Source organism: Neolamprologus brichardi, chromosome 23 (assembly GCF_056152115.1).
Source record: "Neolamprologus brichardi isolate AB-2024 chromosome 23, ASM5615211v1, whole genome shotgun sequence".
NCBI lineage: Eukaryota > Metazoa > Chordata > Actinopteri > Cichliformes > Cichlidae > Neolamprologus > Neolamprologus brichardi.
Window position 1 is genome coordinate 20,357,358 of NC_142125.1, and position 55,656 is coordinate 20,413,013.

The 55,656-nt window shown below is 39.4% G+C and overlaps 3 protein-coding genes, 2 non-coding genes and 1 pseudogene across 8 annotated transcripts; 2 read left to right on the forward strand and 4 right to left on the reverse strand.

The window, feature by feature from the left end:
* Positions 1 to 885: 885 nt before the first annotated feature.
* Positions 886 to 3,384, reverse strand: LOC102792015 (dynein light chain Tctex-type 1-like). 2 transcript variants are annotated; one of them, XM_006800278.2, is made up of 5 exons: positions 3,216 to 3,384; positions 2,834 to 2,875; positions 2,155 to 2,278; positions 1,467 to 1,544; positions 886 to 1,385 (listed from the first exon to the last, which is right to left on the reverse strand). In XM_006800278.2, exons 1-5 carry the CDS (start codon positions 3,252 to 3,254, stop codon positions 1,312 to 1,314), a joined length of 357 nt encoding a protein of 118 aa, XP_006800341.1. In that variant the 5' UTR covers positions 3,255 to 3,384; the 3' UTR covers positions 886 to 1,311. The 2 variants fall into 2 exon arrangements, with proteins under 2 accessions (XP_006800341.1, XP_035767708.1); XM_035911815.2 differs by lacking the exon at positions 2,834 to 2,875.
* Positions 3,385 to 14,504: 11,120 nt separating this feature from the next.
* LOC102788546 (desmoglein-2.1-like) lies at positions 14,505 to 29,230 on the reverse strand (annotated as a pseudogene).
* On the reverse strand, positions 28,337 to 32,848 carry LOC148096095 (uncharacterized). Its single transcript, XM_087835983.1, has 4 exons — positions 31,721 to 32,848; positions 31,575 to 31,620; positions 31,358 to 31,473; positions 28,337 to 30,500 (listed from the first exon to the last, which is right to left on the reverse strand). Exons 1-4 carry the CDS (start codon positions 31,928 to 31,930, stop codon positions 30,288 to 30,290), a joined length of 585 nt encoding a protein of 194 aa, XP_087692109.1. The 5' UTR covers positions 31,931 to 32,848; the 3' UTR covers positions 28,337 to 30,287.
* Positions 31,834 to 47,860, reverse strand: rpgrb (retinitis pigmentosa GTPase regulator b). Of its 3 annotated transcripts, none has more exons than XM_006800276.3 (15): positions 47,738 to 47,860; positions 45,810 to 45,935; positions 45,083 to 45,175; positions 44,281 to 44,343; positions 44,042 to 44,200; positions 43,068 to 43,217; positions 42,454 to 42,612; positions 42,107 to 42,262; positions 41,864 to 41,988; positions 41,074 to 41,265; positions 40,773 to 40,959; positions 40,176 to 40,270; positions 40,022 to 40,081; positions 37,968 to 39,906; positions 31,834 to 31,903 (listed from the first exon to the last, which is right to left on the reverse strand). In XM_006800276.3, exons 1-15 carry the CDS (start codon positions 47,766 to 47,768, stop codon positions 31,881 to 31,883), a joined length of 3,558 nt encoding a protein of 1,185 aa, XP_006800339.2. In that variant the 5' UTR covers positions 47,769 to 47,860; the 3' UTR covers positions 31,834 to 31,880. The 3 variants fall into 3 exon arrangements, with proteins under 3 accessions (XP_006800339.2, XP_006800338.2, XP_006800337.2); XM_006800275.3 differs by lacking the exon at positions 31,834 to 31,903 and adding an exon at positions 34,779 to 36,993; XM_006800274.3 differs by lacking the exon at positions 31,834 to 31,903 and having other exon boundaries at positions 37,894 to 39,906.
* Positions 47,861 to 50,693: 2,833 nt separating this feature from the next.
* On the forward strand, positions 50,694 to 50,766 carry trnar-ucg (transfer RNA arginine (anticodon UCG)). Its single transcript has one exon. It is a non-coding gene; the product is annotated as a tRNA-Arg (tRNA).
* A 669-nt stretch (positions 50,767 to 51,435) lies between these two features.
* On the forward strand, positions 51,436 to 51,509 carry trnai-aau (transfer RNA isoleucine (anticodon AAU)). Its single transcript has one exon. It is a non-coding gene; the product is annotated as a tRNA-Ile (tRNA).
* The last annotated feature ends 4,147 nt before the right edge of the window (positions 51,510 to 55,656 follow it).

A 55,656-nucleotide genomic window follows, 5' to 3' on the forward strand; every position in this document is an offset into this window, starting at 1 on the left:
TGTGCGAAAACAACAACACATGTAGAATTTATAATTATAAAGCTCCTGGTGGAAATTTACCAGCAGTAAACAGGAGCTTTAAGCCACAGCTTTAGACCCCCTCTCTGATTTATGTAGAACAAAGTGCTGATGGATGCTTAAAGTAGGTCTTTATTGGTATTTTAACTACTTTGCTCCACAGGTAGATCGATCAGTGGAAATGGCGTCACAGCAGCACGCTGATCCCTGCTTTAGCAAAGCTGTCCTAGTTTAACGGTGACATCTGACGTTTGTCTGCGACACTGGTGCAAGGCAGACATGAATAATCTTTTATTCCAGTGAAAAACAGGTCAAACCCAGTTCTCCAGTCGGTGCTGAGAGCTGCTGTGTTTCGGCACAAATTCGAGGCGCTTGTAAACTCCCTGTCATTGCACTACAGAGGGAAATATTTTACTTTTCTAAGTTTGTTAAACTAAAAAAAAAAACAGTCCGGCAATCAACTCATAAAAGAAACAACTATAAAATGTTATTCCTTTAGGTTTAAAATTAAATATTAAATAGGGTAAATACTTCTTTATTTTACTTCAGAAAAAAAATGTATAAGACATATATTTGTCAGTTAGGTTTACTTTATTTAAATGAAAGAAGATTCTTAAAACACTGTTTCTAAACCATCTCATAACTGTTCTGTTTAACTAAAAGAAGCCTAAAATGATAAATGCTACAAATAAACACATTATATAAACAAATCTTTATTCAAAGAAAAGAAAAAAACAAAAAGTAGCTAAAATCATATAAAAATGTAAAATAAAGCAGGATAAAATCAATGGGATCATAAATAAGCAGAAAAAATAAAACAGAATTACACTTTTATTAGTGTAAAGAAAGACGAGGGGAAGCTGCTGCTCGTTCTTAAATGTCTTCGTGTTTATTATCCTGCAGCTCGAGTACAAAAAGTGTCTTTTCTCTCTCACCTACATGATTCACAAACAGACAAAACACTGAAGGACCTGACTGAATGTGTCGTTGTACAGCAAGCTGTCAGGCGTCTGGGATAAATGCAACTGAACATGAAGCTATGAAAGCATGGCGGTGGCGCGAGGGGAGTAAATACATTACGATGAAGGCGTTTCATGCACCTGAAGGCTGGAAACTGAAGCCATACAGCTGTTTGAGCCACTGCAGCTGCTGCTCAGAGCTCACCGGTCTAAGGGCGCTGACAGAAGGCACAGACAGCTGTACGGGTGAAGGCTCTGTGGCACTTGGTGTCCCCCTGCTGGTCACAAGAGCACACTGCACTCCTCGTGGATTCATTAATGTGTGTGCGTTTGTTTATGCGGTGGCCACGGCAAACACGCTGACCACACAGTACATGGTGCGGTTTTCCCACCTCACCGTGCAGCTCCCTACAGACACGAAAAACCAATGAAAAAACGTCTACAGCCGCACATCGAGGAGGGGAACAACACCCCAAAATCAACACATACCGTCCATGGCAGTGTCCCAGTAGCAGGAGTTGGCTGTGTGGAGGCCGGCACCCGTTTTCTGCATCACAGCACACGTCACTGTGCACAAACAAAGTCACAAGAATTAGTTTTAAAGCGTCTCTTTATGTTTCTCTCAGCATTTAGTGTCTGGTTTCATTATTTTACCCCACGAGGACAAAAGATTTTTAAAAACATCTCTGGATCAGCTGATTTTTTTCCTCTACAGTAACTGTTTTATGTAAAAAAAAAAAACAAAAAAAACCCAAAACTGTTTCCATGTGGTACAGGGCCCCCTGGTGGGCTGGTATTGCAGAAATTTGTGAAATTACTCACAGTACAGTACAGTTAGATATTTATATAAACATATTAGTTTATATATATATATATATATATATATATATATATATATGTATTGCAATGTAGTTTTTATCTGAGTGGCAGCTGGATCACACATTGGCCTCAACACTTTAACAGTTTAAAGCCAACAGTCTGAGATTTTTATGTTTTTTGAGTTAAATCTTCAAGTGAATCGATCCCCCTCCTCTATTTTTAGAAGAGATTAGAGGTTGATGAGAGTGAAGATTTAAGATTGGCTGGGCCCCCTGGGACTTTGTTTTTAAGTGACAATTCATAGGAGGGCAAACATAAGAGCGTGAAAAGGTTAACTCTAAATGTAACAAATACACACCGATGTACTTGTACGGCTTCCCCTGTTTGACGAGCTGCGTGAGGCAGCGCTCCACGATGTTCGCCGTCCACTTGTTCACCTGACTCTGGCTGTAGTCTCCGCCGCCCACGACGTTCTCAATGCACTGACACAAACACAGAGAAACGGCATCACAGCGCTCAGAGTCATGTGTTAGTCAGCCGGTGTTGCTGGCGCCCGAGGAGACTGAGACAAAGAGGCACTGAGTGCAGCTTGCTTCTGAAGGTTTTTCAGAGGTTTTAAGGATATTTTTTTATTATCTTGAATTTTCCCAGGAGCACAGCAAACTACGCAAGCTTAGCAATGAAACACAAATCAAAAAGCTTTAAATTATGTGCAAAAATGAATGACGCGTAAAAGTTACATTTAAAAATAAGAGTGTATTTGAGCTATTTACATGGCTAGATTTAATTATTATTTATATCAAACGAAATCGTTTACTTCACAATCGAAGCATCTCTCTATAAAAACCTGCTGTTGAAACTTATATTTTTATGACTTAATACTTGGGAAAAATGTTAAATGTGCTTTTGTTTTACTCCCCAAAGAACAAAATCAGTGTTTGTTTAATAAAGACCTAAAAAACATGACGACACTGTGGCGCAAAATGTGTTAAGACATTAAAGGGATTTATAACGCTGCATATAAAAGTAAACCTTACTTCTTTGACTATGGTGTCAGCTTCTTCTGCATTGAATGAGCCCTAAAATAGAGAAAGCAGATCCTCATGTCATAATAAAGATAACATGACAGGACTTTAGTTAAATAAACATACGTTTATGGAAAAATGCTAAAGTGACCCATAGGATCACTTTAGCAACACTTTTTAGCAACAGATATAACGTTATTGGAGCACGTAAACGTTTATTTTTAACAGCACATTAAGCAGTTAAAGCAACAGCAGCTTATTTTGAATATTATAAATTATATTTATTGATTTTAGGACGTTTGCATTAAAAAAAATCGCCGCTATCACTGGGAGTGGCTAGCTAGCTCATTTCTGCTGTCACTGGTGAAAACGGTGAATTCGGATCAGGACTAACCTCGCTTCCGTTATGAAATTCCTCCATTCCTCCTGTCATCTGACACCGGCTAGGGCTGCTTTTTTTTTCTTACTGACAGAAGAAAAAACAAAGCCAGAAAAACCTTTTGTTCACAGATAAAGCGACAGGAGCTCTTAGGGACTTCCGGAGGAGCTGTCAGCGGAGTCAACGACGCACGAAAAGAGCGATCCGAACCCGGAGGGAGTAGCGGCGCTTAGCTGACCGCTGACCCCTAATGGAGGCTCAGTGAAATACAGCCTTGAGACAGAAATACAGACTGCCTAAATTAAAAATGTACATGCTTGACAAGGTACAGCAGATTGAATTTGGAAGAATGTGAATGCTGTCAGGATGCTTCAAAGACAAGAACCTAAAGAAATCTACTTCCCTATGATGCAGAGACGAAGAATGGACATGGCTAATTAGAAGAAGCAGAAACATAAGTATGAGGGTAATAAGCCTACTTTCACTACCACATGATGAATTTTGGTTCCAGATTTAGTGTTATCCACAAGGTTTACATATATGGAGAGAATATACGTGGACATGTGGAGATATGTGGACAGGATTGTATTGCTAGGATTAAAATGAATGAAATATCGTTTTTTGTTTCTTGTTGTAGTTGTAGTTGAGAAAGTTTGCTTCATGTGTTAAGTTATTGATTGAATTTGGGTACCAAAATAATCAGCTTCCTGTCTCTGCAGTGCTAATATCAAATTTTCTCACTGGGCCCCATTGCAGCTTTGAATCAGCGACACCGACCCCCTCATTCAAAACAAGTAGATGGCAGGCAGATAAAACTATAAGAGTTCCTCTTTCTGATTTACCAGCTATTATTATATGTATTGTATTAATATAAATGAAGTTTTGTTGGCACACTCATAACACATAATCCACAATTTATCAACCGCTGCAATAATCTAATAACAGATGCAAATTAAACATAATAAAATTCATATCCATCTATCATTTCAGTTCTGGTCTTTGTGTTTGTCATTTCACAGGCTGTTGATTGCGAGTCTGTGAGGAACTTTGAACTAGGGTTACCCGCACTTCGCGGACTACGTGGGGCGGGTACTCTGAAGTGCGAGTGCATTCTGCTGCTGATACATACTTTAGGTTTCTGAACATTAAACTTGTTGCTGCCTTTCATAGTGTGTAACTTGAAGGCCCTGAGTACTTTCTCCCACACTGAAAACACTGGGATGATAAAATTATTTGAGCATTACCTAATAAGACTGATTCAGGACAGACAATTAGGTATTTTAAACATTTCTAGCAGTCCTTCACAAACAGGGAACAGTCTGTCTATTCTCTCCATCTGTCAGCTGCTGGCTCTTCCTCTTCTTCTTCCTCACACACTGCTGAGTTTGTCCTGGTGGATCATCAGGGGTGCAAAGCCTCACAGATGATGTGCAGCAGAGCATCAGAGAAAAAGAAAAAGAGAGAGAGTGCAGGACAGACAGACAGGTGACAGTCTCAGGTGTACACACTGCTACAAACAGAAGGATTTAGTGTTTGTGTTATTACGAGTGCTAAACAAGAAGAGTTCACAGAGGGTACAGTGGAAACATGTGTGACTCCATCTTTCTTTCAGCTTAACGAGTGAACCGTCAGCTCGTTCAAACACACGTTAAAGTCCGTTTGGCTCGACACCACCGAACAGAGGCAGCAATATAACATAGCTAACATTAACAGTGCAGTGAATCCTGCTTGTGCCGTGATATTCAGGACTGCAAACCGAGCAGCATCATTGACTTTCAGCTTGTTGTGTTTGTGGATATATGACTGACTTTAATTATCCATAAAATCATCACATTCTCTGTAAGAGTAAGGTCGACTCTTGCACGACGTATATTTAAAGTAAAGGCTTTAAAACCAAGTTAACGCTGAAAGTACAAACATCACAAATGTCACATAACTTTGCCGACATGTGGCCAACAGTAATGTTTTAATGTTCTTCATTAATAAGCATTCGCACATAAGTGACATAATATTCAGTACTTACTTTTAAGAGTTTAGTCTTCGGCTGCTCCGCTTCAGCCATCCGCATTTTTTTTACGGAAAAAATATCCACACCCACCGCCGCACTATGAATTGTGGGATATGTGGGGCCACAAAGTCTACAGCCTTCAAATTTGGGGAAATGAAGGGCGCATTTGTCGATGCATTTGGAGTACACTTTGAATAGGGACACCCTTTGTCGTGTCACTGTGACGTAATCGGTCTACAAATGTGCACTACGAAGCGTGCGGTCGCTGAATTGGGACACAGCTAACATGTCTTGAAGTTCTCCAGAAGCCTGGTAATGAACTAATCATTTGATTCAGGTGTGTTGACCAAGGGTGAGAACCTGCAGGACACCAGCCCTTGAGGCCTGGAGTTCGACACCCCTGCATAGAGTAAGCAGTGCTAAAATATAAAATCTCCATCCATCCTTTTCAATGTTGCGAGCCTATCCCAGCTGTCTTAGGGTGAGAGGCAGGGTACACCCTGGACAGGTTACCTATCCGTCACAGGGCTAGGATATAGACACAGACAACCATTTGCACTCACATTCACACCAAAGGGCAATTTTAGAGTTTCCAATTAACCTATCATGACTAAATGCAAGTCTTTGGAATGTGGGAGGACCTATACCAGAAATAGACCGCAAGCCAGTTATTCTTGTACATAGGAAGAGAAGATAACATGTAATTCTTATTTCATATGTAAGCATTGACCACACATTTTCAGCCAGTTCTCCAATGTGGAGAACTAGCATCTCCAACGTTGCTTGCCAGACTGTTTGTCCATGGAGAAAGGCAAGGTAAACCCTGGAGGGGTCTCCAGTCTATCACGGGGTAATACAGAGACAGGCGACCATTCACACACAACATTCTACAATAGCCTAGCCCCACTAACTGCATGTCATTGAACTCTGGGAGGAAGCTGAAGAGAGCCTGGAGAGAACCCATGCAAACACTACAGAGAAGGTACCAGCTGGTAGAATCAAACTCAAATCCTTCCTGTGAGGCAACAGTGCTTACGATGCACCGCTGTGCTGCCCCCATGTCAAAGTTAGTGTATCAATTTAAAATAAATAAGGAAACAGCGACTTACCCTGGCAATTCATTTCTCTTTAGTGTAATCCCGATTATGTACAAGAGCAAGCCATTTTTGTTTTCCCAAATTTACCAGACTATCTTCAGATTTACGAGTCAGCATAGCAACAATCAGCAGCTGTACCAAAACAAAAGTGTTATGTTGTTGTTTTTGTTAATGAAGCGTTACTTAACACAATCTCACCTATATATTGGTTTAATGCTGATTTGTTAATTATCCCACCATGGAGACATCATGGGAGAGATTAGAAAGGAGCATGCTCACCACTCCCTTTCTTTAATGATCATGAAATGTAGTAGACCAAATTCTGGATTTTGAAAGTCAGATGTTTTCCCATTTAGACAGAATTTTAATCCATGCAGTTCATGTCCTCTTTTTTTTTGCACTTATATAATGAGCCAGATGTTTTCTGTGGGTGATGCTGGACTGTTGGCAGTTCATATTGGCACTTGTGGGGATTGGTACCAACCTTAGCTCTTTCATGAAATAGCAGGCGTTAAAGTTATAATATAGATCCTTTAGATCAGGGGTGTCCCGCAAAAAATTTAGCAGCTGTGCAGTGTCTGTGCCATCAGTGTTCGGATCGCATGCGATGGAGTAAAAATCAAAAGCACAGCTTTATCAGACAGTTGCAGTTTAATGTTGGCTGACAAGTCTTCAATGCGTCGCACAACTGTATTTCTGGACATGCTGACGTTGTTGAAGTCCTGCACTTTTTCCGGGCACATTATTTCAGTGAATTTAACGAGGCCATGTTTTATGAGGTTTGCCATGTCTTGCGATGAGTTGGGCGACCTTATAGCTGGCTATTGTAGCCTCTTCCTGGACCTTTTGAGCATGAAAAAAATACTGTTGCTGACCCCGCAGGAGAGCTACCCTTTGCTTTAATTTCTGCTTTCGCTCAGCACCAGTGTAGGATGCATAGGCCTGATGTTTGGTTTCATAATGACGTCATACATTATAGTCTTTCATAACTGCCATAGTTTCAGTGCAGATCAAACAGACACATGTCCCCTTGAATTCTTTGAAGAAATATTCACTCTCCCACCGTGTCTGAAATTTTCTGCATTCACTTTCTACCTTTCGCTTCTTTGGTTCTCCTATGTTTAGTAACTTGGGGTAAATTTCTTCTGTGATTGTCCTTTTTGGTGGAGCTAGTGCCTTGATCAACAGTAGCTCCCCCTGGTGTTAAAACTAAGAAGTGCAATACACCCAATACCCTCATCATGAAATTAATTAATTAATATCCAACTGTGAACTCCATAAATGAAAAACAAAGAAACAACCACAGTCAAGTTATCATCATGAGTACTGTAGGAGCACCTTGTTGATGGATTAATTTAGAATTTCACATATTCTTGTGCCATTGTGCACCTGTTTACAGGTTGAGTGACTCTACATTGTCTTGGGTTAACATAGGTCATCCTGCACACAGAGACAGACAGAGAGGCAGACAGGTGTGTCTCTCAGACGGTGCAGAGGCATTCAACTATCAACTGAACTATGTATAATAAAACAATATAAAACAGTCAATTGACAAACAGTGGCAATTTGGATTATCCAATTAACCTATCCCCACAAGCTGCATGTCTTTGGACGGTGGGAGGAAGCCGGAGTACCCGGAGAGAACCCACGCAAACACGGGGAGAACATGCAAACTCCACACAGAAAGATCCCGGAAACACAAGACCTTCACAATAAAACAGGAACTGGAATATTACACAGGAGTGGGGGAAAGGCAGCCAAGAAGGAGCAAGGGAACACAAGGGCAGACATGACAAATGGGGAAACATTATGGAACAAAACAAGGAAGGGAAAATCAGGCACAAGAACTCAAAACTATATGAACACAGATACACAGAGGGAAACACAGGAGCAAAGACACAGGGAAAACTAACAACCAAAAAACCTAGGGACTAGGACTAACAAGGTGGCCTCAAATTATAATACAAAATGACAAAACATTAAAAACTGAAACCGCTGGGTCATAAGACCCAGGATCGTGACAAGAAGTAAAGTTAGCCTAATGGAAAATTAGAAACAGTGTTGAAGAAACATTTTCATTCATTTTCAGGATCCATGTGGAGGTTAAAATCACCCACAATTGTTTTATCTGTACTGAACAAAGAAAATGCACAAACTTAATAACACTGCCCAACTGGGATGATTTAGAAACCCAGTGACATTACAGTTTTTTCTGAATGCTTAAACCCCAACTGTGATTCTTATAGCACAATTTCTAAAACTATTAATACTTATAGCAAAACCACTCACTGAGTTTGCGAAACTAAAAGCACAAACACTGCTTGCCATTTTGTAACACACACTCTGCAAACCTGTAGCTACAATCCACTGCACAGCACTCTTTTTGCAGAACTGTAAACACAACTCACTGCTTTACACTCAATTTCCAAATGATCAACACACTCCTAACAAAACTATACACATTTATGGCCATTATTTACACTATTTTGCCAACTGTCTGGCACACTGTCACATGTGAAAACTGTTTTAGATAATTAGTTCACTTTCCAATCAGCCTAAGCACTGTAATACAGGTAAGCTCTGTGTGTGGAGTACAATGGAGGGAGCAAGAAGAGTGAGAATTAGAGGAGACCGAGGAAGAGGACGTGGAGGTGAAGCAGTAGGACAAAGAGGACGACAAGGAGGTGAAGTTAGAGGAAGAGGACAAGGAGGTGAAGTTAGAGGAAGAGGACAAGGAGGAGTAAGAGGAGGACGAGGAGGGGGAGGAGGAAGGGTAAGAAGAGTAAGAAATAGAATTACTGATGACATCAGCTCTACATTAGTGGACCATGTAATCAACCATGGAATGACCCTGAGGGAAGCTGGCCAACGGGTTCAGCCTAACTTGAGCTGCTACACTGTAGCAGGCATCATAAGGACATTTCGAAATGAGAATCGGTTAGTACAGTCACTTTGCACTAAGATTTGTAGCACTGCCATATGCTGATGGCAAACACAACAATACCATAGATGTAAAAATACTGAAATTGTTACTTTACAGAATTGCTAGACGACCAAATGCTGGGGGCAGAGGAAGAATGTTCACTGCAGACCAAGAAACCCATATAGTCAATATGATGATTGCAAATAATTCCATTAGACTACGCGAAATTCAGCAGCACATAATTGAGGATGATACCACCTTCCAAAACATAAAAAATGTGAGCATTTCTGTATTAGGTCGTGTACTTGCCCGCAACAGAATCCGAATGAAACAAATCTACAGAGTACCTTTTGAAAGAAACAGTGAACGTGTAAAACAGCTGCGATATGACTATGTGCAGGTAAGCTATAGTATCATTGGTACTGAATTTGGAAGTGCATACTGTAGTGCTGTGCATGTGCCTGCTGTGCTGAATTTGTTTTGTCTTGTCTAGAGAGTGATGGAGCTAGAGGCAGATGCCATGGGTCATGAGCAGATTTTTGTGGATGAGGCTGGTTTCCACCTCACAAAGACAAGGAGACGTGGCAGGAACATTATTGGACACTGTGCCATAATCAATGTCCCAGGACAATGTGGTGGTAACATAACTATGTGTGTTGTTCACCACCATGCAACCCTGGGCCCATATAACACTGCACACATTATTACATTCCTGGACACCTTTGACATGCTCACCAATGTTCAGAGACCAGAGCAGACCAAATACGTCATCATATGGGACAATGTTAGTTTCCATAGATCTGCTTCGGTCCGCAACTGGTTTACAGATCACCCACTCTTCACTGTACTCAACCTCCCCCCATACTCTCCATTCTTGAACCCAATTGAAGAGTTCTTCTCTGCCTGGCGCTGGAAGGTCTATGACCGTCATCCCCATCAACGTATAGCCCTTTTACAGGCAATGGAGGAGGCATGTGGGGATATTGACCAGGCATCATGTCGGGCCTGGATTCGCCATTCCAGGAGATATTTTTCCCGGTGCCTTGGACTCGAGGACATTGCATTTGATGTTGACGAAATTTTGTGGCCGGACCCAGAGAGACGACACGATGTAGACTGATTTCTTTTTTTTCCTCAGTGAAATTACTGTTTTGTTTGGACTTGGGAATAAACACTTGTGTTTGTTTTGATGTGTGTAAATAAACACCAGTACTTGAAGTTTGGATCCCTCCATGTTTACAGACCTATGACAAAAGTATGAGCTCAGACTGACATAGCCTACTTTGTGCACAGAGAAAGCAAAAGCCAGATGTGTTTTTTATTCATACCATCAGTGTTTAGTTGGTGCATTGTGTGCTTATTAATATGATGGCTTGTGTTAACTGTTGGATACGAAAATACCATTTTTACAAGGGTGTGGAGAGTTAAGCAAGGGTTATTCGCTTTTGCAAGAAAACTACAATATTTTGCTGATTGGGTGAAGAGTTTTCTTATTTGTGTGTAGAGTTTTGCAAAAATAGCCAATAGTTACAAAAAATGTGCTTAAGCCATCAGAAAAAACTGTAAATGAAAAATCACACCAACCCCTGTGGTGTGGGTTCTGTTACCGTGGAGGGACTAGTTTCATTGGTTTTGTTCCACTGGTTTCGCTCCTTAGAGTGAAGGATGCAAACCAGTAAGTTGATCTGAATGATTGCTTTAATCCTGTAATGAATGATTTCTATCCTGAAGAAAGTGGCCATCCATACGAAATTGGGAGCGACTGAATAGTTTCTGAGTACTCAAACAAAAGGTTCTCAGCTCACTTGAACACTTGAGATCTCTTGTTTTCAAGCTGTTGTGGCAGCATGTGTCCAAACCCCTACAGACTTACTATATTTAATGTCAAATTTATTAGTCATTATAATTTTAGACTTGTAGAGGGTAATCAGGCCTCGATCCCAAAAGCCCTATGGATTGTACCTCTCTGAACAAGGCATACTGACTATCCTTCAGTATTTTTAATGAAACTGCAGGGATACCGATGGCTGGTGCTTTAACCAGCTGTTGAGTGTTCTATACCTCCAGCTGGACAAAGCAGTGCATTTGCTGCATGGCAGTGCTGTAGATGACAGGCTTCTACTCCTTTACCAGGAGCATGTGGCCTAATTTGCCTATCTTGAATTCACAGTGGTCATCCCTTCCCTCATGGTTATCATACTTTGCTTTACTGCAGCTAAGGTCTGATCATTGATAGAGGCATTACTATACTGTTTTGTGCACAGGAAAATGGAAGGCAGAGGATTAAATGGAAAAGCAAGCTTTAACTGTGTGGTCGCGAATTTTGAAGCCATCCTGATAACCTTCTCCCACCAACGATGTGGAGATCCAACCTCTTTAAATCCAATTAAAATCAAGACACTGAAAAAGATGCTCTGGACAAGAGTATAATTCTTGGAACAGAGTTTAATACACTGAATCATATGAACAGCAGGAAAAATACATACAGACATTTAGCAAGAGAATTACATAGCAGAAAGCAAGCAAAGCAAAACCCTGGGGTATACAGCCTTAAGCACAGACAGCAGAGCAACACAGAGACGGACAGAGAATAACAGCAGAGGGGAAAAAAGTGCTGGGGGTGTCCTCTGGTCCTCTAATATATCCTCTAATATAACCAGTATCCCCGCCCCCTGCTGCTGAGTAACTTTTCCACCCGTTCAAACACAGCTACAGGGGTCAGGTAGCTGCCAAGGTTTTGGCCAAAGGCCAGTCAGGACTCTGACTACCCCTTGCTCTGGCTTATCACAATAGGTCATGACATGGTCAAACATCACACATTAATCCTAATTATTAAATCTTACACAGCAAGTGGCACAATCTTATAATATATAATCTTATAACTACTTTGCTTAAGACACTTCAGTGTAGTTCAAAGTATGTGTGTGTGTGTGTGTGTAGGTGTGTGTGTGTGTGTGTGTGTGTGTGTGTGTGTGTGTGTGTGTGTGTGATTATATCGTATGATGTTTTATCGTGATGTGTTCAGGATCTCTGTTACAATGTTACTGTTTTGGTTGTGATGCATGAACAACGTTGAGCGTGTATTAGGGAAGGTTAGTTACCGGAGAGTAAATTATTCAGGAGAACTCTCCCCTTACATTAACTGCCCTGTAACTGTACCACCTTAATAAACCTCGGTGAAGCAAAATGTCTTGTGCTTAAGACTCTACATGAAAGTTAAAATATATATGTTCAGTGCACATAGATATATAGTGTATATAGTTACGTAGTTATACATATCATACAAAAATCCACTAAAACTGTAAATAATAAGTTCCAAAAAGTAAATAAGGTAACAGAAGTGCAAAATTATGAAAGGTTTACAGCACTGAAAAAGGAAACACAAGGAGCCAGACAGGTGCAAAGAATCAGGACAATCGGGGTGACACTAAATTAAAAGTTATCATTCGAAATCACCAAGTAAAATAATAAACAACTCAATATTACCAAAACTAAGACTCATAATCTATAAGAATAATGAAACCATAAAATCAAGGATCCCAAAACACAATGGATAAAAACCAAAACTTTAACAGCATTAAACTTTAAAAATAACCGTTTAAATTGTAAAACAGCAAACCAGAAAAGTTTGTGAACAGGAATCTAGGCTAAAAATATTAAGGAAGAATTCATAACAGGAATCAAACACCAAAACAAGGGGTCATGACAGAATGCACCATTAATTTGCTTTTAGAAGGGTTATTTATTTATTTATTTAATGTATTTGTAATTTTATTTATTTATTTATTTGCTTCTGTACAACCCTGAAAGAACCTTGAACTTTGGTCTGAGGTCTTTGAGAAACTAAATGTAACGGTCTGACTCCAAAAGGCAAAGAGTCAGCAGAGTAACCTGAGTCCTCAATACAATAACTAACAAATTGTCCTTCGCGTAGTTCCTTCCATTGGACATCAGTTGAGCCTTTGCCACTCACCTGAGTGAGTGGCAAAGTCTTAATACTGTCCCAGAATTAAGACTTTCTGTAGCCACAGCAAGGGTTGTGTATTCTGGGGCTGTTGCTGAAGGATCTTTAAACCTGACCATATTTGCAGGGGACAAATCTCTCAGTGCCTTTTTATAGTGGCAGAAGATCAGAAACAGAAAAAAGCCTGGAAAACAAACAAGTTTTAGACAGAGTTTAAGCTTCAAAATGTGGTTTATTGGAGAGGCATTATTTCACAGTTTTTAAGACACACAAATTGAATCTATTACTAGAGACTTCTTTATGTTTTGGAGGCATTTCAATTCTTACAAGAAGTTAATGGGATTATGTTTAATTAATTTAATTAATTACTAAACTGTAGTGGGTGTAGTGAACAATGACTCCAGACTGCATAAGATTAATACCTGGTTTGGTCTTGTGGTAAAACAGTAATGTCATTAGTTTATGCAAACTATTTCATATTTGTGTGTCAAAAGCAAATTTACAACACAATATAGTTGATTATATTTTATTAGATTGGCTGATTGATTGGCCTGTGCTTGGCTGTGCCTCTGCCTTTGTCCATGCCTTGGTTTATATTGCATGTTGTTCATCTCCCTCAGACATGTGATCGCCATTTTTTGCTGGGTGTTGGATGAACAACTTGTTATGTTTCTTCTTATTAAAGAAATTAAGGACATAAATTTACAAAGGATTTTTTAACAGAATGTTGGAATGGCAAACTTTATTGCTAAGGTTTCTCAGGACTTGCAGAGGTTTCTCAGGACCCCCTCTGCGAATTGCTACCTTATTGTGGTGGAAGGGTTTGTGTGTCCCGTGGATCCCAGGGGCTATGTTGGGCTTCTGCCCCCTGGTAGGATCTCCCATGGGAAAATGGTCCTGGGTGAGGGACCAGACAAAAAGTGATTCAGAAGAGCCCTATGAGAAAAACACCTAGGAAACAGTTCATCCTGCCCGGGATAGGGTTACCGGGACCCCGGCAATGGCACCTCTATGGCGGGGAAGGAGCCTGAGTTAGTGAGTGAGTTTGAGAGGTACCAGCTAGATATAGTCGGGCCCACCTCAACGCACGGCGTGGGCTCTGGAACCAGTCTCCTGGAGAGGGGCTGGATTCTGTCTCAGTCTAGAGTTGTCCCTGGTAAGAGGCGGCAGGCTGGGGTGGGTATTCTAGCATCTACTCAGCTTGCTGCCTGCCTGTTAGGGTTTCTCCCAGTGGACAAAAGGGTTTGTTCGCTGAGCCTTTGGATCGAGGAACAGGTCCTGTGCTTATGCGCCGAGTGGCAGTTCAGAGTACTCAGCCTTCTTGGATTCCCTGGGTGGGGTGCTGGAGGGTGCTCCGTCTGGGGACTATGTTGTCATACTGGGAGACTTCAATGCTCATGTGGGCAACGGCAGTGAGACCTGGAGGGGCGTGACTGGGAGGAACAGGCTCCGGATCTGAACCCAAGCAGTGTTTTGTTCTTGGATTTCTGTGCAAACTACTGTTTGGCTATAACGAACACCATGTTCGAAAATAAGAGTGTCCATAGGTGCAAATGGCACCAGGATGCTCTAGGCTGCAGGTCGATTTTGTAATCACATCACCAGACCTGCAGGGCTGAGCCGTCAAATGATCACCACCCGGCGGTGAGTTGGATCAGGTGGCGGGGGAGAACACTGGACAGATCTGGCGCACCTAAAAGTATAGTGAGGGTGTGCTGGGAACACCTAGCAGAGGCCCCAGTCCGTGAGATCTTCAACACACACCTCTGGCAGAGCTTCAACAGCATTCGGAGGGAGACTTGGGACATTGAATGCAAATGGACCATGTTTAGCACCTCCGTTGCCGAAGCTGCTGCGCTGAGTTACGGCCACAGTGTGGTTGGTGCCTGTCGTGGTAGTAACCCCCAAAACTGATGGTGGACACCAGAGGTGAAGGGATCTACCAAGCTGAAGAAGGACTCCTGTAGGGCTTGGTTAGCCTGTGGGACTTCTGAGACAGCCGATAAGTACCGACAGGCCAAGCAGAATGCGGCTCAAGCAGTGGCTGAAAAACTTGGAAAGAGTTTGGAGAGGCCAAAGAATTTCAGACTGCCTCATGGAAATTCTGGCAAACCGTCAGGCGACTCAGGAAGGGAAAGCGGTGCTCTACCTGCACTGTGTATAGGGCGGGTGGAGCGCTGCTGACTTCGACTGAGAAAATTGTGGGGCAGGAAGGAATACTTTGAGGATGTCCTCGACCATCCCACTGGCACTTCTTCCGTGAAGGAAGCAGAGTCTGGGGACAAAGGGGATGACCCGCCTATCTCTGGGGGCGAGGTCACTGAGGCAGTTAAACAACTCCTTGGTGGCAGAGCCCCTGGGGTAGATGAGGTCTGCACTGAGTTGATGAAGGCTCTGGATGTTGTAGGGGTGTCCTGTTTGACACGCCTCTACAATGTTGCATGGAAATCAGGGGTGGTACCTCGGGATTGGCAGACCGGGGTGGTGGTTCCCATCTTTAAGAAAGGGAACCGGAGGGTGTGTTCCAATTATAGGGAGATCACACTCCTCAGCCTCCCTGGGAAAGTCTATGCCAGGGTACTGGAAAGGAGAGTCCGTCCATTAGTCGAACCTCGGATACAGGAGGAACAATGCGGTTTTCGTCCTGGTCGTGGAACACTGGACCAGCTCTTTATCCTCTCAAGGATACTTGAGGGTGCATGGGAGTTTTGCCTTGAAGGTGCATGGGAGTCTACATGTGTTTTGTGGACTTGGAGAAGTCATTCGACCGTGTCCCTCGGAGTGTCCTGTGGGGGGTGCTCCAGGAGTATGGGGTGTGTGGCCCATTGCTACGGGCCATTTAATCCTTATACAACCGTTGCAAGAGCTTGGTCCGCATAGCAGGCAATAAGTCGGACTAGTTCCTGGTGGGTGACGGGCTCTGCCAGGGCTGCTGTTTGTCACCAATTCTGTTCATAATTTTTATGGACAGAATTTCTAGGCACAGCCAAGTGGCGGAAGGCTTTTGACTTCAGTGGTCTCAGAGTCGCATCTCTGCGTTTTTGCGAATGATGTGGTTCTTTTGGCTTCATCTGGTGATGGCCTCCAACTCGCACTGGAACGGTTCGCAGCCGAGTGTGAAGCAGTGGGAATGAGAATTAGCACCTCTAAATCTGAGGCCCTGGTCCTCAGCAGGAAAAGTGCCCACTCTGAGTCGGGGACGAGTTCCTGCCCCAAGTGGAGGAGTTTAAGTATCTTGGGCTACGTTCACACTGCAGGCGAAAGTGCAGCAAATCCAACTTTTTTGACCCTGTGCGACCCATATCCGATCATGGTATGACAGTGTGAACAGCACAAATCCGATATTTTCAAATCATCCGACCTGGGTCACTTTCGTATGTGGTACTGAATCCGATACATACCTGATGTTTTAGAAAGCCACTGCTGTTTGAATGGTCATGTCGCATTAAATCTGTCTTTTATGTCACTGACACAAGACAGACGCCAATTATCAGTGCCGGAGAAGCGCCCGAGAAGACATCGCAAATGCTTCCTGGCCATCCCGTGTAGATGTTAGTGAAACAGTTGGGAAGACAGTGTTGGAGAAACGTGAACATTTTATTTGTACTGTATAATCTGCAGATTCTGACAGAAATCAGCAACTATCATTTGAAGCACCGCTCCTCTCTAAAACAGCAATAAGGATAATTATTGGGCCATATGTAAATAACAAAATAACTTTATAACTTAAAGCAAAACTGGGAAACGTAAAGTCCGAAACAAGTCTTTATATTAAGGGCCAACAGTCAAACAATATTTTTTGGTCTGGATCTAAACAGAGCGCGTTGTGTGTGACGTTGTCTTTTGCGCATGCGGGCCGCTTTGAGGGTTCACACTAGAGCGCGTTTGCTGTCACATTTTATTTGTAGTGTGAACAAGCAGACAAAAAAATCGGATTTGATCAAAAAAATCGGAATTGAGCATTAAGACCTGCAGTGTGAATGTAGCCTTGGAGTCTTATTCACGAGTGACGGGAGAAGAGACAAATTGGTGCTCCAACTCCAGTGATGCGGACCTGTTTGTTGTGGTGAAGAGAGAGCTGCGTGTAAAAGCGAAGCTCTCAATTTACCGGTCAATCTATGTCTCTACCCTCACCTATGGTCACAAGCTGTGGGTATTGACCAATAGAACGAGATTGTGGATACAGCAGAAATGGGCTTCCTCCAAAGGGTTGCTGGCCTCTCCCTTAGAATTAGGGTGAGAAGTTCAGTCATCCGGGAGGGGCTCAGAATTAGGGATGGGTATCGAAAACCGGTTCTTGTTGAGAACTGGTTCCCACTGTTTCAATTCCTTGGAATTGTTTGCCATTTTTGCAAACGATTCCCTTATCGATTCCAGTCGCCCCGAATGACATCACCACGTTGCGGAGCGTCATTTACCTGGCAGGAAACACGGCGCCTTTAAGCGGCTCAAACGCTAAAAAGTTTGGTTATACTTTACGAGAACGGATGACAACAGGGCAACTTGCAATACTTGCAAAGTAGATATTTCATTTAAAGGAGGAAACACTACGAATATGCAAAAGCATTTGCTCACAAAACACGCGATGACCTTAAATGAATGTCTTGTTTTTAATTCCGCTCCAGACTAGTGAATCTCAACCCAGCAGCAGCGGTAACGTTTGCACGTCCTCTCCCGTTAATGCGGCAGGTAAATAATCAACTAACAGTGCATATTATGTTAGCGCGATCTGCCTTATTACAAAACCTGCCATTACTGTGCGTTTAGGTGACCATGATGAGAGAGACAGACAGAGTCTGGCTCAGATGCTGGCAGTTCTCACTGCAGTCTACGGGTAGCGTCTCCTTTCAGGCCTAATGTCTAGACTAACGTCACCGAGCAGTGGCAAAAATCTATTTGCCACAGCAGATGGCCCTGATTTTCGGTAAGTGAATGTGTTTAATTGTAGGCAGGGACATTACTGCATATTCTTGTGTAATTGCTACAGAATAATTTATGTTATACTTTGTTATTGCTACAGAAGAATATTTATTTTATTATTTTACATTTACAATTTTTTCCCCCGGGGACCTTGTGACACCACATTGAAGAGCCATAGGCTGCATCTCTTAAGATCTCACTGCTGGGTTTGTAAGGCCATGCTACTCCTAAATTTCTATCTTGTTCAAAGAGAAGATATAAAACAAAGTTCTAAGCTAATCAACCTTAGTGTTCTCATTTTTTAAAAAAAGAATCGATAAGAGAATCAATAAAGAACCGAATCGTTAAACAGAATCGAAAATGGAATCGGAATCGTGAAAATCTTATCAATACCCATCCCTACTCAGAATACAGCCGCTTCTCCTCCACATCGAAAGGAGCCAGTTGAGGTGGTTCGGGCATCTGACAGAAGATGGCTGGATCGATGGATGGATCAATGGGCTTCTTACAACAAGGAAAGGGTGGAACCTAAAAATTTCTTTACCAGTAATTAAGATGTGCTAACACATTTGGTATTTACTATCAAAAGTGTAGCATCACATTGGTCAGTGGATCTGAGGTTTAACAAAAACTCAATTGTTTCTTTTGTGAAATAGAATAATCATGTAACACTTACACAGCAGTGGCAGCACCACCAATATCCCAATGCTTGCAGGTCCTAATTGCACTCTTTTGACTGGCTGATTATTGCCATCCCATTTTCCACACACAACTCCATCCTCACACGTGCATACTCGAACCCAGACTCTCTGTGGTTCTGGGCAGGCCTTTCCCTGCTGATCTTTAATCACCAGTTCCACCTCATAGATACCCGGCCACATGGAGTCTTGAGCCCGCAAGATAGCCGCAGTATCTGTCAGAAACCACACAGAGATGTTACACATGTACAGAATGAATGTATATTATTCCTGAAATGACAATCTTACAGATTAAATTAAATAGAAATCAGTTTTATTTACATAACACAAATTCACAGGGTCTCAGCGTGTTTTAAATTCTACAGCAAAGAGCCTACAGTATTAGAGAGAACGCCAGCAATCGGATGATCGCCTATGAGCAGCACATGGTGATGGTGGGGTGGAAGAAAACACAAAAGTTATCATCCCGCTCGTTGGGGGCACATGGGAAGTGAAAAGAAAGTGTAAGGAAGAAATGCTCATCATGGGAAGACCCCCACCCTTTAACAGCACAACATTAGCAATGGTTCAGGGGGACATGATGTAGTCCTAACTATAAACTTTATCAAAAAGAAAAGTTTGAAGGCTAAAAAGTCGAGAAGATCTCTGCTTCCCCAAGCCAAACAGTTAGGTGGTTAGACAACAGAAAGCTGAAAGTTGTCTCACCATTCCCAGACCCTATCACCTAATAGCGAAATATTCAAGACCTATAAAGATTTGAAAAAAAATCTGGATTTAACAGGGAGCTGATGAAAAGAAGCTAATATAGGAAACATCTCTCTTTCCAGTATTGCTAGTGTTCTTACTGCAGTTTTTCACTGACTGAAGGCTTTTCAGCTAGCTTTTAAACCAACCTGATAATAAGGAATTATTATCTGAGCAAGCAAGGTAAGCAGTGCTTACCAAGTGAAATCTAAAAACAGACACCAACTAACACCAGCCAAAGTAAAGGCAATCTCTCCTCATATATCAATAGGCATTCTTTGTGATAAAGCTTCTATCATCGTTTGTTTGCATCCACTAACCGGTGCAGCTGGCAGCATTTTCGTATTGTTTGCATTTATATTGTGGATGAACTTCTGGTTTTTGACAACAGACTGGTGTAGTTTGCATGCTAGACAAGATGTTGCTGATTCTGTTTTTAATATTCAGGGAGACCTGCAGGAGGATAGCTAATCAGGGCTAAGTTACTCTGGCCCACATCAGCTACATGGATTTCTTCTTTTTTTTGCAACTTTTTTCAACAGGACTCTAAGATAGAGAATGCTACGCATACAATTTGCAGGTCATTGAGCAAAATGAAGATTTGAGAAGGCACATTTAGTTCATGATAGGAAATATGTCACTCTGTAAAATAGTGTACGCTTAACAAGACCAACTAGTGGGACACCATTGTGCATTAAATCAGAACAGGACAAAACACAAAGAGGAAGTGCAGAATACCACAACTATTTGGTAGTCCACTGGAGATTGACAAGTTTACTGGTAGTTTAAGAATATAACCTCTTATTTGTTAAAAAAAAAAAAAAAAAAAAAAAAAAAAAAAAACCTGAAGTAAATTTGCTTTACAAAATGTGGAAAACAGAAATATAAGGTGATAAACTAAATTCCAACATATCATGCATTTATGTATATATGTATTATATTTTCTATTGTATTTATTCTATTGTATATTTAACTAGATACATTTGAAATGATTGGAAGTAATTTCCTCACCATTTAGAGTCTCCATGTGCCATTTCCCTTCAGTATTTTCTGGGATAATCTCAAACTTAAAAGGAGGTCCATTAGGATTTGCATCCTCATTGTTAGCATTCACAATAATAGAATTCTCAGTGGTGCACATAGTCTTGATGTCACTGGTCACGATAGGGCAGTGGTCATTAAAATTGTCCAACTGGATGGCTATGGTACCAGTAGCTGTTTTAGCAGGTGTGTCTGTGATGTAAAAACAGAAATAATAATATATAATTCATCACTTTTTTTTTTAGTTTTTTTAGTTTTTTCCTTTCTTCAGAAACAGGCTAATGGCATTCATTCTGTACCTTTTGTAATGCAGAGTACTTTGGCAAAATATGTCCCATTGACCAGGTATGGAGACTCCCTGTCAGGTATCCTGTTGAGTTTGATCTCAGCTGTCTCTGGGTCAATAGTCAACCAGTTATCTGGGTCTGAGCCTTTGGCATACCTATATCAGAGATAGGCCACAAACCAGTTATTATTGTACTTAGGAAGAGAAGATAACATGTAATTCTTGTTTCATGTGTATGCACTGACCTGACATTCTCAGCCAGTTCTCCGGTATCTCGATCTATTGCAGGATTGCTAGCAACAACATCTGTAATGTTGAAGGAGGTGTCTTTCTTGGAGATGGCTATAGCTTTGACTTTGGGATCAAAATGTGGCCCCTCAGGCTGGTTCTTTACATTGATTTTGATGGGATAGATTTTATATTCTCCCCCCCATTGCCAAGATGATCCTCCAGAAAAAGGTGGGGCCTTGTTCCTTACAGTTAACCCCAATACAAAGTTCTTCACATTCTCATAATCCACAGGCTGTGAAATGCCAGACATAAAGAATAAAACTGAAATAGTGGATTGTGTAAAAATAAGTATGTCATGTATTATGAGTGTATATGTCCTCATGTAAGGGGCATCCTGCCAGCATTTAATAAATGCATCCCACAACACACTGCATAACAACACATAATTTCTTCAAAATTTAGTCTGCTGTACCTTATCAAGCATTAAGATGCCCTTGTTGGTGTTGGGGTCTGTTTTAATGCTGAAATACCCGCCTTCATTGCCTCTGACAATATTAAAGACAGCTTTCCAGTTGTCTGTGGCCTTCAGATCTAGGTCCTCTGCTTGGATCCTCATCACCTCCACACCTTGTATGTTCTCCTCAATGCTTCCTTCATACTGCAGTGGAACACTTAAAAGTTATTTCAACATTTTTTATGACACTTAATGTGTTCTTTCCTGAAATCATCTAAAAAGGCCTTTGGAAACATATTCTAACACATTGAACACAAAGTATATCATGTTAATATAGAGGACTGTGAGGAAGAGAAGTACCTGCTCTTTTTCCAGAGTGGGAAGGTTGTTGTTCACATCACGGATGTTTATAGTAACATTGCCTGTTCCAGTGTTTCCTTCTGGTAAACCTTTTAGGTCTTGGCCTTTTACAGTCAGAATGTACTGACCACATTTCTGAAATCAGAAGATTGTATGCTGTATATTACAAGACCATAAGAGCAACTGAAGAAATGTTTGGGCTGTCCAAAGTTAGACTCTCAGACAAATTTGTAAAAGGGACACATTGGGGTGAATTCACTGTTATAGTTGTGGTTTGCTAATCAAAAGGTTAAGCATTAACATTACAGTCCCATAGACTGCTGCAGTTAAGCTCATTCTCTATCATCAACAGAGTTGCATATTATTGCTGACCCTGCACATTAACTTGAGTGCTTGTGATACTTAATTTAGTGCTACATAAATAGATTGAACAGAATGTGCTGCAACCACTTTGCTCTAACACCTTGTTGAATGAAAAAGATGCATTACTTTTTTTTATCTAATCATACCTCTCTCTCCAGAAGAGTGTTTTTAACAAAGATGGAACCATCATCTCTGTTTATGTAAAACATATCGTCAGGTGGATTCTGATTTATGATGGTGTAGGAAATCACAGAACGTAAAGACCATGGTTCATCAGCATCAGTTGCTGTTACTTTCATCACAAAACTACCTGAAAAACAGCATGAAATGAAACAGTCATAAAACTTAAAACAAACAAAAAGAATGGCATTAAATGGCATTGTTTGTTTTCTTGTGATGTAAAACAATGACTTACTTTCCACTAGAGCTTTAACTTGTAAAAGTTTAAGTCATCTGTAACACTATTTACTCAATATACTGGCCAAACTTTTAGAGGCTTTTATAGATTCTTACAAATATAAACTTAACTATATAAGAATTCAGACACATTTGTTAACTCTAGACTGCATTTACCTTACATGATAACTCAATGTTTTTTATGCTATCACCTTTAGCAGGTCATTGTAAAAATTTGATCACCCTGCAAATACAAAGCCACAATCCTTTCTTTAATTCATTAAGAAATCATGTAGTATTACATCTCCATACATTTACGACGGGATTTATACCATTGACCTTCAGGACTGAGCTCATCAACTTCACCAGGCTTTATTTGCCCAAACACTGGAGCATTGTCATTCTCATCTACAATCTGGTAAAGGTACCAATCCCTTTCTTCTGCAATCGTGCCATTAGCAAACTTAATTACAAGCGTTAGCTGAAACGTGGAAGAAAACAACTTAAACTATCTTGTCTTTCTCATCTATCCTATCATAAACCTAAAACAAAAAAGTGTCTGTAGTAGGGGTTTCTACCACCACCGAAACTGCAGTTTATATCCAGTGTTGGGTGTAATGCGTTACTAAGTAACGCATTACTGTAATTAAATTACTTTTCCACTAAAAAAGTAGAGTAACTAATTACTGTTCATTTTTAGGTATTTTAATTACAGTTACTTACAATGTACTTGCGTTACATTGTAAAATAATTAAACTCGCTGAATATCATTATTTAATTTCAATAATTTATCTTCTAAACGTAGAAGTAAACTCTGCCGCTTTAACATCTCTGTAGTGCAGATGCACGTCATTTCGCGCCAGTTTGCTGCACAGTCGTATTCTAAAGCAGAAGATGTCGGACTTGGCTGAAGCGTGTGGCTGTTTCATGAGATGGACATATTCCCGTCTCTTCACTTTTCTGAAACAAGCAGACAAGAATATTACAGTAATATGTAAGCTATGTCCTGGGGAGAAAAAACTATCGGCTGCTGTTAATAGCACGAGTAATCTACCGAAGCACCTGACACAAGAGCATAGACGAACACTTCTGAGTGATCCTTGTTCGTCATCCATGGATAACACCGCGGCAACTCCTGCTAAGCAGGCAAAACTTGATTTTACTTCAGCAGCACAGAAAGCGTCTGAAGGTGAGCTTAAAAAAATAATTGCAGGCTACATTGTGGAAGAGATGCTACCGCTGCGTACTGTAGAGTCTCCGTCTTTTAAAAAAATTATTTATTATTTAAAGAGTTTAGTTTCTATTGTTTGTCCACTCAAGGTTTATAGGGATTTTAAGAAGTATTTAGTTACATTACTTATTCAGTAATTAAGTTACTTTTCTGACACAGTAATTAGATAAGTATTTTAAATACAATATTGACTAAGTAATTAGTAATTAATTACTTTTTTAAAGTTACTTACCCAACACTGTTTATATCCGTGTCTTTTCAGACTCATAGAACAAATGTAGTGTATGTAGACTTTGAAGGAGCTGCTTTTGAGCATCAAATATTAGTGAAACCAACTATGAGACTAAATGTGAAATATGGTCATATATGAGACACATGAGTTATGGAGTGGATCAATGGTCAGTTAAAAAAAATTGCAGAATATTGTGATGGCATAGTGAACTTTACCTTTTAACATTTCAATATAAATTGACCCTATCCTGTTTTTTTTTTTTATCCTGTCATCAGAATAAAAAAAATGTATTGAATGTAATACATATTTAGGATTTCATACATTATAATCAAATGTATGCTCTGTGAAGGTAGCTGATCCTTGAGTTCAAGTAAAGGTTTGTGTTAGAGTTTGTGTAAAGTTTGTGTTTGTGTCTTCTAAACAAATTAAAATCAAGAGTTACAACTGATAGTAAAGTGGCAATAAAATAAAGAGTTTAGCAAATTGTTGCTAAATATTTCAACATTTAACACATGAAGGAAAAAGTGTTAAATCTTATGAATGCAATAACAAGGTACAATAGAAGAGAATCACAAACAGAATAATAGGGGATGAATTCCCTGTCGAGAACTTGGGTCAAACGGATGTGTCCAGTATGAGGGTCGCTCACAAACACATTGAAGGGGTACTTGTCTGCCCCAACACCTGTCAGAGAGTATGTAACATATTCATATTCTGAGTAAACCTGAAACACACAGAATAGCACATAGATAAATACTTCAGGGTTGGCAGACCACCATCTATTTGTCCATCTAATGGCTATTAAACATTATTTGTTTTTGAAAATCAAAAAGTTAGTACAGTCAATCTGTTCATGGCAGCTAACTAGAAAAAGAAAAAAGAAAAAATGGCACACCACATTTTCCAATTATTATTGCAATTTCACAAACCTCACCTATGGCCAGCTGAGCTCTGAGACCTGACACAAAGAAGGCACTTGTTGATACAAGGGACTGAAATGACCTTCCCCTGTAGGGTATCTAGACTCTCTCTTAGATATAGAGCGAGGAGCTCGGTCATTTAGGAAGAGCGCAGAGAAGAAGAAGAACTTCAAAATGACTTTTTTCATATATAGTACAATATGGTAATTACTTGAGAGCTGCTTCTTCCTGCTTTATTGTGCTTTAGAGTTAGCACAAAAAATTAAAGTTGGGAAACAGTAACTTACTTTTTCAATGTAGTCTAAATTAGTGTAATCTCTATTTTCCATCAGCGTCTTAGGGAAAATGCACATTCTTCACTTTTTAAGTGACCTGTCTTCAGAGTTGGCCATCAGCACAGCGACAGCCTGCAGCTGTAACAAAACAGATGTTTGTATGAAGAATTTCTTAACAGAATCTCAGCTACATACAGTTAACTGGTTTATAAATTATCTCTCATCATGGGAGAAATCTTTTTTTTTTCTTTTCAGTTTTCTTATTCATTATTAGATGAATTCCTTTTAAATATGATGCCAGCAGCATTTTTCAAAAACGTCGTGACAGCAACATAATCACAATTCACTACCTTTAACGATCAGCAAGTGTTTTAATCAAAGACGTTTGGTCAGGACAAGCAAGGCAAGCAGTGACTGCTTTATTTAAGTGTTACCTAAAATTTAAATACAGGTTAACAGTCATGTATGCTGACTGTAAGCAGAGCATGAAAAACTGGTTTTATTGATGATAGCTCAAAAGTCTGTTTTCAGGATTCCCTCTGAAAGTTGTTCCCATGACATTAACTAACATTCAACTGTGAGTTTCTTAAATGACAAACAGAGAAACAGGTAATTGGAGTACTCATGACAATAGATTGACTGACATTAAAAGAACTGTAGGTAGAGTTTATAGACTGATTTATGATCAGTATCAATTAAAACCTGGTATAGCCCCACAGTGTTAAAATACTGGCCTTATTGTTTCAACCAGCTTGTGAACAATTTTATTTTTTCTCTAAAAGTTGCAGCGAGTGAGCTGTTGCAGCTTCAGTTACTGCAGTCCTTAAAGTACTAGTACACATTCTCACAGAAACAGAAAAACAGGTTTTGTTCTGAGGTGTTAGTTAGTCTTAACTACACTGTTAACTACACCACTCAGTTCAATGACCGGCCTGTGAAAACCAGCATACAGCTGTTACATGTGGATTAGAAAAAAGTGGTTTCAATAATATTATTGTTATGGAGTGCAGATCGAGCAGGGTTTGACCCCTGAGAGTCAGGAGCAGAGCAGGCCATAATCCATCAAAAAATAGCAAGTGAAAACTCGACCTAGCTCAGTTTACTCAATGACGGAATTTTACAACGGCTCCACAAAATAAAAGTGTTAACAAAGAGTCATTTGTTAACTAAATATTAATAAGTTAAAAGGAGGTTACAGCAGCTATGTTAAAGCTATGTATACAGCTATGAGTGCTAAAAAAAAAAAAAAAACCTCCACAAACGTGTTAAAACTCCACGCCAGTGTGCAGCAGCTCAGAAGAACATAAGAGGACTCACTACAAACAGCAGCAGCACAAACATCGGTGCAGAAGCTGAACTGACACTGAAAAAACTTTGTGCCACTGGACTGTAGGATGGCACTTGAAGTTGTTTAGTGCCCTTAGCACTTTTGTAAATTAAAGCTGCATAAATGATAAAATGCTGTGAAATATACAAGTCTTCTAATAAGATGGTGTTCTTTACAATGATGTCAAGTATTTTAGTAACAATTATTTTGGTCTCTGAAAGCATAATCATCCAAGAATAATTGGCAGCTTTCAAACTAACCATCAAACTAATTTATTGCCAAAGCTGACAGCAAAAAATAGCAGTGAACCAGCGCCTAAGTCTTTATTAGGATTTCCTCAAACTCTGTTACTTCCTGATTAAAACCAATGATGATCTGATAACTAGCATGTCACAGCTTTCACAAACACTATACATCAGCAGTTGTCATTTCTGAAAGCCACATTTTCTAAATATCTTAGAAAACAATCAGAGCATCGTTACACTCAAAGGCACCAAATGGGGTCCTATGATTGTTGGTGTTTATAAATAAAAGTGCATAAATCAAAGCTGAGACATAATTCATGTTTCTCTTTCACCATTTTTGGTGCAGGAAGCAGAGACACAACAAAACCCTAAGTTTTGTTGTTGCTGATGCACTAAGAGTACATCATCAACTATAGTGGCTTGGCTTCTTTTAGTGCATTCCTAAGGGCCATTGTTCCTTTCAACCATTCTATTGGTTTCATTATTTTAAATACTGAGTGCTTACTACTTTCTTTTTATTTAGGTTCAAGCTGCTTCTTAGTTTATTGAGTTTGTATTTCTAATTAGTTCCCTTACTCATTCGCATTATTCCTGTCCTGGACAACAGTTTGTTTTTCTGTTTTCATGTGTTTTGGTTTCTGTATTGAGTTGATTTATTTTTTTATTCTTTTAGTCTTAAAGGAGACTAATTCTTTAAGTGGTTTTTAATAAATATCACAGTATGTTTCACAATGACAAATTATAGAAGCTTAATCTTAACTTTAAGAGAGCCATAAAACATAAGAAGTCCCACAGGACCCGGGGCAGCCCGCCCTACCCCACCGCAGAGGAAACTGTACCCACCCCAACATTCAATCATCTCCCAGACTACACAAGACACAGACACCCAGGTTAAGTTTATTCTCCACCTCTCCTATGTCTCTCCCCCACCTGCAGAGTGGACTCCTGCAAAGATGGAACAACCTCCCTGCCAGTTGAAGAGCCCCCCGGTTAGGCCGATGCACAAGAGGCCCCCTGCGCCAGGGCTGAGCCCCCGTGCACCCACCCGCCCACAACCTCGGCGACACACCGACGAGGACCGAAGCCCCCAAGGCCCAGCCAGAGCCCCAGCACGGAGGCGAAGCACCCCCGGACCCCAAACCCCCACGCCCGCCCCGGATCCACTCAGGGGCAGCCAGGCCACCAGGCCAGTAACCTAGTCCGCCAGCACAGACCATCCTCCAGCCCCGCTGCACGCGGCCACGAGGAGAACAACCTCTGAGAGCGACCAGAGCCACATCCATTTTCCTTTCATCGAGTTTCAAAAGTATTTCAGTGCTGCTTAATAAATAATAATAAATGAAAAACAGTGCTTGTAAACAACAAATGTTCACACTGAAACAAAAACAAAAGGAGGGAAACTGAGACTGTTTTGTCACTTTATATAAAATTCTTTATTATCACAAAAATCCAAACTTTAAAAAAAAAATCAACATAAGCGAGAGATTAAATGAGATTATTGGATCAGAATATAAAAGTAATGCATCTCTAAGAAACCTTTATATTAAAAGTGCAAATGTGCTCCAGGATGAGCAATAAATAATCTTATTTACACACACACACACACACACACACACACACACACACACACACACACACACACACACACAGGCTCAGGAGAGGAAAACAAAAACATATAAAGTTAACAAGAAAAAAAACGCAGCATCACCAGTATCACAGCTGTTGTGGTGTTACTGGTGGAGGAGGAGGCTCAGCTGGTAGTGGTTTACTTAAAGTTCACTGGGACGTCCAGCTGCTGACTCCAAAGCATGGGACCCCGAATAAAAGAAAGTAAAACACAAGAACGTAAAGGAATACTCCGGGTAAACTCTTCAGTGCGGAAAGAGTTAGATTGACAGGAAACAGTGGAATCAAAGGGTTGGAAAACCTTTAAAACTTTTACAGAAACATTTGCTAACTAGCAAAAAAAACCCAAAATATGATAAAGAGATTAGTCAGTCAGTTGTGTTTTTTTCTTCTGTTTTTTAGGAAAAGAGAAAAAAAATACATCACTCAAAAGCTGCCTTCTGCTCCATCTATGAAGCATTACTCTCAGGTCCGTTTGAAGGTTTTTAGTGGTTTTAATTCATTTTAAAGTTGACCTTTTTCTATTATTTGAACCTCCAAATTTTTATTCTTCGACTCTGTTAGAGCAGCTTTGCATGATTCACAGTTCAAAATAATCCTTATTTATCAGATATTAGGGGTTGCTTTTCTCCCCTCCCAAACAGTTTTCACCACAGGTAGGTGGAGCTTCTTTGCTCACAGATGACCATATTAAGGATATCCACTCTGTATGACATCACACAGAGACAAGAACAGAAAAATCTGAAAAAAGGTCCACTTTAAGAGTCTTTGAGGAGCCACCAAGTGGTCCCATACTCCATTAGAGGAGGTCTAACCCCAGTCATACAGACGTTTAGACTAATTAGTGACACCCTGGCAACCACTGATCACTAGAGAACCATGAGTATTCCTTGACCAGTTGTCAAAAGGTTGATGGATATGAAAGCGATTACAAAGACGTATACAGTGTTGCACCAAAAATCTCTTTGCAATTGTTTGGCAGCAAGCAGGTTGTCACAGTCACCCATAGGTTAGCATATTCCATGCAAACTACAGGCGACCACGGCAATATGCTAGCAACCTAAGACATCAGGATGAAGTTTTTAGTGCAGCACCTTCTTTGCAATTGATTTCTCCAAGTGGCTAGCAGGAACCTCCAGCAACCACTCACTCATTTTTCCCTAGCAACCAGAGATTACCAGTGGATCAACAATCAATCTTCAGACCTGTGTGACTGAGGCTTGACAAACATTCAGATGTTTTTTCTTTAACATGGATCATATCAAAATTTCTACTTTTTCTTTCCACTGCTGTTTGGAGTCAGCGCAGTGTCGGGGTTTTCAGGTGTGACAGGATAACTTACAGAAAAATAAAAATCTTTCCTAGCCATATTATAGTCTCTGACAGTTGAGTAATCCCTTAACAAATGCAAAGTTTTTGTGTGTTTTTTTGGATGAACAATGTGCTTCCTTGAGGTTTCGAAGGATGTTTGATGTGGTATTACCCTCTGTGTGTCCAGGATTAATGAGCAGCCACAATCTTTTGTTTATAACCTTCCAGAAAAGAAGACTTCAGTCAAAATGAGTTTGTGGTAAGTTTGTACCGTTTATAAGGAGGAAGGATTCAGTTTCTCTGTTTGTGTCTGTTCTGATTAGTGTATTTGCTGATGATGCTGTGCATCACTGAGGGAATCTGCAGCTAATTAGCTTGTTCACACTCTGCTCTTCTTCTGATTACTCAGGCCATCTGAGAGTTTTTTTTATGGAATTATAGCACAGTGCAGGCTCCAGAGCGAGGTCCTCTGGAGCCAGACTGCTGCGGAGCTCGACCTTGGTGAGTCACAGCACTGATGGCAGCAGCCGGGGGTGGAGGTTCTCCCTGGATAGCTTGGTCTCCGCCGGCAAGGCCCTGCACTGAGGTTTGATCCCTGTCATTTGTCTGCTTGGGCCTGGAGGACGAAAGTCGTCTAAAGAGCGAGAGCTGCGAGGGCAAAGATGAGATAATTAACTCTTATTACCTTTCTGTTTATCACATGTAAAGTAGGTTAAGGATTATGCAAAGACTAAAATTAAAAGAATTTGAATGTCTATATTATGATTGAAACTAAACTACGTTTTTGTGAAAAGACTAAAATTAAAACTAAATCAAAATTTGCTGTCAAAGTTAACACTGGTCAACATACTGAGGTTTTTAAAAATGGGATTCAGATCTCTAACCTGGCGTTTTCATACTGTTTTCATCTGCACATCTGTTCAGCTGATAGTTTTCACATTTCACATTGGATTTTTTGTCTTTTCTTTCCTTGTGTGTTTACTTTCTTCTATAATCTTTAAAACTATACAGTGAGACACCATTACAGGTACAATTTACACTAATGTATGCTCTAAGGCTGATTGGACCTTAAGGTAATGCCATAAAACTTTTCAAGGACTAGAAAGATATATATGTTTTATGTTCCCAACCAGTAAAAATGGATATTTGTGCAGTGTCTTCTAGGCTTCAATGGCAGGAGCCAGTTTAATGACTGTCTCCTCACAACAACATGGTTTTGGACCTGAACCTATGTGGAACCTTTGTTTTCCTGCCCTGTGTGGATTTTTTCTGGCTTTCTCACACAGTCCTTAGTGCTTTGAAAAGGTGTGTTTTTTACACAAAGGTACATAACTGTCGCTTGAAATTCGAACAATGAATGTTAAAAACACGTAAAAAAGCAGCACCATAGAGGTAATCCCATAGTGAGGAGTGTTGTGCCCATACAGGCAAAATAAAGTTTATTTTCTGAGAGTGTTTTGAAGGCAGAGTACAAAGAATATATCCAATGTTCACAGTTATTGTACCTTTTTGTTGGAGGCCGGCTGGTTTTTGGAGTTTCCATCTCCCTCCCCGTTGGCTGATGTGGTATATTTATGTGTCTTTTCTTCTTTAATATTGGGCTGCTCACTGATTTCAGCTGCTGGTGATACCAGACATTATTGTTATCTGTCTTGTCTTTTTAACCGTCTTTACTTGGATTTTTCATCAAACATGCAGCTGACTAAGGATAAAATCAGTCACCTCTTTGCTGTCCATCAGGCACAGGCTCTTCTTTCACCTCTTTGGGCTTCAGGGAAGATCACATTTCACATGTTAATCCATCTTAATCACAAATAACCAACAAAAACCAAAGATGCCCCATATTCAACTTAGTGCTACTTATTTACACAACTCTGGGTCTCTTCTACTGGTTTCTCTGTCGAGGACAACAATGTGTCGTTCTCCTCCTCGTCTTCCTCCACCTCGTCATCATCATCAACCTTATCATCTTCCTCCTCTCCTTCTTCTTCTTCCTCTTGACCTTGTTCCTCGCCTTTGGTCCATGTCTCAGCAAACCCTTTTGTCAAGTCCTGCAAAAACAGGAGCATTAAGGACATGAAAAATATTTAGTCATAAGCAGTTTTAGGCCTCAGCCACATAGGCCTAGAGATTTGTCTGTGATTCTCTCACAACTTCTGGTTGCTACGGAAAAGTCAGTATGTGCTGCCATGAAAACATCCTTGTCATTGTTTTAGCTGCTAGCAGATCACCTGCAGATTGCAAGGAAGACACTAAAGAAGACATTAATTGGTCAATCACCAACTATTTGATGAGTGGTAGTGAAACTGTCAAGTGTGTGACACAAACCAGAAATGCAGACCATGCACCTTCAAAGGAAAAAAGTTGTGCTTTACTATGGCAACGGTCTCGCTATCTGGTTTATGTAATACTTTTTTTTTTTTACTATTTGTTTGTTTTACTATTGCTTTGGGACTGGTTTGCAAGTGTTTGCACACAACTTGGCATCTTCCCTGGAAATTACTGGTGATCACCATAATTCACAAGTGACGAAAGCAATCACAAGGTTTTTGATCCAACACTGCCAGCAACCTCTAGATACCACTCACCACCTAGTCGTGGAGTTCACCTTTTTTCAGGACCTGTGGCTACAAGTCCAGTCTCTAGGTCTGTGTGACTGAGGCCTTGCTTGGTTAATATTAGCAGATTCCAATAACAACAACACAAAGGCATGAGTTTATTTAAGTTGAACAAAAAAAAACTGCTTTCGATTTGCAATGAATGGAAAGCATTTTTTCCTGTTCTTGTCCTTTCCTTTGTTCTTTAAAATAAAGAACAAGTAAAGGACATGAAAAATATGCACTTTCTAGTTTGATGCTAATGTTTTTACTATACAGAATAAAATATATGCTCTGCCAGCTGAATTAACTGACAAGCAAGGAATGATTGGAAAAGACTATAGTGATGCTAGAATTAGACGAATTACTCTACGCTAAAACAGCATCATCACTAGACGAAAACAAGTCAAACCTTATCTTATCCTGAACACACCAAACAGACACTGAAACAGAGGAACAGATTTTCCTCACATCATCATCTTCTTGAAATATGCTAGACATAAAGCACCAGTCTGGCACCTTACTGATAAAGTGAGTTTGTCAGTGTCCACTGTGATATTTTTGACAGTTGAGGCTGAAAAAGGCAGATTTTCTTATAATTCAGTTAAATATTTGCATCATAAAGTCAAATGTTTCCTCTTCATTAGCTCAGCTTTTGGTCTCGGCTACTTCCCAAAGAAAAAAAAAACCTTCCTCTTCAGGGCTCGCAAAATCGCTAGCCCGACGTCCCGGAGCTAGATATATCTCCGGTCGGGCGACCAAAATCTATCTCAGCCCCGCCCGTCGGGTTATCATATAGCCCGATGGGCTTTTGTGCCCTGCAGAGTCATGACAGTTATTTTTCAATTTTTGTCTATTTAATGATATACTGCTTGAATTCCCCCAAAATTTGAAAAAAGAATAAAGTAGTGAGAGATTAAATGAAATAAATTAAATATTCAATGTGTATTCAAAGTACTTGAGTGACTTCATTCTAAACTAATTTTATTTATTTATTATCTTTCAAAGAATATACTATAAAACTCCCACTGACCCTGCTAATCAGGTATTATCTGCATACGTGATTGTCCTTAACCTAACTTGCATGTAATGAACATGGTGTCCCACAAAGAACCTGTTACCCCTACTATTTCCACCAAAAATCTTATAAAATGTGTTTCAGTAGAAAGACGTCCTTCAAAAACATAAATAAATTTAAAAAAATGTTTGAGTGTTATTTAAAATCTCTTTTAAATAACACTCAAACACAATATACTTAATAGTATATCGTAGTATCAATTAAGGTTCACGATACCATCCTATTTATCAGCTGTGTCAGCTAGAGAGTTGTGTAGTGCCTTAAAAACAAGAGAAAGAGAAAGAAAAAAGCCACATGATTGGCTGTAGTCTTTTCCAGGCATTATATGGCATTATATGGCCCTGACTTATCGAAGAATTAAGAAAGCGGAACCGGCTGTTCAAAACCCCACAAAGCTGCCCGCTGGGATTGGAACGATGGGAGAGGCGTGAGTTTCTCAAAATGGGCTCATTGAGTGCAGCACAGATAAGATCTTGGAACGGCTACGGCTGCTGTGAATACTCAGAATAAGATCTCTGACTGCAGACTGGATACATTGCGGAAGGGCTAGCTCGGAATAACATCTCTGGGCGCAAATTGGATGACATCTTGGGGAGGCACACTGCCGTGAGTTCTCAGAATCGGCTCCTTGAGCACAAGAAATGACAACATCACAGAACGCAAGTATGGCGAAGCTCGCGGCTCTCAAAGGGGAGATTGAGAGACCAGTGTTGGACTGTAGAACTGCTTTGAAATTCATATGAGCTGTTCACACTAAAGTAAAAACCACCATCACTTCATGCGGATACCCCTTTGGCGCCAGCTGTGGTCTCAAGGCTGGAGCTGAACAACAACACCCTGATAACTACTGTGTTTAGCCTGTTCCTTCCCATTCCATGCAAGGCCACCTGGGTTGGCTGGAAGACTGTTTACTCAGCCTAGCAGGGCGAAGGACACTGTCTCACCTGAACTCTGGACACGCACACACATACATATGCACACACTCATCCCCCCTCCCTTTCCAAACGCCTTCGACGCTTATTCCCTTCCGATGCTGACGGTGGATCAGGGAGACCAGCGCACAGGCTGCAGGCCCGGATGTACTGTCTAAATCGGCTGACTCTCACCCTTTACCCACCCCTGTTGCTTGTCATGTGTTTCTTTGGTGTATTAAGAGTTTTTTCATGTGCTATGTGCAGAGGTGTTTTTTCTGTTCTCAAACTGATCTCCCTGTTGGAGCTCAGTCTGGGGGAGTTATTTTTTTCTCCTATCTTTCCTCATGTGGTGCATTTTCCATTGTTATACCTCTCTGACCTGTCTTCCCCATGTGATGTTTTGTGTAATGTATGTATGGTCGGAGGGTATGATGGCGCCGCCAATGCGTGCAATAGGTCGGCAGCCTTATGAAATTTCCCCTTGTGGGACTAATAAAGGTATATCAAAATATAACAGGGCAAGACATACTGGATACAATAAATACAACAGTCTAATGGTTAACACTCATTGAATTTTGCCTTTTTTCCACTGAGATTGTTTTTTTGAGAGTTTTTTTTTAAATTTCTCAGAAGAAACTTACATTTACAAAAATGAAAGATTTTGGCATGCAATTACGTATGAAATGGAAGCAGAAGCAGATGTCAGCCTGGTCTAAATAACTAATACAATCTTGTTTAGTAGTGAATGTACACAAACAATTGTGACTATTAAGTATCATTAAGAACTACTTTAACAAATGTCCTATGTCCTAATACATAAAAAAAACCCACAATGTAATGCAACACAAATATTTATTACAAATACAAATTAATAGAAATAGCAACATAAATAATTCCAGATAAAATATTTAAATTTGAGCAAGACAAAGATTAAGGCTGAAGGTTTGAAGAATATTTGGGTACTCTATTAGTCATATTACTGGAAATTCAGAGAATTCTGGTTGCAAGAGCCATGTATAACTGAGCAGAAGCAGAAGCAAAAAGAAAAGGCTTCCAAGGAAATATAAGTAAACCAAAAAGCATTGAAATCAATACTTAAGACAAACATGAGTAAGCATTGCCGTAAACCAAAAGCAAAAGGCTGGATGGAAATACAAAAGCAGCCCAAAACAACACAACGTTATGAGAGAAAGGGTTCAGAAAGCTATAAAGAAACACATTCATAATATATTAAATTAAAAAGATGGTGTGGTTAACATGTAAGAGGGAAAGGCACAGTACATGCAAATGTTCCAGCTGTTTCAGAATGAAAACATAAAACTCAGATAAACACAAAGAAGCTTGTGTATTCCAGAAGTGGAAAAAGGACAAACATTCTGTACTTAAGTACTGATTTAACTTCTTTACTCAGGTGAAAGTGAAAAAGTACTGGCTATGAATGTATTCAAAGTAAGAAAGTAAAGAGTACCTCTTTGAAGGACATTTCTACTAGCGATTTTTGTGCAAAGCTAACTGAAGCTTGTGCTGTATTAATGTAATAATAAAATATTAATAACTGAGAATGCAAACTTTAGTTTAAATCTTAATTGAAAATTAGCAGAGAAAAAGAAGGAAACAAAAATAGCTCTATTTTCTTTTGCTTCCATTGTACAAAATGACTTTGCCTCTAAACAGAAAATGAGTACACTCAGGGGTTAAAGTGGGATTCAGTAGGTAGTGAAACCCTAAAATAGGTTATATTGGCTCAGTGTGGGGAAAAGAATCACAATTTCTATTGTGGGCTCCAGTATATTTTCTGAGTGTACAGGCTGTGATCAGCTGATCTGGGCTATTGCTCTGAGGTTTACTGCTCTCTGTGGAGAACTGAATTCAACAAATGTAAGAAGGTATTTTATGAGTTGCCCTGCTGTTCTCTGCAGTCAGCACTGTTTATGCTGTCTCTATACTAAACAATATAGAGGTGGAATTCAGTGAATGAATCTAAACTTCATCAACTTAACTTCAAATTCATAACATCACCTTACTGAAAGCTAACCAGCTTATCCTGCACTAGATTATTTTAATGCAACCTTTAACTAACACAGATAATCTACCTTAGTTTGCTTTGCAGCATGCTTCACAATATGAAAAAAAATTATCAAATACCACTGAGCAGTCCGTACTTATAAATATAACCTCCTGTCTTCCTTATCTATTTCCATCGTTTAGTGAAGTTAGCTCTTTCTTTTCTCTCCCTGTGAAATACAGTGTCTGGACCTTTGGCTAACAACACACTGTGACAAACTGTAGACACAAACAGTTTGTGTTTGCTGATGTTTGTTGGTAGAAATGCTGCATTTGAAATTACCCCTCCTTTATAGCACTACCTAGATGCAGAAATAATGCAACCACAACTCATGGACACCTGCACTCGTCCTGGTGTTGCTCCAAATAAACCACAGGCCCGAACTTAAACCCCTCACTATGGCGCATGCTCTGGTGATTACGAATTGGATTTCCTCTCATGTGTTACTGTTTAGCCTCAAATCGGTTTGAAGGCGCACAGTGACGTTCTGAAAATGTAAGGAATAGAAAGTACAGATATTTGTTTAAAAATGTAGGGAGTAAAGATAAAAGGTTATCTGGAAAAAAAAAAAACTACTTGAGTCAAGTACAGATACCTGAAAATTCTACTTAAGTAGTTTTGGCAAACACAAAAGATAGATGATAAACACATGGAAATTTGTGTAGAACATGAAAGCTCAGATAGTCTCCAGGTGCAAAAAGAGAAAGAATAATATCTTACTAGGAAAAAATAAGGTCAATAAAAAATTTAATACTGGAAAACAAAAATAATTATGTGAAATCCACATCTGTTGTGCTTTTGCATTTAAGTACTGCCTGCAAGGCAATTTTAACCAAGACATTGAATGCCATCCTTATTTCACCAGCATTAGCATGGATACTTGATATTTTAAGCTACCTGCCTTCTATTGTTCAGTCACATCCACACTGCATGTCGTGCATTTCGAAAGGGTCAATATTACATGCTAATTCACTAATGTAAACTATGTGATATTGACTTTAAATGTCTAATATTTTATACATCTACAAATATCTATTACTGGACATTTTAAGAATATAACCTGGCTTAACTGTCTGGCTAATCCACTTATGTAAGAGAAGGGAAGACAAAATGTATTTTAGTGATTTTCTTTGCAGATGACAAAACTTTATATAAAAATATGCAATTTATTCTCCTGACATTGTTTTGGTTATGTTAATTAATTAACTGAGTAATCTCCTACAAAACTGAATACAATGTAGTTTTAACTATTTATACAGAAAAAGTAATGTTACCTGTATCAAGCTTTTCTAGTATGGCCATTTTTATAACAATTTTTTTTTTTTTTACTTTTCAGACTTTGATCGTGTCCATTTCCTGTTATTCAATAAATCAATAGACACGCTGATTGATATAAGGGCTCTTATTATTTCAGATTGAGGTATTGAGGTAAAACATCATCCCAGAACTCCTCTGACTCACCTGCTGCCTGACCTTTGACCCCTAACCTTAGTTTGCTTCTAGTTGCTGATTTAGCACTTTGTCTTTTCACTTCAGCAGACCTTTTCCTTTTGACAACCTTCTCCTCTTCTTCTTCTTCATCTTCCTTCTCTTCCTCTTCTTCTTCCTCTTCTTCTTCTTCCTCACTCTGGTCCTCCTCATCTTCCGCTTCAGCCTCCTTTTCCTCACTTTCTTCCTCCTCTTCTCCTTCTTCTTCTTCCTCCTCTTCATCCTCTGTCTCTTCCTCCTTTTCCTCACTTTGTTCCTCTTCTTTTTCTTCTGCCTCCTCTTCATCCTCTGTCTCTTCCTCCTTTTCCTCACTTTGTTCCTCCTCCTCTTCTTCCTCAATTTCACTGTTTTCCTCTTCACTACTCTCTTCTACTTCTTCAGCACTACTTTTTTCTTCCTCCTCTTTTTCATCTTCTCCTTCTTCGGTTTCCCTCTCTTCCTCACTTTCTTCTCTCTCTGAAGACCTCACAGACTCACTTTCAACCTCATCTTCTTCACCCTCACTCTCCAAACTCCCTTCTTCTTCCTCGTCCCCTTCATCCAAGTCACTTTCAGTATCTCCACGTTTGCTCTCTGTTTCGCAACTTGACCCTTCCTCGCTTTCCTCTTCCTCCGACTCCTCTTCTTCTACATCACCTCCGTTTCTGTCTTTCTCTTCAGTCTCTGCTTTGCTTTCACTTTCTGTTACTCCACTCTTTTCCTCCTCCTCTTCTTCATCTTCTACCACAACATTGCTCTCATCCTCCTCCTCATCTACATCGCTGTCTGACTTCTCTCCAGAGTGAAGAGTGTCACTCTCTTTTTCATCCTCAGTGTTCTCTGCCACTTTCTTAATAATGTGACTAACATCCTCCTCTTCCTCGCTTACTTTTGCATCTGTTTGCCCTTCTTCCTCTTCACCCTCTTCGTCAATATCCTCCTCTTCCTCTTTGATTGCGGCAGAGTCCATCTGCTGTTCACTTTGATCTGAGATTGTCCTCATTTCAGGACTTTCAGGTGCAGGTATGATGTTGATGCTGACAGCAGATCTGTGGCTAAAATTGGCAGCGTAAGATTCAGATTCCTCACTCAGTGATTTAGTCACACTCTCTTTAAGTACTGCACAACTGTTCTCAGAAAGGGATGTGGAGCTTAATTGTCTTCCAGCTTGGATCAAAACTGCTCCTGCGGCGAGCGAAGCAGCTCCAACAAGCAGGCTGAGATCTGTTGACTTTTCCTGAACCTCTGACCCTTTTTTGATTTGAGCTTCTTTCATGTTTTTTTCATTCTTGTTTTTCTTAGACAAATCTGTTTTCTTCTCTTTAGATTTGGGGGGTTTTTTCACCTCAGAAACCTGCTGAGAGCCCACTATGCTCTCTTCATCCAAAGTGTCACTCAGGTGAAAGCTTGCTGAGTCTGTATGACTGAGTTTACCTGGTGAACTGATTCCTGTGGGTTTGCTTTTAACCCTCACAGGCTTAGACTCCACTTTCTCAACTTTAGCAGATTTAGAGTTGAAATCTAATCTTTTCTTCATAGTTTCTGGACTTTGTTTTGAGTCTGCTGCCAGCTTCCTGTGAACCCCTATCACCTGGCTTTTACTGTGAACTTGCATTTGTTGCTCTTTGGATGCTGCCTTATTTATGTCCCTGATGCTTGTAGGTTTGTTTTTACTGGGCCTCTCCTGCAACTCCTCTACAGCCAAGATCAGATTCACCTTGTTCTGGTTGCTTTTCTGATGTCTCTGGGGGCTCTGCGGGCCCTGAGTACGAGTGCTACGACTCCTCAGGAGTTCAGTGGGTAATGCCCGGAGGGGAGAGGCAGCCTCACTCTTACAAGACAGCGAAGAGGAAGAGAAACTGCTCTGCTTTGAGAGCTTTTTCTGCTTTCTTTGACTCTGTTCTTTTATAGCCTTACCATTCTTACCCTTCCTCTATCCTCGGTGTAAGAAAGCAAGAAAAGGATGGAAAAAAGAGGCATGCATTAGAGAGGAAGAGACATGCAGAAACATCAAAGGACATAGCACACAAAGCAAGAGTTTGAGTTACCTTTTGAACTGGAGACAGCGTGAGGGTTTTATCACTGGGGTCTATCTTCATCACATGAGTCTGTCAGGAAGGAGCAGAGATCAAATCAGCAGCAAAATGTTATATTTGTCTTTTTTTCTGAGCAACATTTAAGATGATGTCATTGATCTCTTACCATGTTGAGGAAGTCTCTGGTTTCTCCAAGACCTCTCACGCTGTCAGTGTCTGTCAGACTTTCCACAACACTGTCTGTCTCCCCACCTGCCAGCTCTGAAAACAGGACAGCATTATCTTCAGCAGCAGCTTTCCAGATACAGGTAATATCACATAGTGACAAAGATGAACAAATACATAATTTTTTTTAAAAAAAATCAAGATGTTGAGAATCTGACCTCTTCATTTACAGATTTCAAATCTGCAGAAAACCCTGAGATCAAGAGAAACTCATTTAACTTTCAGGGAAAGGGCATGAACGACACGAACACCAATTGTCAAATGTCAAAAATACAGAGCTCACATTCTCATTTTTCCCAACTTCATCTTAGTGCTTCTAGGTCTTAGAAACATATACCGTACAGGTGTCTGTTTTCATAAAAATGATAAGGGATCTTGAGGAAGCCAAAGGGATATGATTTATCAGAGATGTGACTCAAGGAGACAAAAAAAAGACAACAACCTCCCCAAATTCTAACAAAAATGCAAATAATATTGTCCAAAACTTTGATGTAACAGAAAGAGGATGAGGCAATGGCGGTGCAGGTGAAGTAGGTACCCTGGTGGATTGACCCCTCGTTCCTGTGCTGGTAAGTGCCATTGAGCACCTTTCCGTGGATCACCTCAGGCGGAGCCAGTCGTGGTGGTATGGTCTGGCTGGAGGCTGTCAGTGGCGGGAGGAGGTTACCTGGTGTCATGGCAGGCAGTGTGCGGAACATGGTGCCAAACTGGTCTGGAGATCGCTCCTGAATCAGAGGGTTTAGCCAATGAGCGATATTAACCCATGAACTTCTTTAGAAATGAACTGTTATCTGTAGATAAACTATAAAAAGTGTCACGTTCATTGTCCTCATACCCACCCTCTCCCTCCTGCGAACCCGGGCGGAGAGGCTCCTCTGCAGCGTAGATGAGTCAACTGTGTTACCCAGCAGTTCCACGTATGGTTTCTCCAGGAAATCTTCCATCACATCGTTGTCCTCCAGCGTGACCTCACCGGTTCCCCGGGCCCTCGGCCGAGCCAGCACCACCATGTGACATCCGCCGCACATCGCCTGGACACGTCAGGAACCAAATTAAAGTATTTGCATGCATGAAAGTCACCCAGAAATGCACAAAAATAGAAAATATATATGATTATAAATAAATAAATGTTTTTAAAATATAAATTGAATTTTATATTTTTATATATGTATGTATTTAGGATTTTTGTAATGAAAAAAATAATAACACATTTTAAAAATTGACACAAAATTGACACAAATATACATAATTTTTTAAATTATGTATTTAAATACTATAACAAGTAAAAAAAAATGACAAATGGAATGGTTATTATATTGCACTTTCTACTCTGAGCACTCAAAGTGCTTTACAAAAAAATACATTTTTTTAAAAGGTAAAACTCATTTAAAATTTTATATATTTTATGTTATACATGCAATTATGAATAAAAATTGAAAAACGAACGTAATTTTTTTTTAAATGTAAAAAGTGAAGACAAAAAATTAAAAAGATATAAGAAATGCGACAATAAAATTACACTGTCTTTAAACTTGTGAATTATCTCCAAGCCTAATTAAATAATTCCTATACATTATTTTAAGTTCTACTGCATGAACAAATGTAAACCTGTCTGTATGAAACACTTACTCCCTGAACATTATACTTCAGGAATCGCAGGCATAGCGTTGGTTTAAACTGGTTAGTGAAGTTTTCTTCCCCCAGACCAAGTTTTCCATGTCTGCCATCTCCAAACGTGTATAGCAACCCGTCTTCTAAAATAAAAAAAAAAAAAAGATTAAAATTTCTGACATCAGATCAGTGAAGAACCTCTTCTGTTCAACTCTGTTGTCAATGAGAAGCTCGGCATTAATGAACCGAGCTGAGATTTACCCGTAATGACAGCGGTGTGGTTTTCTCCACAGGCCACCTGACAGGCTCGTCCCTTCTTGAAGTGCTCAACCAAACGCGGCACCCGGGACTCAAAGATGAATGTCCCATGGCCGAGCTGTCCGAACTGACCGAGGCCGAACGTGTACACACTTCCCTCTGAAAGAGACCAACACAATCAGAGGCGTTTGCGGCATGCTGCAGTATTTTATTATCCTGTTTGAGAGCATTCTGTAACTTTTTAGTAAGATTGAAGGAAGGGGGAAACCAACTGAGAATATTATTCTCAGTTGGTTATTTAAAGGAAATAAATAAATAACATGTCTTATTTGCTGTCATCAGACATTTACCTGCAAGTGCCACTGTATGTCCACCCCCGCAGGCCACCTGCCTCACTGGCTCCTTGATGCTCTTCACCAGCTGAGGCACTCGGTGCCCTGGAAGCTGGTGGGTGCCCAAACCCAGTTTTCCGCTGTCCCGCTCGCCAAATGTGTACAGAGCGCCATCCACTGGGAAAACAAAAATAGGAAATACTCAGAGCTATCCACTGGCTTTTAGGTCCAGAACGAATAGGGGAAACAAAATTCTGGTTAAACTTAAAATAAATTTAAAAAAAAAATGTCACTTGATTTTAAAATATGTTAAATTCTATAATAATATCTATATGCAAAAATCAAATCAAAACACCTACATTTAAATGAACAATGGAGTTTTGATTTTTTAAATTATAAAATAATATGGTGAATAAAAATCTATGGAAATAGGATACTTTTGCCAATTAACTTGCATTAAAAAAACTTTTATTGTTCTGATTTTTACATTAGTATAAATACACACGTGTGAGAATTATTCTTTTGTATTTTAGCCACTGTCACCCATGTTCCTTATGCTATCTGTAACCATGTGCGATTTGCAGGCTCACTGCAAAGTGATGAATGGTTATTTGGGACCTATCTCTACTCACCTGTCACTAAAGCTGAATGGTAGTACCCGCAGGAGACCCAGCTGATTGGTCGGCCTACACTGACTTCGTGGGGTGACGACACCTGACTCTCCTTACCCAAACCAATCTGACCCTCTGTGTTATCACCCCACATAAAGAGTTTACCACTCGCTGCAAAAGAAATAAATAAAGAGATTACGTTTATTTTGGGAACACATTTATCTGTTAACGGCACTTTTTTCTCTCTTCTACACTTTAAACAGTTTTAAACTTGCAACATTTTCTAAAACATACGGAATCTTTTTACTTCAATTTTGTTAACCAAGAATTTTCATTTGATAACAGAACAACTATAATTTAATTACAAATTAATTTCATGAAATTATCTTTTTTTTTTATTTTAGATGCTGCAGAAAATACAGAATATACAGATGAAATACAAATGTAAACAAAATACAAAAAATATAAAACCATGAATGTTTAAAAAAATAATTTTAAAATCAATAATATTTTTAGATTTTTTTTTACTTTAAATCTAATTTATGAGCAAAGTCTAAAAAATAAAATTGAACATCCAGTAGTACAATATGTATGATATATGTATATATTTAATTTTAATTTAATTTAATCTTCAATATATATTTATATAATTAAGATACAAAAATTCCAAGGTAAAAAAACATACATTAAAAATTTTAATGGTTTTAATCTCATTACACTGACAAAAAATAGCAAAAATATAATTTACAATTAAATAAAGTAATATAAAATGCATATACAATGAATAAAACAATACAAAAACTGCATATCTTAGTGTAGATGTAGGCACAATTATGAAATATACATAAAAAAATGATCAAAAATCTTAAAATGAAAATTAACTAACATTTAATTTGCACTTATTATATGACTTCCCTTAATGTTTACTGGCAGTTAAGCTTTGATTAGCTGTGATCAGAGCTAATAGCTGAATTATAGTGTTGTGTGGATCTTACCGGTGAGAGCTGCTGAGGCGTTCGAACCCGCAGCAAGCATCTTGATTGATCCTTGTGAATCAAAAAAATCAAGTCTCTTGAAGGACGTCCTCTCATCACAGTCTCCAAGCCCCAGCTGACCCTCGCTGTTCCCACCTGAGGCATACACCTTCCCTTTGGCTACAGACACACATCAACACAAGCGTGTTTAATATTCATCAGCACCTGAAAGAAAACAGCTGTGAACACTAAACACTGACCTGTGCAGATAAGCGTGTGGTTTCTCCCGCAAGCCACCAGTTGAACTTTCTCAGACTTCAGGGCTGAAACATCACAAAAAAATTTAAAACTATGGGAACAGTAACCTGGAGAGCGCAGCTTACCTCATCATCTTTTGATAACTTTAGAAAAGATTCATGAAGCAAAACAAACCAAACACTTGTAAGATACAAGAGAAATCTGTATTTTAAAATAAGTGTTCTCAGTACAATTCAATGCAAAATACAATAATTCCAAACTGTTATAAAATTAATTAAAAACTTGTGGTCATTTTTAATATTATATAGAACTTTTCCAACATAGACATTGCATACATTTTGAGGCCCAGCTCCTTCCATCTACTAATGACCAAAAAAAATCACCAGAAAATAGAATTAATCAGACTTGAGTTTTATTTCTAGGATTATTTATTACATTTACATTTTCTGTATTGTACAACTATTTCCAGTAAGAATGATCCTTTCTTTTTAAAATAATTTTCAGATTAAATTCATACTTAAACAAACCTCATACAGGACACATCCTTTTCTCTGTATCTCAGGAGTGGCACTTACTGTTTCTCAGCTAATGTCCCTCCAAATTTACGCAGATTATTAGCCCTCTAGACTGAGATTATATCTACAACAAAGTCACACTTTATTTGAAGGCTTTGTCTCCTCCTCTTCAGGGACTCCCTCCTCACTGCCTGTTTAAACTGGCTGAAAGCAGCTTTCAGTGGCACTACTCATCCTCTATAACTTTTTTTTAGAACTGAAACAGTGAGAAGGTGCCATAAAGACCAACCTTTGACACAGGTGGGTTTGTTGACAGTCACTTTGGAGCCAAGGCCGAGCTGGCCCCAGTTGTTGCTACCAAACATGAAGAGCTTCCCATTTTCTGTGAAGACAGAGAAAATCTCCTGAAAGGGGGTCTGTGATGTTTCAGCAGGAGCATTCATTTTAAAGTGACACAGGGCTGGATTCAGTTACAGTCACAAAACAAAATAATAAAGAAAGATAAGAGAAAAAAGCTGAAAATCTAATTTGGATAATAAAGAAAGCTTTTCCTCAAATTAAGTAATTGTACGTAATTGTAAAACTCCCCTCCAAAAGATAACCATGAAATTAAACTAAAATTTAAATTGAAGAAATGTATTGAAATTTTGACTTGCTTGACTTATACAATATATATTTTTTGTAAACATGTAGATACAAGCAAAAGTAAAGAGTAAAAATAATTTTGTATTTTAAAAATGACAGTAGGTTAATATTGTAAAGCACAACATTAAAAAATAATCCAAATCTTAAAATGGGGGTTAATGTATTTATCTTTTTTTTTTTTAATAAATCTAATTTTTGTACATCTAAACAAAACTGAGAAAACATATCAGTTCTGATATGTTAGAGCAGACATATTTTAAGAGGACAGCGCAAGTGAAACTAAATCAAAACAGTATTTCCAGCTTTCACGTTTGTCAGCAGTGTAGAAACACATAAATGAGTATGACCTGGAACATAGGAGGGGCTCTCACCTGTTATTAAGGCGGTGTGCTCATCGCCGCACGCTATTCTGAGTGGGATGTCATTTTTAAGCCAAAATTTACTTGGAATGTTGTCAGCGAACTTGCTCTTTCCAAAAGTGAAAACTGCCCCTGATTCTGTAAGAAGAGACCAAAGAAAACCAATCACCGACTTGGATTAATTTTCAAGTTTAACCACACCAAATGTGATGTTTCAGCCCTTTATATAAAAGATGGATGGATGGAGCCACCTTGATGTCAGTCTAGTGTTAGTGAAACCTCAAGCTGAGTAATTTTTTTTTTCCAATCCAGACATAATTTGCTGTGGAACGATCTGACTGTGACACCAAAGGACACAGCGTACTCATATGATTTCAACTTGTCAGTCAAAATTAAGGTCCTAACTTGCTTAATCCTCCTTTCTGATTCTGATAATGACCATAATTGACCAAATTAAGTAAGCATTGGAGCTCAGAGAATTCATCAGAAAAGTGTTTACTGAGGTAACAAATCAAGGGAGGAGCATTTTCTCATAGACTCCTTTATAAGGAAGCTTTGATTTATAACTACAGGCATTACCACCTAGATAGGCATTAAAAAGAAAGGAGGTTTGATGCACTCTACGTCTTGACTTCAATTTTCAGATCCTGAACATGTACACACGTGTCCACGTGTGTACAGTCTATAGAGGCTTGTGTCCTCCACTGAAAAACAGAAACTGCTTTTGCTATGCTAATTCAAATTTTGAGGTTAGTATTTGAAAGTTTTTAATTAATGACTCAAAATTGCGTTTTTCATACCTGACTCAAAATTTCAAGTTATTAAGCTAACATTTTGAGACAATCTTCTCATTTCAGTTCTCTTCTCATAGTAACTTACAGTATATATTTTTGTTTACGTGGTTTATGGCTATGTGCATACTTGTTGCTTGTATCATGTTGGATTTTAAAGTTTTGCATAATCCCAACAAATAAACCAAAACTAAGACACTAAACTAACTCAAAATGTTCATTTAGTAGTTTTTACCATTTAACTAGCATCATTTTGGTTACATTTTTTTTAACATTTATTAAAAATTAGCCAAAGAGTCAAGTTAACCCAATGTGAAGTCTTCAGATGTCTTGTCTTCTCAAACAAGAAGTCTACGCCAAAATATGTATTCAGGAATAACATATTTTTCCACTTGGAAAAGATCTAGTGTGCATAAAAAAGAATTGGAGGAAAACGTTCAAATTTGAGTGCTGCAGATCTGAATACTTGGCATTATTTGTTACTGAAAAAATGACATAAACGTTTTTAAAGGGTTACAGATTTTGTAAAAAATGTTCTTTGGATGGGGTCATTTATTACTTACTTACTTTATTCCTTCATCAAAGAAAAAAGAGTAAAAGAAACACAATAATACAAAAAGGGGGGAGAAAACAAAATGTATTTTGTATCAAAATATAAAAAATTATGCATTGTTTGCTATTGCTTTATTGCTTTAGTGTTATTATAGACACGGATATGCATAAGAAGCACTTTCATGAAATTAAAACAATCTAGTAAGACCGTTTTTACTCTCCTTTTACTGTTTGAGAGTAAATGCAATTGACTACAACTAAAAAACACCTTTTACATGTGGTAGAGTTTAACATTAGCATCGACAATAAATTATGAAAATATCAGGACAGGGGGAAAAAGATACTTAATAATTAATCACGTTCAAACTGATTCAAAGTGAGGAATGATGAGGAATAAATTCATAAAAATGACTTGACCTTAATAGCTAAAGCACTCGTGTAGAATAAAACAGAATAACGGGAGGAGAAATGCAATATCATGAGGTTAACTTTCCGTTAGCCTGAAGCTAGCCGAAGGTGAACATTACAGCTAAAGAATATTTTACAATACCACCGGTTCTCTGAGAGTCAGAAGAGGCGACAATGACTGATATTTACCCGGAATGTCATCTTCAGCCTCGCCTGCCATCTCTGCGGTACTTTAATCCGCTTTGCTCCGCGCCTGTGGGCGTGTTGGTACCCCTCTGTTGTTTTCGACTTGAACAACCCGGAAGTAAACAAAACTTCTCCTAGGCTACGAAGGAACACACGTGACTCTTAAAGATACAGAGCCATTTCATGTGTCTCATTTTTTATAGCAGGGGTCTTCAAACTTAGCAAGTAGTAAAAAACTACGGTGGCCCCTAGAGACAAAGCATGTACAAACTCCAAAACACTTACAAACTCCAAAACACTTACAAAATTCAAAACACATGGAAACTCCAAAACACAACGGAAGTGCTCCAGGACGCTAGGGGCAGTGTTGAGCTCGAATTGCAAAATAAACGGCAAGTTTGTTGCAAACACATGGGCTGTATGGGACGGTCTAGTCTCCGTCGCGCTGCCCAGGTTGCCTAGCAACCATGATACTAACCGCTGGAAACGTGTCATACAATTTTGTTTGACAGAAATGAAGGAGAACATATTTTGTTCATTTGTTTGTTTGTTTCTACATGATCTTTGTGTGATTTGATAAGTATCTGAGGCTGAGACGACAGGACTGTAAAACATGATTTTTGGTCATTTTAAAATTAGCTAGTAAATAACAATTAGCTAATGTTGTTCATGAGACTAAAGTAATATCACTTGGGTAATGTAAATATAATATGGCCAATATTATAGTTATTATATTAATTATTATTAGCTATTACAGCAGTGAACATGAACTCTGTGTCAAATACTGAGCTTCAGTACAGATTCAAGTTGGAGTTATTTATGTCTTATCACTTTAAATCGTCACTCAAAGAGAAGTATCTTTGACAGTGTATATATAGGTGTATTATATATAAGAGACAAATGTTGTTCCTTCAGTATGTTTGCATAACTAAATTTGGCTCAATGCTTACATATATGTGTAAAAAGAAAATGTACGAGCTGTGAAAACTGTTTCTGATAAAATGAAGAGTACACAGCAAATTCAAAAGTGTTAAATGTTTTGGTGTTAGTAGTCTTCTTGCAAAAGTAGAGTTAATTTTACTCTAAGTAGAGTCACATTCTTTTAATGTAACTCTGAGGTGTAAAATGATAGTAGTTAAAATCGAGTATTAAAAATGAGTGTTTCTATTTCAAATCTGGAGGTGTTACAATGGAAACATTAACTCTTGACCTCTTAACTCTGAACTCCTACAGGGGCTATGACACCAATAGAGTAAATTCACAGACTCCGCCCCCAGCACCATAGGCTCCAATCAAAGCTGAAGTGAAGCTATTTCAGAACATTTTGCTCTACATATTTGAGTTGTTTGCCATGCTTGGTAAGTCACTTTTTTCAAAGATTGTTTCAATTATTATTATTAGCTTTTACTTCTGTGGCTCTTTGGAGTAAGACTAATAAGACTGATTCAGGACAGACAAATAGTTATGCTAAACTTTTCTAGCAGTCCTTCACAAACAGGGAACAGTCTGTCTATTCTCTCCGTCTGTCAGCTGATGCTGGCTCTTCCTCCTCCTCTTCCTCACACACTGCTGAGTTTGTCCTGGTGGATCATCAGGGGTGCAAAGCCTCACAGATGATGTGCAGCAGTGGGTCCCTCAGTCTGTCCTCACTCTGGACACTTGCAGTTGTCACACATGGAAATCAAATGTGTGATAACCTGCAGGATTCAAACACAAGTGTAATTTATAAATACATGTTCATACTTTTATTACACAAGCAGAGAGAAAGAAACAGAGAGAGAGTGCAGGACAGACAGACAGGTGACAGTCTCAGGTGTTTACACTGCTACAAAACAGCACAAAAGAAGGAGGATTTAGTGTTTGTGTTATTACGAGTGCTAAACAAGAAGAGTTCCCAGCTGGTACAGTGGACACATGTGTGACTCCTGTGATTAAAGCATCTTTCTTTCAGCGTAATGAGTGAACCGTCAGCTCGTTCAAACACATGTTAAAGTCCGTTTGGCTCGACACCACCGAACAGAGGCAGCAATTTAACATAGCTAACATTAACAGTGCAGTGAATCCTGCTTGTGCCGTGATATTCAGGACTGCAAACCGAGCAGCATCACTGACTTTCAGCTTGTTGTGTTTGTGGATATATGACTGACTTTAATTATCCCTAAAATCATCACATTCTTTGTAAGATTAAGGCCGACTATTGAACGGCGTATATTTTGAAGTAAAGGCTTTAAAACCAAGTTAGTACAAACATCACTAATGTCACATAGCTTTCCCGACATGTGGCCAACAGTAATGTTTTAATGTTCTTCATTATTAAACATTTGCGCATAAATAAGTGACATAATATTCATTACTTACTTTTGAAAATTTACTCTTCGGCCGCTCCATTTTTTTCAGAAAAATTATCTACACCACCGCCGCACTATGAAGTCTGGGATATGTTGGGCCATAAAGGCTACAGCGACCCATCCTTAAAATTCAGGGAAATGAAGGACGCATTTGACGGCCACATTTCGAGCAGCCTTTGAATTGGGACAGCCTTCATCGCGTCGCTGTGACGTAATCGGTCTTGAAATGCAGCCTTTAAGACTGCAGACCCTGGCTGTGTCCTTCAAAAGAGACTCTACGCGTTCTCAAACAAGGCTCAAAAGGCAAGGTTAGGGAAGCCATGAACTTGGCCTTATCAGTGAGAGATCGGGCCACGTAAGCTTTATGAACTCCATTGGCAGATGATACTCTGGCTTAGTGGGTGGATCCACTGTGCATGTGGCAGGTAGGACTACGTTTTTAAGAGCGTGATACATGGGAGAAATGCTGTGGCATGCACTTATTTCAAGCAACAATCAATTATTTCAAGCAACAATCAAGCAATATCCACCAGCCACGTGACCAACCCGACACCAGCAGTTGGCTCAAACAGACTCAAACGAACGTTCATGAAAAGTGGGAACTTCTGCCAAACCACGTGGCCTAACGGATAAGGCGTCTGACTTCGGATCAGAAGATTGAGGGTTCGAGTCCCTTCGTGGTTGGTTGTGAGTCCTTGAGCAGCAGGCATGCGTTCCCAGTTTGTTTGCAGCAGGCCGACCTCGGATCCTTTATGTCATCCAAAATTGCTACACTGTTGTCAATTTCATGTTCTTCAACAGAGACTCTATGAGTTCTCAAACGAGGCTCGAATTGCAAGGTTGGGGACTGAAGCCATGAACTTGGCCTTATCAGTGCCAGGCTCGAGTCATCTTGGCTTAGAAGCAACCATACAAAGTCAATAACATGCCATGACCTCAAGCGACATGGGTGAAAAAATCACGACTTAGAAGCATGCTGTTGGTGGAACTCCACCTGGAAAAGATCCAGTGTGCTCTGTTTCACTGCCCGTTGAAGGAATGTGTTGGAGTTTGTTCAAAAAACAGCCATGCCGCTATACTTGAAGCATTTTCATTAGGAAACACAGTGCTTTTGACTGTTTTCCTATTTTAGTCTACTAAAGTATGACTTTGTTAGTTTCTCCAGCCACATTTTTCATCAGCTGAACTGCATAGGTGGCTTCTGATCAGTAGGAGCTTCCAAGTGTTGGCTTTCATTGGTACAGCTTGAAGTAATTTCTTGTAAACACACATTTCTCTTGTGTTCTTAACAGTTCTTCCACCCTCTTTTTGGTATATTAGTCAACAAAAGGATCGGTTCATGCACATGTCGTAGGCCGGTTAGCTCAGCTGGTCAGAGCATGGTGCTAATAACGCCAAGGTCATGGGTTCAATCCCCATGCTGGCCATTCCACCAGCCATCCAAGGTGCTGTCTCATGATAGACTGTGGATTTTATTTGGTGGGATCCAAGAAAAAAACCAATGCCAACTTCCAAGTGAGTGATGTACGCAACTACAAATGACAGCAAACCACAAAATTCACTGACACATGACACGCTAATGAATACATTACATGCTTAGCTACAATCTCCAAATCACTTTTCCAGCTACTTTCTGGATAAATCACTCATTTCCAAAGTCTGACACAGCATACTGCATCAAAAACTGCTGCTTTATATCACACCTATCGACCCTAACATTAGAAGACGCACACCATGTATTGTTTTGTGGCAAATTTCTTCTTAAAGCGTTTTTTGTAAGTCAACAGAAGACTTTTTTTTCCCACTATGTTGAACTAATTTCTTGTAAACACACATTTCTCTTGTGTTCTTAACAGTTCTTCCACACTCTTTTTTGGTATATTAGAAAAAAAAAGGGGGTCAGTTTAGGCACAAGTTATAGGCCGGTTAGCTCAGCTGGTCAGAGCGTGTTGCTAATAAAGCCAAAGGCATGGGTTCAATCCGGACACTGGCCATTCCAGCAGCCGTCCAAGGTGCTTTCTCATAGTAGACGGTGGTTTTTGTTTGGTGGGATCCAAGAAAAAATCCTCTGCCAACTTTCAGGTGACAGATCCGGCCACGTAAGCTTTATGACCTCCATTGGCAGATGATACTCTGGCTTAGTGGGTGGATCCACTGTGCATGTGGCAGGTAGGACTACGTTTTTAAGAGCGTGATACATGGGAGAAATGCTGTGGCATGCACTTATTTCAAGCAACAATCAATTATTTCAAGCAACAATCAAGCAATATCCACCAGCCACGTGATCAACCCAACACCAGCAGTTGGCTCAAACAGACTCCAACGAACGTTCATGAAAAGTGGTAACTTTTGCCGGACTACTTGGCCTAACAGACAAGGCGTCTGACTTCGGATCAGAAAGTTGGGGGGTTCGAGACCCTTCGTGCTTGTAATTTTCATTTCATCACACCTTACAGTGTTTATATAGATTGTACACATATGAACAGTGCAAGGTCAAAATTCTGTTTTATGCTATATAAATATATATATAAATATGAATATATCATAATAATCTGACAATACATACAATATTGGCCATATTATATTTACATTACCACAGTGAGATGATTTTAGTCTCATGAACAACATTAGCTAATTGTTATTTACTAACTAATCTTGAAATGACTGTTCAGTATAGAAATGAAGCCCAACAATCATGTTTTACAGTCCCGTTGTCTCAGCCTCAGATACTCAACTAATCAATGTGATGTCATGACAAAAATGAGTGACCAACAAAACATTTTTTCTCCTTCATTTCTGTCTTCAATGCTGTATGAAACGTTTCTCGCGTTTAGTATCATGGTTGCTAGGCAACCTGAACAGTGCAACGAAGGCTAGACCTTCCCATTTCACAAGCCTCTCACTTCCGCACTTCTCGTACTTACAGTACGCACCATACATAGTACGTGTAGTGTGCGTACTTCAAGCGTGCAGACCCTGAATTGGGATACAGCCATCGTTCTGTGTTAGTTGGATATGTGGCAGCCATTTTGTCTTCTCCCTTGTGTGTGTATGGTTTAGCTCAACCAGTATTTAATTTCCATGTTTCATCTTGTCTTTTGTTTGTTTTAGTCTTTGTTAGTCATTATTTTGAGTTTAGTTTATTGAGTTGACCTCTTTCATTGGTCTGCTTTGGATTTCTTCATTATTTTTCATATTTTGGGGTATAAAACACCCACTTTTTAAAAAAAATTAAACATCTGTGTCCTCTGTGTTTTATTCCTTGGTTCCTGACCCAATCTGTGACATGTCTGTTTCTATAGAAGAGGTATGTGTTCAATTTCTAAAGAAAGATGTTTCTTGCAAACATCTTTCTTTTCTATCAGTGTATAAAACATTACAAGTAGGTTTTACAATGAACAACATGATCAACATAAAAGTCTTTTGTAAAGTTAAATTAACCAATATCTTGGTCTGTACCGCACTGAACCATGATCACAATGACTGTACTTGTGGGATTATCTAGGATGTCTTGGGGGATCTAGTTGAAGATGGCCACATCGTTTGAAAGTCTTGCAAGCAGAGGGTCTATGAATTCATTCATTTGTTTTCTGTTTTGTTTTTGGGTTTTTTTACCAATAGAACATGTATTTGAGGTCATGTATGTATATTTTTGTAATTTCACACAAAGCCTATCCACATTTCTTGACGTGAAATGTGGAATTCTATATGCAAGAACCATCAAAAATATTGATTGTAACTTAAATAGAAAGTAAACAGGAATATAATCTGCATATGCGTGCTGCAGTATGACATCAGCTTGAGGTATAAATTGAACATTAACACTATCATTCCACAGTGTGGCACTGCAACACAAAACAGCACAGTTGTTCTTCACAGTGATGACGTTTGTGGTTTTAGCAACCAGTAATTTACAAATAATCTAGTCATTCTGACTTCAGAATATCTAAAAGAATAAATGGTTTGACATAAAGCTCAGGTGGAGCAGGTGTGTGAGTGTAGAGCAGAAGGAGTGGAGGAGTCTCAGTGTGCCTGGAAATACTGTGTACGATAGAGCAGCAGCAGAGCAGTCCAGATGTGTCAGTCACAGAACTCTAGTGATAGTGAACTGCTCTGATAGTGGGGTCTTTTCTCAGAGCAGTTCATTCAGTGTTACAGACAGACAGACAGACTTTTATTATTTTTTTCAGCATACAGCAAGTTTACCAAGAATTGCATTTTAATATTTAATATTTTTATATTATTGTATATTTATATAATATAATATATAAATATATTAAAATTAGTGCTGTAAATAGTTTAAAAACATTAACTAATTAATTTCGCAATTTTCTGTAATTAATCGCGATTAATCGCAATTGCCGAGTTGCAATTACATTTTTTCAACTTTATATTTAAGCTTGTAACTGACATTTATGCAGTATAATGAAGTAAATGCAGAATGAACACAAAGAATGTATGCTTAAATTCAAAGGGAATTTGAATACTTTTCTTCGATCTTTTAGCACAGTTTCTCTCTTTTTAAAAAACCTATATACTAATATATAATAGTGATGTGCGATACCACTGATTTCCTTTCCGATCTGATACCAAGTAATATTCAGGGTGGTATCGACGATACTGATCCGATACCAATACTTTGTACAAAAACTTATTTTATTTATTGTATCTCAAATTATAGCATCATAATGATTACAGGACATCAGATTACTTGTTCTTATCACTTAATAATGCAGAGTTCATCATATAGAAATAAAAAACCTGAAGTTTGAACATTTGAACACCTTGCCTGCCTGCAGCACTAAAGGACTCCGTGAGAGACTGTCTCGCCCTAGCAGCACCTGTCCCTCTCCTCCTCTTTAGTTCGCCTTAACATACGCTCGTCATATTCTGTGATATGATTTACTGCAGTGGTTCTTAACCTAGGTTCGATCGAACCCTAGGAGTTCGGTGAGTCGGTCTCAGGGGTTCGGCAGAGCCTCCGCCGTGACATGCATGGCTCATTTTGTGCACCAGTAAAAAACAATCTATGTCTTGAATTTGAAAAAAATCATATTGTATTTTTCAGTAAAGAGGGGTTCAGTGAATGCGCATATGAAACTGGTGAGGTTCGTTACCCCCAACAAGGTTAAGAACCACTGATTTACTGTGAGGTGTTTGACAAGGTTAGTGATGTTGCCACAACCATACATGCCAACCCTCCCGATTTTTTCGGGAGAATACCGAATTTCAGTGCCCCTCCCGAAAATCTCCCGGAGCCACCATTCTCACGAATTTTTCCCGATTTTCCACCCGGACAACAAAATTGAAAAACCATATCTCAGAATTCACAGCGCGGCCCAGCCAATTCCAGTTTCCAACAATGACGGCAGCTGCTTAGTTTTAATATTACTCTTATTTCTCTTTCTGGGTCGCAAAAAACTTTTAACATATTTTCAGGTGAGAATGTAGCTGTGTAAACTTCAAATATCTGAGCTGACCGACACATCATTTTCAAACCCCCGCGGTCTTTAGCTACTCGGGTTAAACATGATATACAAGTCACTTTGATAACTTAAAAATGTTATTGTTTGG

Coding starts and splice junctions, on each gene's coding strand:
- LOC102792015 (XM_006800278.2), bottom strand. CDS start 3,254: ATGACAGGAGGAATGGAGGAATTTCATAACGGAAGCGAG. Junction 2,876..3,215: donor AATTTCATAACGGAAGCGAG/GTTAGTCCTGAT, acceptor TCTCTATTTTAG/GGCTCATTCAATGCAGAAGA. Junction 1,545..2,154: donor GAAGCCGTACAAGTACATCG/GTGTGTATTTGT, acceptor GTTTGTGCACAG/TGACGTGTGCTGTGATGCAG.
- LOC148096095 (XM_087835983.1), bottom strand. CDS start 31,930: ATGTCCTTAATGCTCCTGTTTTTGCAGGACTTGACAAAAGGGTTTGCT. Junction 31,474..31,574: donor GCCTGATGGACAGCAAAGAG/GTGACTGATTTT, acceptor TGGTATCACCAG/CAGCTGAAATCAGTGAGCAG. Junction 30,501..31,357: donor AGCCGGCCTCCAACAAAAAG/GTACAATAACTG, acceptor TTGCCCTCGCAG/CTCTCGCTCTTTAGACGACT.
- rpgrb (XM_006800274.3), bottom strand. CDS start 47,768: ATGGCAGGCGAGGCTGAAGATGACATTCCGG. Junction 45,936..47,737: donor GGCTGAAGATGACATTCCGG/GTAAATATCAGT, acceptor CTCTTCTTACAG/AATCAGGGGCAGTTTTCACT. Junction 42,263..42,453: donor ACATACAGTGGCACTTGCAG/GTAAATGTCTGA, acceptor GGTCTCTTTCAG/AGGGAAGTGTGTACACGTTC.